Source organism: Nyctereutes procyonoides, unplaced genomic scaffold (genome assembly GCF_905146905.1).
Source record: "Nyctereutes procyonoides isolate TBG_1078 unplaced genomic scaffold, NYPRO_anot_genome, whole genome shotgun sequence".
Lineage (NCBI taxonomy): Eukaryota > Metazoa > Chordata > Mammalia > Carnivora > Canidae > Nyctereutes > Nyctereutes procyonoides.
The window spans coordinates 19,406,738-19,478,826 of record NW_026575032.1 but is presented as its reverse complement, the minus strand read 5'-3'; the positions used below and the strand labels follow the sequence as shown (position 1 = coordinate 19,478,826).

Sequence of the window (72,089 nt, the reverse complement as noted above, 5' to 3'; positions counted from 1 at the left end):
ATAGAATATTCCTCAGCCATTAGAAACGACAAATACCCACCATTTGCTTCGACTTGGATGGAACTGGAGGGTATGATGCTGAGTGAAATAAGTCAATCGGAGAAGGACAAACATTATATGGTCTCATTCATTTGGGGAATATAAAAAATAGTGAAAGGGAATAAATGGGAAAGGAGAGAAAATCAGTGGGAAATATCAGGGAGGGAGACAGAACATGAGAGACTCCTCACTCTGGGAAACGAATACGGGGTGGTGGAAGGGGAGGTGGGCGGGGGGTGGGGGTGAATGGGTGATGGGCACTGAGCGGGGCACTTGATGGGATGAGCTGGGTGTAACGCTATATGTTGGCAAATTGAACACCAATAAAAAATAAATTTAAAAAAAATAGGTAGGTGCTCTTGCTAGTAACCAAAGAAAGGCAATTCAGAGCTACCAGTTTATGTCACCTGAGTTGAAGGTAAAGTTTAGATACAAATATGTGGCAAAGAGCATTTCAGATGGACATATCTCCTTTTAAAAGGTGTAACCTAACACCGAGTAAAAGCTACAAAGATGTTCATGTCCTTTGACCAAGTAATCCTACACCAGAGAATTTTTCCTAAGGAAATATTTTGACAGATGTAGGACAGATGTTTTTATCCATACTAGAAAAAAAAGGAACAGAAAAACATTAAATATTTAACAATAAGGAAATAATGTGGTTAATTACGGATTGCAAAGAGAGACTCCAGTACAACCATTAAGTATAATGGTTATGTAAGCAAGTAAGAATACAGAAAGTGTATGTTTTTAAGCACAATGTGTAATGATATGTAAACTGTGATTGCAATTGTAGACAGGATATGGAAAGTACATGAAAAAATAAAAAATAGTTTTTGGAGCAGGGTGGAGCTGAGGGTGATCTCTTTCATTTGTTCCATCTTATTCCAGAGGGTTTTACTATTCATGCCAAGGATTGTGTTATGCCAATATCCCCACCTATGCATAGAAATAAATGTTTCCCCTCCCTCCAAACATCATATGGACTTGAGAATTTGCTTGTTTTATGTTCTCATGCTGAGTAATCTGAATGATGGAAAACTCTTGACGAGAACAGACCCGGGAACTGACCACCATTACACGGGACAGAAATGTTCATCACGAAGCTCTTCAAGGCCTTAGCAAGATTGATGATGTAGTGTCCACGTGGCATCACAGTGGCCTACCTTCTTCCTAATCCATAATTTCTCTCTGTTGTCTACCAGGCAGCCATTTGCCTCTTATCCTTGGGGAAATTCCTGAGCCTAAAGAGTCCTCTCCTAGGCCTGCTCAAGTGCACTCACATGGAGGTTTGTTCAAAGACACACCACGCATGCAGCTGGGAAAAGATCTCAGTGAATAAACTAGTTCCTCTTACTAGAACTGAGCGTCCTTTTCTTGAAAAGAATGTATTTGGAAAAAAGTGCAATAGCAATATCTAGAAAACACTTTCATTTGCCCCTTTGGATGAAGAAGTGCTAGAAAGTGGTGAATGTGGGCAGAGCTGGGCTGAGACAACTTGAGAAGGAACTCCAAGGTGAAGCAAATACGTCTACTTCTACTTCCACATTACTCTACGTCTCTGTATAAGATAAGAAAACTCTAAACGATGATCATGTGTCGTGATCAGCATGGGCCCAGGTGCAATAGGAACCATGCCTTCAGCAGAGAGGAATGCACCTCTGGAGAGAATCCTTGCATTGTGAGTAAGAAATCTTGTGTTCCAGCCACAAGAAGTATAAATTGCCTTTTAGGGTTGAAGCATACATTAGAAGTATTGTATGGACAGCAGTTCTCAATGAGTACCACCCCTTGGTAGGCACTTGGAAATGTGGGGGAGAATGTGTGAGGTCAGAATGACCAGGAGATGTTGCTTAATGTAGTGAGCAAGGGCTAGGAATACTAATGTGGTCCTACAATGTCATAGACCGTCCTGAACAGTGAATTTTATTTCCCATAAAATTCCAATAATGACCCTATGAGAGCACACTAGAAGATCAAAGCTGGGAATAATTATGAAATTATCATCAAAAATGGAAGGAGGAAGGGGACTGCAGAAGAAAAACACACTTCTCTGAATATTGAGTTTTGTTTTGATGGTAATGATTAAACAATGCTGGAATGTACCAAGTATGTTGGGAAATGTTTTGTTAGAGACCCTTATGTAACACTGTGTCCAGGGAGAAACCAGCTGCTTTGGAATTCGCTGGTTAGATGCATTCTAAAAGTGGTGACATTGAGAGATCTGTTTTATTTTAATTTTATTTTTAAGATTTATTTGTTTGACAGAGAGATAGAGGAGACAAGAGGGGCAGAGGGAGAGGCAGAGAGAATCTCAAGTGGACTCTCTGCTGAGGGCAGAGCCCAACATAGGGCTCCATCCCATGACCCCAAGATCATGATCTGAGCCAAAAACAAGAGTCAGATGCTTGACCAACTGAACCACCCAGGCTCCCCAAGAGATTATTTATTTATTTAGTTAGTTAGCTTTAAAAGATTTTATTTATTTATTCATGAGAGACGCAGAGAGAGAGGCAGAGACACAGGCAGAGGGAGAAGCAGGCTCCATGTAGGGAGCTCGACCTACATCATGCCCCGGGATCATGCCCCGGGCTGAAGGCGGTGCTAAACCGCTGGGCTACCTGGGCTGCTCAAGAGATTTATTTTAAAGAGAAGCTTACAAAAATCAGGTTTCAAAAACATATTTGCTGGAGTTTTTATCAGCCTTTATCACTTTTCTAGGTCTTGAAATTTTACCTAGACTTTTGGGATGGATGGCAAATTTGAACACAGAGAATACCAAAGAGATAAAGAATACTCTTCATTTGCATTTTTTGAGTCTAATTCTTACTCAAAACAATCCAATAGATAAAAAAAATATCCAATGTATAAAGACGTGGTATATATATATATATACACGATGGAAGATTACTCAGCCATAAAAAAGAATAAAATCTTGCCATTTGTGATAATATGGATGGACCTAGAAGATATTATGCTAAGTGAAGTAAATCGGAGAAAGACAAATATGGTATTATTTCACCTACATGTGGGATCTTAAAAATCCAAAACAAATGAACCACCAAAATAATACAGAACAGAAACAGACTAATAGATACAGAGACCAGTTTGGTGGCTGCCAGAGGGGAGGCCATCTTGGGATGGGTGAAATGAGGGAACGGGATTAAAAGGCACAAGCTTGTAGCTATGGAATAAATAAGTCACGGGGATATAATGTGCAGTATAAGGAATATAGTCAATAATATTGTTATAACGTTGGCAACAATGGTAGCGACATTTATCTTAGTGATCATGTCCTAATGTATATAAGTGTTGAACTCTATGTTGTACACTTGAAATTAGTGCGGTATTATATGTTGGTTACACTTCCAAAAAAGAGTCCAAAGGTCTTTCGGCCTCTTTTTTTTTCTTTTTTTTCTTTGTACAATTTGGGGATAGTTGAGTTTGTACTAGTGTGCTTAGCCATGCAGCATGATAGGCTTTGAATTAAAACTATTGCATGATGGACTTACTGAGCACAAGGACGTCTCTATAACACAGGCTCTTCATCCGTGAGCTTCATGCAGAGGTGTCCTGGCAACACACAACTGCAGCTATGTGTTCAAAGTGTAGTTTTAGGGTCTGAGTAAGCCCTTTAATTTTACTCTTCTTTTCCTAATGACTGATTATTGGTTGTTACAGAGGATTAATATAAGGGAAGAATTAGTCTAGAGATGACCCTTCCTTAATTGCATTTTATCTTATATTTAATGAGGAAAACAAATTGAAGCACACCATCTATCAAGCTGAGGGCAAGTAACCACATTGAAAAGAGATAGATCATCAACTTCTTTTTAGCCTTTTCCACGCTACTCATGTATTTGAAAGTATTTGCAACCTGGGAGCGGGGTGTGGGATGGGCTAGATGGGTGACGGGTCTTAAGAAGGGGCTTGTTATGATGAGCACTGGGTATGGTGTGTTAGTGATGAACCACTGAATTCTATTCCTGAAACCAATATTGCACTGTATGTTAATTAAATAGAATTTAAATTAAAAAAAAAAAAAGATAGTGTTTGCAACCCTAAATCTAGGTTTCCTCATAGCAGAGACTTCAGTTTACCTTAAGGGAAAATTAAAATCTTCTTTCACTCACTTTCTCTCCCTCCCTTCCTTTTTCCTTCTTTTATGAAAAGGATTCTAATGTTTTGGCTACTTCTCAAGGTGTTTTTGTTCCCCAAGTGCTTTATTTTGGCCCATCCTGGGTAATGCAACCCTGGGAAGAAGAAGTAACTTTAAACCCTAACTAACACACCTTCTCACGCCTTCACTGTCTCCCCGTGCAGCTCCTGCCACGTTGCTTTTGGCTGAGTCTGGTACAGTGACTGCTTGGCCGTCCGGAGGAAGGGGTGTGGGTCCTGAGCTGGCCAGGTCCGCTTCCTAGGTGGCTTTTCGCAGCCTGAACTTCCTGAAACACTGTGTTTACAGGAGAAAAACTCTCTAGGGATTGGAAGGAAAAAGTTAAAAGTGTTTTTCTTAGTTGATACATCAAAATAGGAACCTGAGCCTTGAGCTTGGTTTTCAGTGTTCCCTAACCCACGGCAATCAGCCAGAAGAGGGAGGGCAGGGAGTTGTCCAGGAGGTCACAGCCCCATTCCGGAGGCGGGAGGCATTCCCTGGACACTGTCCCGTGTTGTTTTAAGTGAGAGAAATAAGACGGTATCATTCCATTCTTCATCTTCTCCTCAGCCCTACTTCTAGAATGTGCCTTTTTTTTTTCTTCTCAGTTGATCGCACTAATTTGAAAAGAGTTTGTAATGACAGTTTCTTGAGCAGATATAAGAAAACTGTAAGGTGGTCAGAGAGACGCAGCTCCTCCCTTCTGATAAATTCTAGTAGAGGTGGAGCACCTGGGTGGTTCAGTCCGTTAAGCATCTGAGTTTTAGTTTAGGCTCAGGTCATGATCTCAGGGTTGTGAGATCCAGCCCAGAGTTGGGCTCTGGGCTCAGTGGGAGGTCTGCCTGAGGATTCTCTTTCCCTCTGCCTCTCTGACTCCACCCTGCACCCTTTTTCTCAAATAAGTAAATAAATCTTAAAAAAAAAAAAAAGTTCTAGTAGAGGCTTATCACATGCTGTTTCTGTTGCTTTCATCATCCTCTGCTTTTTCTGCTTGGAGAACTGCTACTCAATTTTCAACTTTCAATTTTCAGTCCTCTTCTGCAAAACCTTCTGGGAACTCATTTCCTTCCCATCTTGTCAGGCCTTCCCAGTGCCTTACCTGGTGGAAATAAAGCTTTATTAAAACAGCATTTTCTAAGCAGCTCACAGGCAAGCTGCGTACCAGGTTTTTGTCCCTTCTGGAATAACAGACCAAGTAGTCAGTTGGGCCTACCCAGCCCACGGAGCTTTCTGGGACGGTACTTAGAGGGTTCTTGAACTTGAGATTTTCAGAAAGGCAACAAAAACAACAACAGATCTACAAAAGGAAGATGACTGAATCCACGTGATGAATGAAAACGACTTACATTTGGATATAGTCTTACCTTAAATCTTTGTGCTGGACTTTCTGTTGGGATCTAAGCAACATCCCAACTTCCCTCTATTCCCCTCCCCCGAGTATTGTAGGGTTTGGAGCCCTGGAAACTACTTTTTGCCATCAGGCTCCTAGTATAGGTTCCAGAAATGGGAAGCACTCCTTGAGATTTAGAACACAGCTGAACGAAAAAAGAGAAGTAGGAGATATGGACTCAGCTGCTGTGGACAAGCATGTAAACTAGCAATGGGCAGACATGACAACTTGCCAGACGTTTCCAAGTATTCTACTGGAAATCACTCACTCTGATGCTGTGGAAAGCTGAGGTCATTGGCAGAGGTTTCTTCTGAACCCTGAACTTCCTGATTTCTGAAGCTGTGGGTAGCTCCCCTGACCTTTATTCTCCTCACCCTTCCAGCGGTTTTGTGTTAAGAGTGCTGATGTTCTCTACGAAATTCCTTACTGCTTGAAACACCAAGAGCGGTTTCTGTTTTCTTGACCAAATTCTGACTAATACAATCTATAGAATCAAGTGACATTAAGGGTGAAAGGGTGGATTTTTGATACGGGATTTTAGTTACTACACCTAAGGCTCAGATAATCAAAACGAGAACCATGGTTTTCCTGATGCTGCCCCTTCTGCTCATCCTCTTGCGTGTGTTCTACTCCTGTTCTGTTGCTTGCTTGTATTGCGATTTGCTTTTCGTGTGAGAGCTCTCACTCTTATATTGTACAATGGTCTGCACACAGTAGGACCCCCATGGTCTGCACACAGTAGGACCCCCGTACTTATCTGTTGAACGAAACCTAACTATGCGTAGGTTCTTGCTTTAAATTCATTTCAGATTTAATATTTGGTAGTTGAATAGTAAATAAAGGAGGCTACTATACTTCCAAAACATTTTGCCGAATGCCTGATGGTCATACACCCCAAGAAATAGTTTATCCTTCAGTGTGATACAATAATGATCATGTTGTATCACTGCTTACTCATTCTTGCGTGCATCATTCACTCAGTAGATATTTATTGATCACCTGCTGGATGTCAGGAATCACTGAGTACTTGGGGGTGTATCAGGGAACAAAACAGGCAGAAATCCTGGCCTTAATCTTCTCACTGCTTTGATTTGATTTTGAAACCTAAGATTGGATGCTGTTTCCTTTGTTTCTCTGTTAAGTACCTCATTGTGACTAAGGCAGTTATTCTTGGTGGGATAACCTGTCCTGATTGCTGATCCAAACGGGAAACAGATTCTTGATGTAAAGGAGAAGCATAGAGGCCAAAGCCCTATGAACCCCATCTTCTTGGGATGACACTTTCTATCTCCCTTGCTACTCAATGTCACATACATATAGGGACAGATTTTTTTCCCTGTGTGAAAACCCAAACTTACTCTTCTTTATTAGTAGAAGAGTCAGGCATAGTTTCTCCCCAAGTCTTAGCAAGTTGTTCTACTGAGATGGATAATATGCAATGGCACTCATTCAAGTTTTTTCTTGTCTATGGTTTATAATATTGTGGTTATTGTTTATATTTAGACTTAAAACAGTCTGGAGTGGTTTCTTATTCTATATCTTGTTTTTGGCATATTTCCATGAAAATGTCCTCATTATCTTTGCTTATATGCCACCTCGAGTGATTTCTGTAACGAGACTGACTCATTACTTAGGACTATGTTTGGTAGGTTTTCTTTGGAAAGGATTATAGCTAATCCTAATACATGACAGTTCTGAAATATTAAGTAATTTAATTGTGGGTAAGTGATGGAAAGGTATTGATTTCATGTATATATGTAGTCCTTCCCAGTAAATTTAATACACGAGGAGGAGAATTCACCCAACATCATTTAGGTTAATTTTACTTCTGCTCATGAATAAAGAAGGCTGAAGCAGTCACTGTACCCCTGGTCTCCAAGAGTGGCCAGAAGGAAACCAGGGGCTGTTAGTGTTTCTGGGTGGTAAAGAGTCCCAGAGATAATGCCTTTGCCTTTATTTCCTTATTCAGTCTTCAGTTCCTGCCTTGCACCAAAGGGGTGATGCCTTGACCAGGGCTGAGAAGGGCCCGGCTGGCAGCAGGCGAGGGGAGATCTGCTGGTCTGGGCCAGAGGAGCCAAGGGGATCAAGGCAATAGCATTGCTTATTTCCAGCCTAAAAGATGTTTGGTTTGAGCAGCTGGGATTTGGCTCTATTCAAAAGAACCTGTGATTAAAGTCATAATGTAGGCCAGCTGAACTTGGATTTTAAAAATTTAGGCCAATTAAGACTGCGTGGATTTTTTTTTTCCAGAAGATGGGAAACATACATTTCCAGATTTTTATTCTCTGTCCAGACAGGGAGAAAACAGCAAGTCAGGACAACTGTATTTTACGGTGTGTGTATCGCGTTGCCTGGCTGCATATAGAAACAGACTGCTGAGCTAGGTAGGGAGAGACCAAAAAACTGTGAAGGGAGTAGGCAGAGAGAAAAAGAGCAAGGTAGTGGGGAGGACTTCTAAATCAGTTACCAAAAAAAGTGCAAGGATGGGGCGCCTGGGTGGCTGCGTCCGTTAAGCGTACGACTCTTGATTTCAGCTCAGGTCATGGTCTCAGTCTCGTGAGGTCTAACCAGTGTAGAGCTCTGTGCTTGGTGGGGGCGTCTGCTTGAGACTCAGGCTCTCTCTCTGCCTCTCCCTCCTGCTCTCTGTCTCAAAGAAATATATAAATCCTTAAAAAAAAAAAACTACAAAGAAAGGAAATACTTGAGGCCTACTTGGAATAATGCTTATGAATTGTCTTAAACCAACAAAAGAACCCAAGCCAAAAACAAACAAAAAACACCAACAGAGAAATTACTTTCACGGTATGTCATATAAATAAAATAATAATATAGTTTTTTTTTATTTATGATAGTCACACAGAGAGAGAGAGAGAGAGGCAGAGACACAGGCAGAGGGAGAAGCAGGCTCCATGCACCGGGAGCCCGATGTGGGATTCGATCCCGGGTCTCCAGGATCGCGCCCTGGGCCAAAGGCAGGCGCCAAACCGCTGCGCCACCCAGGGATCCCAATAATAAAGTTTTTTAACACTCAGGAAGAAAAGTGCTCCAAGCCAGAGGCAAGAAGAGGGAAGAGAGGTTCCTATATACTACGTAGGATATCTTTTCTTAGGATGAAATTTCCTTAGGCAGCATCCACAATTTTTTATAACCAATCAGCATATCTTTAATATCTTCTTCATTTCTACTAAGAAAGATATGAGGAGATTATAATTAAAACACGAGGGGTGCCGGGTGGCTCAGTCAGTTAAGCATCTGCCTGCCTTTGGCTCAGGTCATGATCCCAGGGTCCTGGGATCGAGCCCCATGTTGGGCTCCCTGCTCAATGGGGAGCCTGCTTCTCCCTCTCTCTCTGCCTCTCCCCCTGCTTGTGCCCACTCTCTCTCTTTCTCTTGCAAATAAATAAACAAAATCTAAAAAAAAAAAAATTAAGGCCATAGACAACGAATGGAATAATAAGATTAGAAAGTAAATTTAAAGGCCCTATAGTGTAGGAAATGAAAATATAATGGACTATCGCTTACATTTATATCTTTAGAGTAACCAAAACAAGAAAAGAAATATATGCATGTGTTTGTTAAGATTTTTCAATGTGCCCAGCTCTGTATTTGAACACAGAAAAGCACGGATAATAATACATAATAATGTCCAATTATATCATCTTTGGTATCTTCACCCTGGAGAAAATTTGATGGTAATTAGCTTTATTCTGACTTTAGTTTAACTGTGATAATTAAAATACACATTAAGCAGCATGTCTAGGGACATGAAAAGGTACTGCGAGCACATGTAATTGAGGAGTCTGGCTCCGGACCAACATTCCGTGTGTGCTCTTTCAAGCACAATCACAGGCAGTTAGCGAGGCCTTATCTGTAGGCCTCTTAGAGGAAGGCCCCCTTGCCACCGTTGGTGCAGCCTGGAGGGTGTTTCAGACCCTCGGTTCCCCCACAGGCCAGCTGTGCTGTTACACGCATCTACATTCCTAGTCCAAATGCCCCTATTCAGAGGCCTCCTTCTCAAGGGGACTTCAAGACCCTTCTCTATACTCTGGGTCAGTGTTTGGTACTTTTCCGCTCCTTGTCCTCCTCCTCATCCAGAGCTTCCTGGTATGGGACAATCCCTCATCTCTATGGATACATCTGACTTTCACCTAGAGCTGACCTTTGAGGGGAAAACAGAACACTGAGGGAGCTAACGCTTTTTATTATTTTGCCTCTTTATTATACTATTGTGACGAGTCAGTGTAGGCCTGTTGCTTACTTTCAGTGGCTTGTCCTGGTTGACCCCCTCGACATCTGTCAGTGTAGCCCTTGACGGTAATTAGACTGCAGACTTTGGAACAGAGATACAAGTTCCAGGTCTTACTCTGGGCTGAGTGTATGTTTATCCATAACAATCAGGCAGCTTCCCCCAGTTCCAGAGTTCTTCTGCTCATTGAGAGGAATTGAAACATGGACAAGAAACAGAACAAATTGTTGGAAGTCTTGGGTTCTAATATGCCTTGCTCTCTAATTCGGGCGTAACACATCATCCAAATTTTGAGGGTTCCAGTTTTCTCAACTATGAAATGGAGACTTGGACAAGCTGATATCTAAGATGACTTTCACTCTATGATTTTATGAAGAGTGATTACCTGAGTCATCGCCTCTTCATTCCTGGATGTAGGTATAGTGTCGTTTAAATAACTTTACTAGGATGCGAGGGAGGTGGAGAAAGGAGATTGGGGCACAGGGCATAGTCCTCAGTGTCTTCAAGAACAACTGTCTGGTCCTAGATCATTTAATGGGGAGCTCTAGGATTTAAATAAGAATTTGGGTTTCTCCAAGGACGAGAGTAATTTGGCCTTTATGACTTTATACATATTTTCCAGAGCAGACAAGCCCCTGGTTTAGTTTTAGGGCATCCTCAGATTAGCTTCAAGACATTTGGTAAGTGATACTTTTCTCTATTTATGGGGCATAGGGGAATACCTATTCTAGTTATTTAGTGTGTAGTGTGTATCTAGTATTTAGTGTGTAGACTTTGAACAAACATGGCTGTTACAGACTGGATTGTATCCTTCCAAAATTCATTCACTGAAACTCTAATCCTCAATATAATTATGTTTGGAAATGGACATTTAGGGAGGCAATGAAGGTTAAATGAAGTCATAAAGGTGGGGCTCGAATCCTCTAGGGCTGTTGTCTTCATAAGAAGAGAAAGCTCTCCAGTGATAGGGTCATGTGAGTGCACAGTGAGAAAGTGGCCATTTACAAGCCAGAAAGAGAGATCTTATCAGAAACCAACCCTGCTAACACCTAGTCTTGCACTATCCAGAACTATGAGATAATAAATATCTGCTGTTTAAGTCACCCAGCCTGTGGTGTTTTGTTATGGAAGCCTCAGCTGACTAATACAACGGGAGAAAACAATCATCTCTAGAAAACTCATTGTCTAAATATGAAGCAAACAACAAATGTGGCATTATAATGACTGATTGATGGAATATAAGAAAAGAATATTCATTTGATCTCAACTTTGGAAAAGTTCCTTCAAGGAGCACATGTTTATTGACATAAGCTTCTGTTTCACTTTTTCATTTGTTCTGCTGAGAATAGCGTTTCCTTAATTATATTTAATTTAATTTATTTAATTTTTAATTTATTTTTTTGTATGTCCTTAATTATATTTTAAATATTCATAATTGCTTTTTAGTTTTCATAAATTTGACTTTAAGATGAAGTTTAGAACGTTGAATTATAATCGCATGTATGTACATGTATGTAAATACACATAAAATAAAAATACTATAAACTTCAATAGCATAAACATTAAATGTAGAGCTGGAGAGTTGGAGCAAAAACGTGGGGAACTAATTTCTCATTTTATAAATTGGGGGATTGAGAAATGCTATCCGAATCAGGTGAATAGAGAAATAGAAGCTACAGTTCTTTAACGTTTCAAAGTTACGAATAGTAGAGTCATAAGTAAAAGTGGCGTTGGAGCCTCTGAAGAGAACTAATCAATGGAATTCCTCTTTCACAACCAGTTTCTGAACAAACTGGGGAATAAGGCTAGGGGTAGGGTCAATGGGAGATTCCAGTGTTACTTTATTATTCAGAAAGGCCAAGCTGGAGTACATGGTGGCTGTGAGAGCTAAAAGGCTTGCTTAATGCATGTCAGGAGGAGGAACTTGATCCCTGCAGTGATAAAAGTGCTGGATCAGGGTAGCTCTTCCCACATAGCAGGCGGGGCCCACATCCGGGCGAGCAGCAGAGCACAGCTTCCCCCTTGAGTCTCCAGCCCCAGGTTTCTCGTTCTCAAATTTACCACTTAGATTAAGCCATTTAAAAAACAAATTCCCTGGTGGAATGGAGAGAGGCCAGGACTGACACATCCCCACATGGAAGGAAAAATCAGGGAGTTTTTCCCTTAATAATTGTTTCTAGTGAGTTGAACCTGTGTAGGGTGTAGGGTGGGGCAGGAGAATTTTACTTTTCACTCTATACCCCTTTGTACTCTTTATTTATAAAGAGTGACTCATAATAATATAAAAATAACTTGGGAAGACTAGCAATAGAGGGAAAGAGGTGAGTGAGGGTTTGGTCTGTGCCTCACCTTCACCGTGACCTATTTTTGTTCTTATTTTGCCCCTTCTTAATCCCCCTGGATTTAGTTGAGCCAACCGAGAGGAGGAGATGATGAAAGATTAAAGTAGGAGGAGAGGAATAAATGCCAGGTCAAGACTGTAAGTCATCCTCCTGAATGTTTATCTCCAATCCACATCACCTCTACGGTAGAAGCCACACCTCAGTCTTCTTCTGCAGACTTACTTTTATTTTGTTCACTGAGACATGGGCCTGAGGTGCTATCTCAGCCACTCAGTCCTGTTTTTTTTTGGATTCTCAGCAGCCTTGCTTTCTTTTCTTGCACGTGTATAAATTCTAACAAGAGTGAGGATCAAGGGAGGACCCCCCAGGCCCTTTGAACAGACTGAGGTGGGCCACCCCCATCAATACAGATCTTCCTTGACTCAGGATGCGGTTATGTCCTGATGAAACCATCATAAGTTGAGAACCTGGTAAGTGAAAAAATGCACTTAATACACCCAAACTACCAAACATTATAGCTTAGTCTAACCTACCTTAAACATGCTCGGAACACTTATATTAGCCCACAGTTGAGCAAAATCCTCTAACACACAGACTGTTTTTTATAATAGTGCTGAAGATCTCATGTAATTTGCTGAATACTGTACTGGGGTGAAAAACAGAATGGGTTGCACGTGTACAGAGTGGTTGTAAGTGTTTGGGTTGTTCACCCTGGGAGTGCGTGGCTGACTGGGAGCTGCAGGTCCCCGTCCCTGCCCAGCATCACGAGAGGATCGCACTGCAGAGCGTGTTGAGCAGCTGTGGCTAGAAATCTTTGACATGAGAACGCTTAATGATTTCTGTTCGCAGAAACCAGGAAGTGCTGGACATGAGAGTTTCATTTTTTGAGGAGATTTTCTTTCTGATGCTGCTGCCCACAACCCACTTATTTTGTCAAAATAACAAGGTTTCTGAAGGAAAATAAAGACCTCCTTCAACCTTCCACCAAGAGAGAAAGGAGAAGAAAAGATGAGGTTTTGGAGAATATTGCCAAGTACATTTGTGCCCCCCCCCACCTCCCACTCACCAAGTGGAGGTGAAGATGATGCAGGAGAATAGGTTAAGAGTAGGAGAAAAAAAGAGGATGTTAAAGCCTCCCCTTAACAGAGGAAGGAGAAGGCTGAGAAATGGAGAGCATCTAAGAAGGAATGATGGGAGTCCAAAGAACTGCCGTCTGGATCTTCGTGTGAAGTGGTGGGGCCCTGAGCCCTCTGTGGTCCTTAGGAGCGCGAGGGGTCAACACTTCAAAAAGACCAGTAGGCAGATAACCCAATGCCCATCGATGCGGACTAATCTAATGAACCGTTGTCTAGTCACATGATGGGATGATTCTAGTTCCAAAAGGGAGGGAACACTATCTCTCTGTAGTATTACAGAGTGATCTCCAGGACATGCTTTTTAAAAAGTAAGGTGGATAAAATCATGGATAGTGAGCTACCATTTATCTAAGTGTGCTTCTATCTATCATCTATCTATCTCTACCTATCCATCTTCATCTAATATATATTTGCTTTAAAAAAAACCAGCAGGATAAACTATAAAATTAAACAAAATAGGTTACTAATGGGGGAGGGATTTGAATGGGGAAAGGGGTAGAAATTGATATTTGAATATACCTTGTTTTATGGTTTTGATTTTGGAATCATGCATATTTTACATTATTATAAAATAAGAAAATAAATTAAAAATCAATTCCCAAAAATAGAAATTAAGAAAAAGACAAATGAATCTAACTCTGAATCAAGTTAGAGGCATAACCATATAGTAAGTAAGGACTATTCTAAGGACTCCTTATTGCAGTAATTTGAGTAATCCCAGAGGGAGATTTTCTACGGGAAACTATAAAACAGGGAAACTGGTTTAGCCAACAATGATGACATCAACAAAAAATTTGCAAGGACAAATAAAAGGAAGAGAGATGCAGAGGGAAACCTATTGACTTAAGAAGTCTGAGAGGCATATCTAAATCCACTGTAATAGATGAGTCATATGTGGATCCTGATTCAAACAAAAACAAACATTCTAAGACAAAACATTTCTAAGTAACGTATAAAAAATTTTAAGACAATAGGACAAACGATATTGATTGGAAATTTCATGATGTTAAGAAACAATTGTTAATTTTTTAGATATGAAAGCTTTTTTGGTTAAATTTGAGTTTAGGTGGCTCAGCGGTTGAGCATCTGCCTTCAGCTCAGGGCGTGGTCCTGGGTCTGGGGATCGAGTTCTGCATCGGGCTCCCGGCAGGGAGCTTGATTCTCCCTCTCTCTCTGTGTATCTCATGAGTAAATAAGTAAAAATCTTAAAAAAAATTTATTTTAAAAAGAATTCTTAGGACTTAGTGAAATAAATAGAAACATTTAAAGACAAAATGAAGTCTGGGATTGCTTCGAAATAGTCCCGGGAGAGGGGAAGTGTTGGTAAGTACATGGAGGCTCTTTATACGTCTGATCTTTTTATATCTTTGAAATTTTCCAGTCTAAAAAATAAGTTATATATAGGCCAGCAGGAGAGAGAATTCTCATTGAATGGTACATTTGCAAGTTTTATGAGTATTTTTCTTCACACAACTGAGGTCTTTACTTAGATTTGGGTTCCATGTTGTGAGATCCAAACTCCTCAGAGATTATGTACTTTTTCAGACCACGAAAGAATGATGAAGGCTTTGGGAGATCAGAGTTCAGAGGCTCATGGGCCCTGCTGATTTTAAAGTGGCCCCAAAATTTGTTTCCCTCATTCATCTTTCTTTTTTCTACTACCACCAGCCTGATTCTACCCTTTTGCCAATTCATGCTTAGACTATTATAGTCACTACCATATTATTTTTTCCGATAGCATAAGGCTAACAGAATAGAATCATCTCTATAGTAAACTCACTTACGGCCTCCCTAAACATAAATCTTTGAAGATCTAACCAAAAAGCCATAGAATGGAGAGGCACTACCAATTAAAAACATTTTGTGCCAATGATCAGAATTTATTTAGGCTATGGTCTACTCGGGTAAATGGTGATTTTTAAAGAACCAGTTGAAAAGATGGAATTACATACACATGATAAAAATTCAAAAAGTAAAAAAAATATATATACCGATAAAACAAGTCTCCCTTCTACCTGTAGTCCCCCCATTCTCTCCCTGGAAGCATTAATACTAACAGTTTATTGTGTATTTCTCCAGAGACATTAAAAATACATTTGCAGAAAATATAATTAAATATCATAAATGGTAGAAAGTTAAATATAATTATTGAGTAGTTTTTAACTTTTTCCAATCTGTGATTTTTTTTTAGCACTTTTTTATTTCTGGACAATCATTTACACAGCCAGCTCAGAAAAAACAATTTTGAAGAAATATTTGCCTCACATTTATATTTCTCTTTGGTTTTGAGCCACCCACTAAATGTCAGGTACTGGGGTGAACGCTGGGATGCAAAGATGAAGTAGGTGTCCTTCAGAGGGAATTCAATCTACTTACAATCATATTTTCAAATAAACAAACAGTCCTTCTTCCTGTACTCATTGCTTTGATGGGGATTGTGTTAAATATATTTTTTTAAAAACCTGTAATGGTAAAAAAAAAAAGTTCACATTCACCAATTTACTGTAAGTCTGAAAATTAAAAGCGATCTCCTCTCTTAAAAATCAGAGAAGAATGTTTACAAATAACTCCATACATTAATGATTGATGTTTAAAGCTACTTGACAACCATGAAACACTCCTCCATTTGTTCCAGATGTTCCTAGTGATGAAGAAAACCAACTCACTCTTCCAAGTGCCTGATTATTGCATCTATAGATGATTCAGATCTGTAGGATTTCCATTTTTCTGTTGCCTATTTTTTTCGGGGGGACTTTGTTTTCTAATTAAAACCTCTCTTTCAGATGAGTGGGAGGAGACAGGACACGAAGGCCAGAGCAATGCTCAAGTACACTCAGGCTGGTCATATAAGTCCTTGCGGGCCGCCCTGTTCAAATTCCGTAGCCACTGGCTACCGTGAGCCTCCAGGGTGATCTCTGAAGTCTCGCCAATTGTTATTATTATTTTTTTTAATGAAGATTCTCTTTATTAAAAGACACTATTAACTCTCTTGTTCTTTCTTCAAACCAAGTCTCCAGTGTACTAGGGTGTTGTTAACTGACGCCGGGTTGCCTAGAAAATGGAGATATGGATTGTTTAAGGCACTTATTCCGAGTCAGTAATAGATCTGGGAAGATGATTTATTTGCCAGCTGGCAGCCAATCTATTATTTTGTCTCTAGTATTTAATACAAACTTAGCCCTTCCATACTTTATATACTCACAAGTGTCCAACCATGATGTTCCAACAAGGGACAGTGAGTATTCGGAACAGTTTCAGACAATCGCTGACCTGTTTATTTTGGCAGCCAGTGTCCTTGCTGAAGACAAAATAGAATATTCTAAGCAAGCACTTCCCAAAGCAAGACTCTTGGTTTAGCTAGGAATGATTTCTTTATTATTATTTTGTCAGGATATAAGGAAGGCCAGTGGAGACTGTGAGGAAAGTTTTGCATTGTTACCATTATTATTTTACTAATAGTTTTGTGCTCGTCTTAGCTATGGGTGAGGAGGGTAGTAAACTTGTCTCTGATCGTTGGCTAATTTGATTATGCTGTTGCTTCTGCTATTACTGAAAACCAAGAGGGTGGACATTATTCAAGGCAAGAAACTATTCAGCAGAGACATACGGAGGTGACTATCAGTTACCATCGCAAATTACTTTTCCATGTTTTGAACCTCGATTTCAATATTTTGCTCATTAACTCTGGACAGTGAAAAAAAAACTGCTCCAGACGGAACAAAATGAAGGTCAAGCCTGTCTTTCACACCTGAAAATGATGAAGTTCTCTGGAAATATAGGCTGTTAAAAATACAGCATGAGTAGTATTTATAAACACGTGCCTTGGACTTGGCCGAAGTATATACAGATCACCCCAGAGAAATTAGATGGCGGCAGTGCTCTCTACTGGAGTGTTGTGATTTTGATATTGTTAGGGGCACAAACCATAAAGCAGATATCCTGAAAAATATTCACCCCTGCTATTGTCCACTTAAAGAAACTAGGATCAGGGCTAGCAAGTGGGCAGAGTATAACCCCAAGCCTAAGAAATAAAAATGCACTTGAAAAGAGGACAAGATGTTCTAAGAGGCAAGCGAGCATTACGAGCTATTTCCTTTCTCATAGCCATCGGCAGAGCGGTCACTAAGTGGTCAACAGAAGCAGCATTAAAATAAGTCTATTGCTCTGTAGCCTTAATAATTGGGAAGTCATTAATATTGCCGTAAGTTCCTCTCTTAGGGGTCATATAGGGTTCATTTTCTAAGTAGAAATCAGTCTGAAATTTCCAGGAAGATGGGTACCCGGAGTCATTTTCTTTTTTTTTTTTTTTTTTTTTTGACTGACAGGACAAGGTTTATTGGGATCCTGGAGACATTAGGGAATGGGATGAGGGGCAAGGTTGAGGCTCACAGGAGGAACCCCGTAGCCAAACCCCCCTTCCCCTTGGGGTTAAGAGGAACACAGAGACAGACAAACCAACAGAGATGAAAAGACAGGTGCTACAACAGAGTGGGAGGAAAACCCCATGTCCACCACCTCCCACTCAGATGAGTTCACAGGATGGGGAATGATGTGGACTGGCCCATACTCTAGAGGAAGGGAGGAGTGTCTGCCCTATTTGCCTAAGGAGAGCGGGGTACAGGCCACAATCTGGACCAGCCCATTCCAGTGGACAGGGGTATGTATCTGATTCAGTTCATTCTACTGGGCGGGAAGGATTTCAAACCAGCCTATTCTAGTGTTTGGGATGGGGAAATTCATCAGGGTTGATCCATTGTGCAGTAGGGGAGGGAGACCTAATTGGCGACAGGGGTTGAGGGCAGGGGGCATCTACCCTGGTCCTCTTTCAGCATAAGGAATGAAATGGGAGTGGGGGAAAGGCAGATTCCGGCTATATCCTTTGGGGGGGGGGGCACCAGTGACTGGTGGGTAGCATTTGGGAGATCCAGGGAAATTTGGGGACATGGTCCCCCCACATTCTCCAGATCAAGGTCCTTGGGAATGATGGCTCTTGGGGAGAGGGGCACTCTTCCTTTGGGGGAAGGATGCCCATCTCTTATTAGTAGGGTCCTCAAGATGAGAAGTACTTGTAGAGACCCATTTCTCATTGCTAGCCCCCCCTAGCTTGGGGAGGCCTGTTGATTTGGGGGTGCCCAGTGCCCAGCATTCACTCCAGGGGTGTCAAGCTCAGGAGTTTCTTCTGAGATCCTGGACTCTGGAGCTGTGGAGTCTCTCCCTGTTCATTTGCCGCCCCTAGCTCAGGGGTCTGCGTGGGTGTCTGGTGGCCCCGTGTTAACAGCTGGGGCCGGCTGGGGTCGCTCACCGCAGGCCCCTGCGTCCAGCCCCTAGGGAGGGGCTGTCGGGCGGAGGCGCGGCCTGGCGGGGTCAGTCCATGCCCCGGTGCAGCTTCAGGTGCCGCGAGAGGTTGCTGAGTGCGATAAAGCCCTCGCCGCAGATGTGGCAGGGGAAGGGCCGCTCGGTGCCGTGCAGCAGCCGGTGGCGCTTGAGGTAGCGCTCGTGGCGGAGGAACTTGCCGCACTGCAGGCCCGGGAACGGCCTCCCACGGGCCTATGCCGTGTGCGCGGGCACGTGCCGCTCCAAGTCGCGCGGCGAGCGGAACAGCTTCTCGCACTCGGAGCAGCCAAAGGTCTTCTTGCCCCGGCCGGGGCCGGATGCGGCCTCCCCGGGACCGGGATCCCCCTCGGGGGCCACCGCGGCTGCCTCTGCGCCGCCACCCTCGCCGTGGCTGGCCCGCCGGTGCTCCTCCAGGGCCGCTAGGGCCGCATACAGGGCCCCGCAGTGGCCGCAGCCGTACGTGGCGGGGCCCGAGTGGGCCTCCAGGCGGCTGGCTAGCGCCGCAGCGGGTGCGAAGAAGGTCCCGCGGTCGCACCGGTATAGGGTGTCTTCCGAAGCCTCGGCGGCGGCCGCCGGCGCAGGGGCCTCCCCGGCGCCTTCGGGGAGCAGCCCCCCAAGCTCGGGCACGCCACCCCCAGCGCTGCCCAGGAGCAAGCAGCCCGCCGCCCCAGGCTGGTTGCGCGGGGCCCGCCCCCGCAGGGCCGCCACTCCCGCCCACCAGGTCGGGCCCAGCGCTGGCCCCCGAGGCCCGGGCCTGCACAGGGGGCGCGCCGGGGCCCTGCAGGTCGTGCGTCAGCTTGTGCCGCTCCAGCAGTGCGGGGCCTTGAAGTCGCGCTCGCAGCGCGGGCACTTGAAGGGCTTTACCTCGGTGTGCGCGGCCCAGTGGGCCGCCAGCTCGCGGCCGTGGTCAAAGCGCGCGCACAGGCACCACATGCACATGGGGGCGGTGAGGCGGCGGCGGCAGCAGCGGCCTCCGCCAGCCCCCAGCTGCCCGGGCCCGCGCCCGCCCCCTCTGGACCCTCTCCGCCCCCGGCCCCTGCGCCCCGGCACACGGAGCAGGGCGCCACATTGCAGCGGACGGAGCAGGGCGCGCTCAAGGCTGGCAGGCCTGGACCGGTTTGTAGCGGGGACGGGAGCACCCCGCGGTGCTGGCGCTTGAGACGGCGGCCCAGGCTGGAGCGTGAGGAGAAGCGGAGCTCGCAGACCAGGCAGCAGTAGGGCTTCTCACCAGTGTGCACGACCCGGTGGTGCAGAAGGCCGGTGGAGTGAGTCTCGGAACCCTTTGGGGCTGCAGAAGGCCGGTGGAGGAGTCTCGGAACCCTTTGGGGCTGCAGAAGGCCGGTGGAGGAGTCTCGGAACCCTTTGGGGCTGCAGAAGGCCGGTGGAGGAGTCTCGGAACCCTTTGGGGCTGCAGAAGGCCGGTGGAGTCTCGGAACCCTTTGGGGCTGCAGAAGGCCGGTGGAGTGAGTCTCGGAACCCTTTGGGGCTGCAGAAGGCCAGTGGAGGAGTCTCGGAACCCTTTGGGGCTGCAGAAGGCCAGTGGAGGAGTCTCGGAACCCTTTGGGGCTGCAGAAGGCCGGTGGAGGAGTCTCGGAACCCTTTGGGGCTGCAGAAGGCCGGTGGAGGAGTCTCGGAACCCTTTGGGGCTGCAGAAGGCCGGTGGAGTGAGTCTCGGAACCCTTTGGGGCTGCAGAAGGCCGGTGGAGGAGTCTCGGAACCCTTTGGGGCTGCAGAAGGCCGGTGGAGTCTCGGAACCCTTTGGGGCTGCAGAAGGCCGGTGGAGTGAGTCTCGGAACCCTTTGGGGCTGCAGAAGGCCAGTGGAGGAGTCTCGGAACCCTTTGGGGCTGCAGAAGGCCAGTGGAGGAGTCTCGGAACCCTTTGGGGCTGCAGAAGGCCGGTGGAGGAGTCTCGGAACCCTTTGGGGCTGCAGAAGGCCGGTGGAGGAGTCTCGGAACCCTTTGGGGCTGCAGAAGGCCGGTGGAGTGAGTCTCGGAACCCTTTGGGGCTGCAGAAGGCCGGTGGAGGAGTCTCGGAACCCTTTGGGGCTGCAGAAGGCCGGTGGAGGAGTCTCGGAACCCTTTGGGGCTGCAGAAGGCCAGTGGAGGAGTCTCGGAACCCTTTGGGGCTGCAGAAGGCCGGTGGAGGAGTCTCGGAACCCTTTGGGGCTGCAGAAGGCCGGTGGAGTCTCGGAACCCTTTGGGGCTGCAGAAGGCCGGTGGAGGAGTCTCGGAACCCTTTGGGGCTGCAGAAGGCCGGTGGAGGAGTCTCGGAACCCTTTGGGGCTGCAGAAGGCCGGTGGAGGAGTCTCGGAACCCTTTGGGGCTGCAGAAGGCCAGTGGAGGAGTCTCGGAACCCTTTGGGGCTGCAGAAGGCCGGTGGAGGAGTCTCGGAACCCTTTGGGGCTGCAGAAGGCCGGTGGAGGAGTCTCGGAACCCTTTGGGGCTGCAGAAGGCCGGTGGAGTCTCGGAACCCTTTGGGGCTGCAGAAGGCCGGTGGAGGAGTCTCGGAACCCTTTGGGGCTGCAGAAGGCCGGTGGAGTCTCGGAACCCTTTGGGGCTGCAGAAGGCCGGTGGAGTCTCGGAACCCTTTGGGGCTGCAGAAGGCCGGTGGAGTCTCGGAACCCTTTGGGGCTGCAGAAGGCCGGTGGAGGAGTCTCGGAACCCTTTGGGGCTGCAGAAGGCCGGTGGAGTCTCGGAACCCTTTGGGGCTGCAGAAGGCCGGTGGAGGAGTCTCGGAACCCTTTGGGGCTGCAGAAGGCCGGTGGAGTCTCGGAACCCTTTGGGGCTGCAGAAGGCCGGTGGAGTCTCGGAACCCTTTGGGGCTGCAGAAGGCCGGTGGAGTGAGTCTCGGAACCCTTTGGGGCTGCAGAAGGCCGGTGGAGGAGTCTCGGAACCCTTTGGGGCTGCAGAAGGCCGGTGGAGTCTCGGAACCCTTTGGGGCTGCAGAAGGCCGGTGGAGGAGTCTCGGAACCCTTTGGGGCTGCAGAAGGCCGGTGGAGTCTCGGAACCCTTTGGGGCTGCAGAAGGCCGGTGGAGGAGTCTCGGAACCCTTTGGGGCTGCAGAAGGCCGGTGGAGTCTCGGAACCCTTTGGGGCTGCAGAAGGCCGGTGGAGTCTCGGAACCCTTTGGGGCTGCAGAAGGCCGGTGGAGTGAGTCTCGGAACCCTTTGGGGCTGCAGAAGGCCGGTGGAGGAGTCTCGGAACCCTTTGGGGCTGCAGAAGGCCGGTGGAGTCTCGGAACCCTTTGGGGCTGCAGAAGGCCGGTGGAGTGAGTCTCGGAACCCTTTGGGGCTGCAGAAGGCCGGTGGAGTCTCGGAACCCTTTGGGGCTGCAGAAGGCCGGTGGAGTCTCGGAACCCTTTGGGGCTGCAGAAGGCCGGTGGAGTGAGTCTCGGAACCCTTTGGGGCTGCAGAAGGCCGGTGGAGGAGTCTCGGAACCCTTTGGGGCTGCAGAAGGCCGGTGGAGTCTCGGAACCCTTTGGGGCTGCAGAAGGCCGGTGGAGTCTCGGAACCCTTTGGGGCTGCAGAAGGCCGGTGGAGTCTCGGAACCCTTTGGGGCTGCAGAAGGCCGGTGGAGTGAGTCTCGGAACCCTTTGGGGCTGCAGAAGGCCGGAGGAGTCTCGGAACCCTTTGGGGCTGCAGAAGGCCGGTGGAGGAGTCTCGGAACCCTTTGGGGCTGCAGAAGGCCGGTGGAGTCTCGGAACCCTTTGGGGCTGCAGAAGGCCGGTGGAGTCTCGGAACCCTTTGGGGCTGCAGAAGGCCGGTGGAGTGAGTCTCGGAACCCTTTGGGGCTGCAGAAGGCCGGTGGAGGAGTCTCGGAACCCTTTGGGGCTGCAGAAGGCCGGTGGAGGAGTCTCGGAACCCTTTGGGGCTGCAGAAGGCCGGTGGAGTCTCGGAACCCTTTGGGGCTGCAGAAGGCCGGTGGAGTCTCGGAACCCTTTGGGGCTGCAGAAGGCCGGTGGAGTGAGTCTCGGAACCCTTTGGGGCAGGCAGAGCAGCGGTAGGGCCGTTCGCCGGTGTGCGAACGTCGGTGGTTGGCCAGGTTGAAGCTGTGTCTGAAGCCCTTGCCACAGCGTGGACATGCGTGCGGTTTGAGTGCAGTGCGCCGGGCGAAGTGGCGCCGAAGGTCCGAGCGGTAGCGGAAGCTCTTCCCACACTCACTGCAGTGAAACGGGACCCGGGGAGCGGCAGCAGGAGGTGCTGGGGCCGGGGCCGGGGCCGGGGCCGGGGCAGGGACCCGGGGCACTGGCAGTGGGGCATCATCCATGGTGGCGTGGTGCGAGGGCAGTGGCAAGTGGAGGCTATCTACCTCCCTCTGGGCGCCGACATTTTGCCCGGAGTCATTTTCTTAAGTATTTTCATTTATTTCATAATTAGAGAATAGATAGGTATTTGATTTTTTAGAAGGTTATCCAGATAATGGGTATCCAGGTTGGGAACAAGGCATACAATTACAAAATGTAGTTTTACCACCACTGAATCATGTCCATTATGGCCACATGGGGCCATTGACCACTTAAAATGTGGTTAATGCACCTGAGAAACTGACAGTTTAATTTAAATTTTAAAATACTCAGTTTAGATATATGTAAATAATTCATTTTCATCCTATCCAATTTTCTGCGACTCTCTTAGTTTGAACCCATCATTCATCACTAGGGCTCTTGCAGTAGCTTCTTCTTCTTCTTCTTTTTTTAGACATTTTATTTATTTACTCATGAGAGAGACACAGAGAGAGGCAGAGACACAGGCAGAGGGAGAAGCAGGCTCCATGCAGAGAGCCCGATGTGGGACTCCATCCCAGGACTGGGGGGGTCACACCCTGAGCCAAAGGGAGATGTTCAACCACTGAGCCACCCAGGGGCCCTTCTTTTTTCATTCTTTTTTTTTCTTCCTTTTTTCATTCTTAACGGTTTTCGATGAACAGAAGTTTTTCATTTTATTTTATCCATTTTATAATTTTTTTTCATGACAAAGGCTTTCTGAATTCTATTTAAGAAATCTTTCCATATTCCTAGGTTTTGAACATATTATAATCTGTATTAGTCTTATCTCTTTAGTTTAGGTCATCTTACTTTTGTCATAAATCATATGTGCATATAATTTCAGGTCTACGTCTGCATTCTTTCTTCTGAATAGATTAGCTCACTCTATATTTATTTTAGCTTTATAATAAGTCTTGTCTTATAAAGTTATCCTAACTTGTTCATTTTCAAGAATCTTGGCTGTTTTTTGTAAGTTTTCCATTTCTATTTTAGAGTCAGCTTCTCAATTAAAAAAAAAAATCCCAAGATTGGGACTGCATTGATTCTATCCATCAGTTGAGACAAATTAGCTATTTGTAATATTGAGCTTTCTCAGCCGTGATTTATTCGGGTCATCTCTAATTTCCTAAATGTTTTGTAATCTTTACAGAGGTCTTATATATCTATTGTTTGGTTTCTAAAAAATGGATTTTTTATATTACTGTATATATCATTATTAAACTATATCTTCTAATACTTGCTCCTGACGTATAGACATACACTTGAATTTTATATATTGTTTTATATTCAGGGAACTTGCTAAACTTACTTTTAAATTCTAAAAGCTTATGTATGTTATGTAATATTCTTATTTTGGATTTTCTGTGTAAGTAAGTGGCTGGCTCTCACAGGGTAGTTTGCCAAACCCTGCTTTAGGCCAGGTGTACACGGGAGTCTCTTGCCTCGGGCGTGTGCCAGAGGTGGACGCAGCAGGAGACCCAAACTGCTGCTCACGGGCACAGCGTGAGTCTTGAGGTTTTCCAAAGCTGTCCCTCCTCTCCTGTATATTCTGTAAATTGAGTCAATGGTGCCAAATCTGTTCCCAGTACTTTTCATTCGTTTATGTGGATCCAAGTTTCCATCTGGTACCATTTTTCCCTCAGCCTGAAGAATTCTTTAACATATTACATAGTACAAATATTCAAGGAAAAATTCTTGCTTTTGTCTATGAACATCTTTTCGAATGACATTTTTACTGATACAGTGGATACTCACAGGTTCACAATTTTTTTTTCCTTCTGCATTCCCCCCCCCCCGCTCCCTACTTCTGCACTTTTTAGATCTAAGTCATTCCATTGCCTTCTGGCTTGCGTATCTTCTTAAAAGACTTTACCCTTTTTTTTTTTCTGGGGTCACTTTTTTATAAAGCGTTCTCGTAAATACTTTTGGCTTTGCGGGCCCTATGGTTGCTGTCACAACTACTCAACTCTGCCTTTGTAGTGTGAAAACAGCCGCAGACAACAGGTGAACAAACAGACAGGGCAGTGTTTCTATGAAAAACCTGGCGGCCAGATCGATTTGGCTGGAGGGTTGTATACAGTTTGCTGACCTATATGTGTTCTTTTTCTTTGGCTGCTTTTAAGAATTTGTTATTATTTTTAAGTAATTTGATTATGATGTCATCGTGTGACTTCATATTATTCTCCTAGGACGGAGCTTTTTGGATTTTCCACTTCTTTCTTAATTGTGTTCATGTTTTTCTTTACGTTCTTTTAAGCTCCTAGTTTGTCAATTCCCTTTCATAATTTCTGAATCTATTTGTATTGTTTTTCCCCTGGATATATTTTCCTCCTCTGAATGCCTGCTATTTTTAACAGATGCTGGAATTTTACTTTCTTAAATGCTAGGTTTGTTGTGCTCCTTTAAAAAATATTGGAGTTAAAAAAATAAATAAATAAATAAAAAATATTGGAGTTTGTACTACAATTACTCACAGAGGAGTTTGATCAAGGCTTGCTTTCAATCTTTGTAAATGATCAGCCTTTACTCTAGGGCTAATTTCGCTCCACTACTAAAGCCATGGCTTTTTCAGGTAGAAGTAGTAAGACACAATTCAGGATAAGACAAGACACTAACCAGTTTGGGAGTGTAGTATGAGGAGACTAGAGTACAGTGAAAGGTGAGCAGAAATTAGTCAACAGAAAACAGGGAGGGGAAGGAGGAGTAAGGGGAATGGTATGTTCTACTAAGACCTGCATATACAAAAGCCTAGAGTACACGATGTAAGATCTAATATGACTGAGGAAGGACAGAAAGGGAAAAATGGAAGAAATTAGGCAAGAAAGAATTAAACTGGTCTAGGAAATGAGTTTGCTAAGAACCATGTTCCTCAACCATTTAGATCATTATCTACAAAAGTTTTAATAAAACAGATCTCACTTTATTTTTTGGAATCATATCTGAAGGGCAAAGAGAAGTGAAATATTATAGAGATTTTATTTCATAAAATTCATTGCAAGCCTTTATTAGTACATAATTTGCATAAGTCTTTAGGTCACATTTTTCTCCCACCTGTTACTACCTCTCTGTTAGAGTACTGACTTTGGAGTTCTTAAGGCTTGGATTAAAATCTCAATTCAGATTTTTAAAAAATCTCAATTTTTAATTTTTTAGTTGCGTGATTTTGAGTAAGTTTCTTAATATGACTTTATTTATTGATCTGAGAGCAAAGGTATGAGGAAAAAGATCTATAAAAGTCAGCCAGTCTCCAGCACATGGTAGACAGTCAATATGTTAGTGCTCTTGGATGAAACCCCTAGAAAAAAGTCCTTTTCTAGCCCAGAAATTCTCAACCGATGTTGCACATCAAAATTACATGAGGAACTTAAAAAAATATATTGATGCCCAGTACCCACATAACTTAATTGGTTTGGGGTGAAGCCTGGATATACTGTTATTTTTATAAACTCTCTGAGTGATTTTAACATGACTGCAAAGTTGAAATCTGTTGATCTAGCTAGTGAAGACTTTTTCATCCCTCTGAAATTAAAGTGCGTGCGTGTGTGTGCGTGTGTGTATGTGTCTAGCACACAAAGCAAAATATGAAAACATGAGATCTATTAAGAGAAAAACAACTGCAGGCCATAACTGACACTGATGAATGCTGGCAACACACTTGGCTGACTTCTTAGATTCTATTTTTAATGTCAAATCCACACTAGTTATATAACACTGGGGCTACAGGTTTTTACATAACAAATCTCTCTGAATCTGTAAAAGTCAGGTTGTTGCTTTTATAAAAATCTTTATTTCTTTAGAAATTATTTCTATAGCAATTTCTTATAAGGGGAAACTGCAATTTCTTTACAAGATAGTTTTTTTTTTAAGTACTATTTACTTTAAATCTTTGTTTTTTTTAAATCCCCTATTCATTTTGAGATTCACTCACTCCTAAAAAGAACTCTGTAAGAAAATTAACTTAGTAAAACAAAGTAAGACTGACACTATGATGGTACATGACAGATTGGTAAATGCTTAAGAATGTACATATGGAGCAGCTCAGATTTTTTTCAGCCTTATTGAGAGGATTTTTAATTTAAATTTGCTAACTGCTGCACTATAAGGTCTCAGATTACATTACCCAAGGTTCAGCCTTACTCTCCCGGATGATGTTACTGCGTTAATAGAAGTCCGTTAACACTTCCTGGTAAGTTTTTATAAGATGTGAATAACTGAATAACTTGTCCTTTATTTCAGCAATACTTCTAGAAATCTACATTCACTAGAAAAAAGCAGAGGACAAAAGGACAGAGAAAGTATAGCATTCATATGAGAAAGATACCATACGTAAATGTACAGTATTATTTCCTCTGAAATAGTCACTTAAAAAGCTCCCTTTGAATAGAGTATGTGAAGTGCACAATCACAGGAAAAAGATATACTGAGAACTAAGAACTGCAATGAAGTACACAACATCAAAATGGTGATTTCCATCAGTATCTGTGACTGGACAGACTATACCAATTTTTTTCCTTCAACTGTGCTGCACACACAAGAAGCAATCAACTCCTTCTTATGAGAGGTTAGCCAAAGTCTTTAAGGAGGTAGCATATGAAAAGACAGCGACTTTGTAAATAACATTATCATAAAGAGAACTAATTGAGAAGGAACATTACAGATTTCAGCTTTAAACTTAGTTTTGAAATATGTTTTCTTTCTAGATGTGAGTTAGCAATAGGCTTTTTTGAATCTGTTACAAGGACTCCTCCCCCCCAATACCTCTAGCTATCATGAGGAAATCTTGATTTCTACCCAAAGGTTTCTTGTGGAGCCTTAAGGTAGGGAGACAAAAATCAGGGATCTCAAGACCAATGTTGCTGTTTCCGATTATTTAGCTGGAAGAGAGGTGGTGGGAAGAAGCTTGAGCAAAGAACGAATTAGATTCTGTTCTCCAAGTTGAGCTACGCAAATGTCATGAGTCAGAGGTGCACAGGCACCTGCTTAGTGAAATGGATTACAAGGGCTTGCATGACTGACCATATTATATATATTATTTACTTGCATAAAAAAGAAAAATTCTATTTTTCACAATGTGTCAATAAAGGTCTTTGAAAAGAACAGACCTAGATTTCCAGTTTTTCATCTTCGTTAGTGGTGAGGCCTAATGTGCTCTTTTGAGCATCTCTGACTGAGCAGCTTCATTTGAAATGATTACTTTGGAACGAACTAAAGAGAGGCAGCAAATAGTACTCTAGCAGACTCAGACCTTACAGAATGTACAAGAGGCAGAGGAAAGCACAAGGGTTAGGAGTATGGGGAATGGAGCCTCTGGCTATTCCAGTTTCAATTTCAAGTATTCTGTAGATATACTCTAAATTCAGCAAATGATTAATGTTATTATAGTTTTAATCTTAAAAGGATGCCTTTAATTTCATGTCTTTGGTACTGGTATAAAATTAGCATCTGAATAGTCCCAGTATTATTCTATAGCTAGAATTTCATTTTTATCATTTTGAAAATTCAGTATGTATTACCTTGACGCATAAAGTCCTTCAATGATATGGTGGTATTCATAGATAAAACGGTGTGTAGGTCTGTCTTTAAGAAAGTTCCCCAGGGCAGCCCCAGTGGGTCAGTGGTTTGGCGCTGCCTTAGGCCCAGGGCATGATCCTGGAGGCCCAGGATCAAGGGATCAAGTCCCACGTCAGGCTCCCTCCATGGAGCCTTCTTCTCCCTCCTCCTGTGTCTCTGCCTCTCTCATTCTCTCTCTCTACCATGAATAAATAATAAAATCTTTTTTTTTTTAAAAGAAAGTTCCCCAAAGCAGCTGAGCCCAATATTAATGTATCAAGTATTAAGTGACTTTACCAATTTCAATAAATGCTAACACTGATATAATCCTATAATAAATTACTAGCCAGTGGATAACTGAACAAATAGGGTAGCTTAGGAATTCACTATTAAGACAAGAGGAAGCCCACAGGAAGGACAGTGATAAAAATCTGTTTCATTCATTTATAGAAAAGACAAATTTCAATCAATTCTGCAAAGAATTTTTAGCTTTAATCCAGTCAGTTTTCCTAATCTTCCCAGCGACTGGAAACAGGTTAGGAGTGGGACATTTGGAATGCACATGAGGAGTTCTGCTTTTAACCAACACCATTAAGAGCTTGGGAAAAAGATAAACTCCAAATCACCAAAGAACACTCTTTCCTTAAAATGTTTTCAAAATAAACAGGAGATCGATTTCAGAACAATGTACAACCAGAGATAAGTTAAAACCTCTAGGAAAAGGGACAACTGGGATAACTCCTGAAAGTGTACAATCAAGATCCAGGAGGACTGATTTGTTTCCCACTCCCTGGTAAAAGAAAATGTGGGATGGCAGGGCCTGACATTTCACCATTTTATCTGAAACTATGAAACAGAAACAACTGTGCAGAGCACAAGATTCAAATGAAAAAAAAAAAAACCCAAATGTACAATCTAAAAAATATGCAATTGACATTTAATAATCTGAGGATTAAGTAACAAACAAAAAAGATCTTTTACTTGCCTAGGTTCATTTCCTCTGAATTCTTCTATGATTTAAAAATAATCTATCGCACTTATTGATTTAGAACCATCGGATTTTACTTCAGGAAAATCTAGTATCTTTCAAAAAGTTATAATTTTAATGTTAGCACAAAAATTACTTCCTAACATTTCATTTTTTAAAAACTTTTCCGCAGCCAAAGGTTCCTATTTTTGAATTACAGTACTGCAAGGCACATATAGAACACACCTCCTTCAAAACACACAGAAGATATACTCCCTGAAATAGAATTTGAAAATCCTTAAACAATTAGAAATACTACAAAGTTAGCAATTTTTAGGTAAAAACGTTGTTCCTACAGGATCATGCACCTTTCTTAAAATCAGTTCAGCATATATGTATAAATAATCCTTTTTTAAAACATTTGTACTTGAAACGCAGATACACTGAGGCTGAAGACAGCACTAAACAAAAACCTGAAAAGTACTATAGCTTGATAAATTCTGTTATTGCCTTCATTAGAGACTGTATTCTCTTTAGCATTTTAAAAGATTTGAATTTAATAATGGGCTACTATGCAAGAAATAAAGGATTTTTTTTCTTCTTAAGCAATATTTCCATAATTTCTAGCATCAATTCTTTTATAAAAGATGCTAAGTATATTTTTTGTTTAATAAAACTGAGAATGAGACCATTTAAATGTCTCTGCTAAATTTAATGCAGCTTAATTAGGGACCGGGTACATATTTTCCTCTGAAAATTTTTGGTCAAGCATCTCAAACCGTAAGAGCAAGTGGAATTTTAAGAGGTAGTTTTTTTTTCCCATGATGCATTTGTTAATTAATGTATTGTCAGGAAAATAAAAACAAGCACTGAGTGTCTTTTCTTAAAGTATAAAGGGCCTAATGGAAAGAAAAATTAAAGATAGGTATGATATTTGCTACAGTCTGACATTTTAACAGTCATAGTATTAGGTGTTTTGTGACCAGTGCATTTTGGATTTTCTCAGGATCAAAATACGAGTCTGCCAACTGTATTAAATCCTCCTCCACCCCCTCCACCAGTTGGTCCACAGCTTCCTGGTGGGTCATTGTCATCAAATCCATTGGGCCGAAATGAACAGGAGGCAGATGCAGCTTGAAGGGCCCGGGCTCGAGCATTCAACTCTTGTTCCTAAAATTAAAAAGAATTTTTATACAATTAAAACCCTAAATACAATGGATGAGTAAATCATCTATATAAACATTTTAAAACTGACTTAACCCTTAATAAGCATCCCTCAAATCTCAGTAATCTAAAAAATACTGACTATACTAATCCTTACCAATCTTACTAAAGTGCATAATCACAGATGGAACAGGTAAGATAGAGTGCAAAATCCTGGTGCAACTACACTGAATAACAGATCTTACAGGCCGTTCTGTTTCAACACTCAGTTTGCAGATGAGAACCCTGAAGCTCCACATCCTAAAATTCCTCTACAGAAATATTATTGTGAATACTCATAGACACACATAGGAATAGATTTCCTTTCTAATACACAGAATGCAGAATTTAAAGGCTATGACGATGGATTATCTACTCTATCAGGTGGGAATATTGTGTAAGTGGGTGATATAGTAAAAGGTATCAATAATGAAAGAAGGCTGAATGTTGCCTACCCTTTCCTTAGAAACTTCTCAGTAAATACAAGTAAGATTTCAATAACATTGCTAAGGAAAATGGAGCCTATCTCCTTACAGTATTACTTGTAACTTTTCCCCACCAGATTATCAGAGCTTTTGTATCAGGAACCAGTCATATTTGTCTATGTGCCAGACACATATTAGGTGTTCAATAAATATTAATAATCTTAGATTAGAACACTATCAGCTATTTAGCTTCAGGAGGAGCAACTGTAAATAAATAATGGCGAATTCATTTGGCAAGGTGTCAAATTGGCATTCTAAAACCGGTACAATCGCGTTGGAAGAAAATACAAAATACCCTAGCATATGCCCATTTTTCTGGGAAAGGCTCTATAACTTTCGAATGAAGTCAGTGTCATTTAGGTCTAAAAGCTATTTTTAACTTGTTAGGCATCATCATCCTGAAGAACTTTAAAAATACCCTTAACAGTAATCATAAAAACTATACTATTTCAAAGGTTCAACTAAAAGTTCAGTTACTTTGTTCCACCTGACAAGGTAGTGTTATTTTATAATTTCTAACTAAATATTTTTAGCTAACTATTCTCTTATCTTCACAAGATGCTCAATTTTTACTATGGAGTAAAAAAGCAGGCCTGCTTGGACATCTATTTTTCTCACATTATAGACACCTTATTTCTCAGTAACATACAGTGACAGCTGTGCAATTGCCCATACAAAAAAATGATCAAGAATCACTTATTTTTATAGCTGAATGTGACCTTAGATAAGAAATCCTTGTAACAGAATGGCCTAATTAACCAGTCTCGGGCAGGGCTTAGAGAAGCTTTTAAAACTTAATTTGCAAGATATTTCTCAAAAAAATTTTAAAAAATTTATTGTGCAGGTTCTTTTGTATAGTTTCTTTAAAGACACAATCTATTTTTTAATCTGTAAAATTAAGAATTAAAATAGAAAATAAAATTTTTAGTTTTACAGATAGAAGATAAAAACTATAGGTATGAATGTAAGAAATAGACACTAAAATAAGAAACAAAATTCTCATTGCTCTAGTTCTTTGATCTATTAAACTATCCAAACAAGCAATGAAAATATGACTCTGTACCTAAGATCTCATTTCAGGTATAAATCATATTCTCTAATGAAATAAATAAAACTGAATATGCCAGGTAGAGTTTAAGAAGTTCTGCTCCCAAAAGATAGGGCAAATTTTGTTATAAAGGAATTCCCCTGAGAAGGAGTGTTTAAAGGACACACAATACAAAATTAACTCCACTGCTTCTGAGACTCGTGAAAACTGTATGGTACTTTAAGAGAGGGCTTCCCAAGAAAGGAATATTCTTTCTTTGCTTTTCATCTACTTAAATAAATATATGGTGACAGACAGAAATGTCTGATATCCTATTTTCAGAAGATAAGCTTAATCGACTGAAGCAGGGAAGACTGCTTTTTGCTTGACTTCTTTTAATATAGATGAGAGAGCATTGTGTATAATGTCAAAATTATGATTCTCATCGTGTATATAATTTACATGCCCATTTAATATCAAATATTAAAATTAATTATTTCAGTAGTGGACTTATAGGCCTGGTTGCTGTTGCTTTGGGACAAATAACTTGAGAATATTTAGATTAGATCTCTTATTCAAGGATATACGTTAACATTAAATTAATCCATCTTCTATTTTTCTTTAAACAACACATATATCATGTGTACTCTTCTGTATGAACAATAAAGAAAACTATTAAGACATCGAACTACCACCTCCTCCAGAGAAACAAAGAAAAGAAACTGAACAAGAAAGGACAGAAGCCCTGTTTGTAGTTGATGTGTGATCTATTTGTACCACCTTTCTCTCACCGGATCTTAACTAAAAGCATAATTTTTGGAGTCCAGACACTAAGATAATAGAGATTCTTCTTATTCTTATGCAAGTTGGACTGAAGTGAAAGAAATAAGTGAAGAAAAAAAATCCCTTCCCAAAATTTACTTGGAGATCCACATCTGCTCTGCTATCCTATATGTCAGGCTATGATACACAGCAGAAAATGGTTTGGTCACATAGGATTTTTTGTTCACTTTTCAAAACCACCAATCTCACCAACACTAAGAAGAGCAATAGTTTCTTTCCAACACATGTCAATCGAGATGTGATTTTAGTAAAATTTAAAAGTGGAATCCCAGAAGCAGCTTGTTAAAATTATACAAGGTGAACTTCCAAGAATTAAAAAAGAAAGTAGCTACCCTGATATGAACTATGATGGTAAATTCATTTGCAGTACTCCTCAGGAGCAAAGGAACTCAAAATGTTCACTCCACACCCTTACTTTTATTAAGATTTGATTAAATTTTTGCAGTTGTTTTATAGATAAGTATAAAGCTGTATTTTAAAATTAAAGGTGTATTCTTGACCTAGCAATCTGTTTTAAAGCATTATTACTATGGAATGAACACAATTCTGAATACCTCAAAAATGTAAAAACAAAAAAAGAACAAAAACACACACATGTATGTGTTCCATGTATTCAATAGTCGCTTAACACGAACTTAAAATACCAGTACAACTCAGATCATGTGAGAACCATCACAATTCAAACCTCAACATAAATCGATTACATTATTGTATTTAAAAAATAATTTAATGTATAAATACATTTAAGTTTTTTAGTAAGAACGGAATATTTATGATAATTTGCTTTAAAAAGGCACTTTGGTAATAAGCTTTACTACCCCATCTTAATACAGGAACATAAATATCTTAATTTAAATTTGGCAATGTATTTTTTACATTAAACAACTTGCCAATCTGAGACTTCAGATGGAATTTAGAACTGTAAATACTGAAAAACTGAATTAACAAAGCACATAATGGTTTCCATTATAGTGACAGGGGGCCTTAAAACAATAATGAAAAGAATGGCTCATCACACTCAGATATTGTATATCTTGTAATGGACTAAATAGTAAGAAAAAGAAAATCATTTAGAGGTAGGCTGTAATAAAGTAGTTATGGTTATAAGAGCTTTTGGCAATCCAATCACAAATAGAGTAGTTCCTCATCATTTTAAAATTCACATCTCTCCTCTGATAAATAGACTATTTAGCCCAATCATCGATACATAAATAATCTGCCTATTTCTGCAAGTCAAGTTGTCCTGGACCTTATTTTCTATCTATATCACAGAAAGTTTCTGTTTCAACCTCCTGCCCATATTCCTCCTCTCATCTTCAAGGACCCTGATTAATATCTAGTGCTTATTAGTATCTAGCAAGAAGGATACAGCTGAATACATCCTATTGCCTTGATCATAAGCCTTCTGACTGGATGTAAGGATCTTTGCAGGTAAATCATGTTTAATAAATATTGTCTTTAATTTTTTTCTGTTAAATATATTATTTTTGTGTTACTCTAGAATATTGCCATACGCCTTTACCAAGCTGTCATGTATCATTATCTGAATATTTTTAATACAGTAAATTTGAAAACTTTTGAGAAGACTTCCTTCTAAAAAATCAGTACTATAGTAACCCATTTTTTTTTTTCTTTTACTCTCTCTCTTTCAGCTTTGTGATTTTCAAACACAAAATTTTTAGGACTTACTTATGTAAACTCATAAAATCACTTGGACCACCCAATTAATAACACCTACAATTTCATTACAATTTAGTGTTCGTGGTTATGCTGTTGGCAAGATGGCAGATCTCAGAGAAAAATACTTGCAGCAAGATCTTTATTAACTTTTAAGTAATAAAATTACTAACTCCTTGCAATAAGTATTTTTGTAAGTAAATGCAGCTCATATGAAACCTTTGTTCCATGGCTTTTATTTACTAATTTTTCTATTATTACCTTGATTTTATTGCATGGGTCTTTACAGGATACAAATATCCTTTTTTTTTTTTTTTTTTACATATTCTACCTTTCAATGCCCTTTATCTTATCCACCTGAATGTTAATAAATGCCCTTAAAATATTTATGAAATAGTCTAAAAGGAATAAACACTAAATTCAGCAGTTGTTTCTCCTGATGGGTGGGACTAAAGAGGAGAGGGAAGATACTTCGTTATTAAGTTTCCTATATTTCTGTATGGAATGATTTTATAATCACATCTTTTGTAATTTTGTTTTGTTTTGTTTTGTTTTTTTTACATCTTTTGTAATTAAGAACAAGTAAGATATTTTCTATTGCATCTAACTGCAACTTTTCATAATTAATTCCTAACATTAGAAAGTAAGACAATTTATATAGGCTGAACCCTTTTTACATAAACCCAGACTCCAATTTCAGAATTGCTACTCTATAAATTCTTTGAAAATGTAGAGGTTGGATTTCAAAATTAGGGCACTCACTTGACCACTGTCAATTGTTTATAAATATTTTCTGCAAACGATGAAACCTCTATTTCCAACTTACCTGTAAATACAGTTTATTGTCTTTTGTTATAGCATCCATAAGTTCTTTCTGTAGCGGTGGGTCTCCATTTACCCAGAGTCCACTGGTTGAACTGTTACCACTTAAACCATTAGTGCTATTCTGTTTTTTATACAAAAGCACATAAGCGGTGTCCTTTGGAAACCTACTCGTAATTTTCTGGACTGACTGAAATGAAGTAAATGTCACTCTGCTGTCATTAAATAAAAACCATTCTTTTGACATTTCCTTAGTTTCTAAATCCTGTTCAATCACTGCATTGGGACTATTTCTCCCTAGTAAATGACTCTGGGAGGACGCTAATGCCAGAGTTTCAGACTGATGGCACATCTGGTATGAAGACTCTGTACCTGTGATGTTTCTGGCATAAGAATAGTAATGCCCACTTTCAGATGATACACCAGAGTGAACGACAACAGAATTTAATAGATACGGCACCAATCTGGAGCAGCAAGCTTCTTCAGTTCCAGAAGGCTTTAATTTTTTAGCTAGGTTCTCACTAATATCAGTGAAGTCAACATCTATAGACCAACTTTCCGACAAAGAAGAGAAAGAAGTAGTTCTTTTAACTGGCAACTCCAAAACCAGTGGCAGTGACACATTGTCTAAAATTTTTCTTCTCACATGATACTTCTGATCATATGAAAATCTCAGGAGAGTAAGAATAAGGTACTCAGGCTCCTCTGTGATTTGCATAGTTTTCTCGGCATTCTGCAAAGAGGCACAGTTCTCACAATAATACTGGTTGTCGCCAGTAAGAATCTCTGGAGCCAAAAAATAATTTAGTAAGTCAGTTACTGAAGGTGTGCTTCCACCTCCTGGCTTCTGAGGTACATCTTTATTAACAATAATCTTGCTAGATTCATTGGGGACACAAGTGTTTTCAGTACAGCAAAATTCATCAGGAGGACTGCCTAACATTCTCTCATTCATAGCTGAGTCACAAATAAAGGCAGCTGTTGCTGGTTCTTCTGCAGGACCAGGTGCATTGGCTTGCGTTAGACCACCGTCTTGTGTATTGGACGATGATGCTGGATCTTGAAAAGACAAGTTTTCAACAGAAGAGGAAGGACAAAAGGCCAGTGAAAGATCTGTAAAGGCTTCTACTTTTTGTGAGGTACTCCTGCAGTTCAAACAACGTATGTGAGTTCGTAGTTTTCCTCCAAACATTGTTTCTATTAAAGTCTTCTCACCATCACTTGTGCAAGGGTTCTCTGTTAGTACAGCTGCCTTACTGGCTACTTCCTGTAAAGAAGTTTCATTGCACCCCAGACTTTCAGAAGGCTTGTGTGAGGACTGAACTTTCAAGATCTTTTCTTCTTCATGTAGCCTGCAGGAGAGTATATCATTATACAGCTGTTTCACTTACATTTCAATGTCATTGCTATTTAAAAATACTGGTGGTTTATACATAAAAATAAAAATATTGGTGGCTTATATGAAGAGCCAAATTACTTTTATCAAATAGAATGCTTAATTTAAAAAATCAAGTTTCTCCTCTTTTAATCAAGAGGAATATGGAATAATGTAAGAATGAGGACTAGAAGTTAGGGGCTATCACTACCCTATAGCCTCATACTTTCTCCATACTATTTTATAGCACTTATTACATGATAGTAAGTGATATATGCTCATTAATTATGTTATATTATCTTTGCCTCACATCTCAGACAAGCCTGGTACAAAGAAGTCACCCAACACATCCTTAGCTGAATCAAAGGAAGACTGTACATGCTAATAAGTTCAAGTAACCTTACTAGTTATTCATGTAACAGTAGGGAGGCAAAGATCTAGAGAAGAAGATAAAGGTTTTATTAAGTAAGTGGCAAAGAGACAATAAAATATACCAAACTCATCTAGTTACAAAGTGGTCTAAAGGAGCAACTATTAAATTTTTGGGTCTCAGGATACCCTTATACTCTTAAAGTAACTGAAGAAAATTGAGGAACCCAACAGCCTTCATTCATTTGGCTATATCCATCAATATTTACTATATTCAAAAATTGAGAATAATAGTAATAAAATAATACATCTAAAAACAAAAATAAACCAGTTACATGTTAATGTTCATAACATTCATTATGAAGTTATATTTTCTAAAACTAAAAAATTTAGTAAGAAGAATGTCATTGTTTTACATTTTGCAAATATTTTAAATATCTGGCTTAAAAGAATACAGCTGGATCCTCATAGCTGCTCTGTGTTTAATATATTGCGGTATGTTTTTCTGGATGAAACATATGAAGAAAATCTGTCTCAATTACATATACACAGATATATAGATAGAAAAGAGAGACCATTGAAAATGTTTTAGGAACCCCTAGGAGGTCTTTGTACCACACTCTGAGAACAGCTGGTCCAAAGTAAGAAAACCAAAAAAAGAAGCCAATTAAAAACAAAAGAACACTTAAATATATACAGAAAATGCAAGGTATTTTATTTTATTTTATTTTTTTATTTTTATTTTTTAATGCAAGGTATTTTAAAGGTTAACACTTGAAATATGTTTTTAAAGGCAAAAACAATATGCTATAGAAATAATCTGTTATGAAAGAAAACAAATCATAACTTTCAAAATACTTTTTACCTGTCTAGTAGAAACCTGAGGTATTCAGAGCAGTCTTGCTGTGATCTAGGGGTAAACCATGGAGGTCTGGAAGCCTCAAAGAACACCCGAGGGGCATATGCTTCTCTCTTGATATCAGTACAGAAAATATAAGGAAGTGATTCTCACACTATGAATCAAATAACTGAAATCTTAATATCCAATGTTTAATAAAGAGAACTTAAAATTACATTGCGTTTAACCCTACTACAAAGTGCCAAAAATGATGCAGATAAAATTAGAAATAAATTTAGGTAATCTTCAGTTATAACTTCTCATTATGCAGATAAGAATTAACAACTAGAGGAACATGTGATATACCCAAGGTCATACAGATAAATTAGTGCCAGAGGGAGTCACACTAGAACCCAGGTCTCTTGAACACTTAATATCATATTACTAGCACTATCCCTCTAGGACAGTCATGTGCTTACAACCATAATTTTTTGAAAAACAAAATCTGAAAAAGACATGTTAGTGAATATACATTTTGGATAAAGTAATATGGGGAGTACTCTATAGGGCCATGCATACCTACTTTAGGTGAAAATTTCTTTGACTAGGTACATAGTCCATAAATGCACAGAATGTAAGTGTATCGTTAGGGTCCTTGCTGATTTTACTTTTTTGGTATGGAAGAGGCTTAGTGAAGTGGTTGCTCATGGACTTTGAAGCAATCTTGGTTTGAATCCTAGATTTTGTGACAACAAAAAGGACCTGAGAAGGCATCTGAAAAGATGTGATTATAACTTGAAAATTTGGAATTCTCCTGACATTTTGAATATTTGTGGTATATAACAGAATCCTTAGTTAAGAAAAATTTCATCAAGAGAGGTGTTGATAGAATTTTGAAGGAAGGCACTTTAGGATACTGAGTGAGCTCTAGAGTCATTTAGTTCACACTCCAATTTGCCATTTGTTTGTATGACCATGAAAAGTAGGTAACATAAACCCAGTTTCTTCAATATGTAAAATGGGGATACTATACCTTATTACACATAGATTGTTTTTGAGGATTAATAATACATGTAAACAGCACCAAAGCTAGGCAAATTTTAATCCTCAATAAACATTAGCTTTCTCAATTATAAGAAAAACGTCTTTTCAATTATATAGGGAAATCTACCTACCTAAAACAATCCTTGTTGGCTTGCTATCAGAGAGGGTCTCAACTGTGACAACTTTCATTACGTTCTCTTGTGAATTCCTTTCTTTTCTTGGGAGCATGGAACCCTCCCATAATTTTTTTCTAACAGCTCTGATTTAATAAGGTAATATCTACATATAATGTATTTATATCTACTTATACACACAGATACATATATAGAGACTATATGGTAAATATGGACTAGTGATAAAGCAAGAACGGATGTCAATTTACTAGAAAATTAACGTTTGCCAGTAGGAGGGAAGAGATTTCATCTCCCGTGGTCCTGAGGTGTTTATTTTGTGAACACATTTCCCTCAGAAAGAGAATAATAAAATTAATCTCTTTGAGTAGATTACTACTCATAGGCCATCACTCATATGTTAGTTTAGTTTTTTTCCACTTAAGAAGTTATACTTGATCTATTTCACAGCTCATAGACAGGAAACAAGGCATTCTTATCAACTCAATCCCACCAATCCTAAAACTACCTTTTCTGAACTTTAGAACTCTGTAAATGTAAGACAATCAGAAAACCCGAAAACAATATATTTTATCTATAAATGATATATATATTATTCATATGTATTGCTCAAAACTTAGAGTTCCTTGAGCATTAAGGATTCCTCTCCTCTTTGAATACTTATCAGACTCCATATTGTGTTTCTCAATAAATGTCTCCTGAATGAGTGTTTACTATGTGTGACTTTCTTGCCAGTAGCAGAAATTCATTTCCTTGGATGAATTTATGGACATAAAAGATCATCATAAAATTTTAAGCCCTAGAAAATATAAAGTTGTTTATCCATTAATTCTAGAGCTTAAAATTTTTGTCATAAAGAGAGGGTGTTTATATTAGAAACAGGAAAAAAAGAAGCCAATGTGCCACAAAATTATTTATTACTGTGAAAAATCTATCAATTTCATATCTATAAACTATTAAAGACTTCTTCATGAAGAAGCTTATTTATTGGATAGAAAGTCAGATTTCATCTATAATTAGAACGGTTAGCATAATGTTCATCTACAAGAATGGAAAACAGGAGGAAGAAATAAAAACTTAGAACATATCCTGATCTTAGGCAGGATCTCTTTAGTATATCTAAGTGAATCTGTTGTACTGTGTCAAATATAATTATTTAAAACAGATTCACCAAGTTTGGTATAATGTGAAGTTTAAACAGTAGTGTCCATGAAGTTAACATGTACATACCATTCACTCACCTGTGTATGAGCCAAAAAGGCAAAGAGATGCTGTAATTTTTTCATTAATGAATTGCACCCATTTAGATTTAAAGATAATACTTGTCTCCTGAAACTGAAAAAAAGCATAGTGATTTTTGTATACATGTACATACATATACAAGTACATACATATACAAGTACTTCATTTTATTGTTTTAAAGATTTTATTTATTTATTCATGAGAGACACAGAGAAGCAAAGACACAGAAGGGGAAGCAGGCTCCCCACAGGGAGCCCGATGTGGGACTCAATCCCGGGACCCTGGGATCACGACCTGAGCCAAAGGCAGTCAGACGCTCAAGTACTGAGCCACCCAGGCGTCCTTAGATAAAATCTTATAACTATAAAGGAATGATCTGAAATAATGCACACAAAACTGTTAACAAGTTACTTTTAGGAATGGAAATGTCTGATTAAAAAAACAATTTTATGTCTGAGTTTTTATTTTATATACTTCTAAATTTATTTTTTTAAAACCACAAAGAATTTGCATATTACCAAAGAAATAAAATACGCTATGTGCCTATTCTTAGATAGTATCATTGGCTTAATCAATAAGATGGTTCTTTGAATTGCTGTTGCTAGTTACAATAGCTTTGGGTCTCTTCTTTCACTATCATCTGTAAAATGAGACAGCTGAACTAGATGACCTCTGGTGGTGAGATATAGATTTGAATTTAGTTTCATGCTTAGTATTACTTGTATCTAAGTGTACACATTTAAAAAAAATTAAAAATCTCAAATATAGGGGCAGCCTGGGTGGCTCAGTGGTTTAGCACTGCCTTTGGCCCAGGACATGATCCTGGAGAACCAGGATTGAGTCCCACGTCGGGCTCCCTGCATGGAGCCTGCTTCTCCCTCGGCCTGTGTCTCTGCCTCTCTTTCTCTCTCATGAGTGGATGGATAAAACCTTAAAAAAAAAAAAAAAAAAAAAGGTGGTAAAAAACAACCTTAAAAAAAAAAATCTCAAATATAAACAAACAAAAAGCCACTAAGCCAAACAAAAAAAACACCTTAGTGTTGATAGCATATTCTGGGGCCAGAATATAAAATAAGTCTAACTCTTCATCTTTTAGTTTATGATTCCTCTAAGTAGGCATAAAAACTTACAAAGGCACGGAATTCAATTTGTAATGATTTTTGGTCAAGTTCTATAAATACTCTATTGGCATTGAAGAGAAAAATCCGAAAATGTTTCTACCTTTAGAAAAACTTTATCATTATTTTGTACTTTTACAGACAACACTCACATAGCTAACAACCTCTGAGTTTATATTTGCTAAGTTGCAAAAGAAAATGAATTTGAAAGTAAATATGTAAGAGGACAAAAAAATATATATGTTTATATATTTGTTCAGTATCTGTCAACTTGGTGGTGGGAAATAGAGCTTAAGCTTCTGTAAAAGTAACAAAGTTCTCAATCTGATAAACAGTAAAATATCTACAAGTAGAAAAAACTAAACATAACTCCCTTAAAAGATATATAGGGAAAAAAAAAACAGACTCTTATAAAATAATAAATTAGTACTTGAGGACACTTAAATTCTTTCAAATAAGTTCACTTTTTAATAAATATCAAGCCAGAATAATTAAAAAAGATTCTCAATGCAATGTATATATATTATACATATGTTATATATACAATATATAAGTAGAATTTATAGAAGTTAACATCTTAACAGTTCCTAAGCACCTTTATTTCTGAATAACAATTATATAAAAATATTATTTCTACATTAATAAAAAATTAATGTGAAGACAATCTCACCAGGTTATATTTCATCAGTATGCATCAATCTCTATAGTTAAAAAAAAGGTTCAAATTTAAACTTACTCTGTAGCCATAAATAATGCTTGTATAACACTGTTCATATAACATGTATTTCCTAGATTAATAAGACCAGTTTTCCCCGTTTCAGATTTTCCAGAAAGTCTAGACAAGCAAGAGGCCAAAGAATTGGATTGAGAAGTCCAGGCACTTTGATTGAGAATCAATTTAATCTTCTCTTCACTGGGCTTAGGGAAATCCTGTACATCATCAAGAGGAGAAATAGGTTAAAAATATAAACTATTTTTTAAATTAAATTAACACCATAAAGAAGATTCCTCCACTGACATTTAACCTTTCTTTTCTTCTACTTAAGTTTTGGAATCACCCCTAGTACTTGACCAGTCATCAGAAAAGTTACATTATATTACATGGCAAAATTAATTATCTCCTAAAAAATAAATATGCCCTAAAAGTAGAGTTTATCAAGTTGAGAAATATTCAAGAACCAGGAATTCAAGTCACATTTGAGCTATTTGTTTCCAATTTGCCAGTAAAATGTTTCGAAATAAATCTTTGAGATCAGAGAGTGTACTGCAGTGCAGTTACTCAAAGGCAGTAGAATAAGGACTTAAATTATCACACAATTGATTAACTTAAACAATTTGCTTTCAAATTTTCTAGTGAAAGTAAAAAAATTTCCTCTTCATTCACTACTAATATTTACTCAACATTAACCCTTAGAAAAAAAAAGTTCAAAGTAATCAGAGGATGAAAAATGAAAGCACCTAAGTACAAAAATAGCTTTAACTTCGAAAAATAAAACTCAATCTTGTGTTTAACAATATAGAAAATTATTAGAAGACACAGATTCTTTTATCTGCTCTGTGACATTTGAAATACAATTTTAAATCTAAGTGATTTCAAGCATGAATGGAGAATAATGAAAGTAACATTGTTAAGCCTTTTTTTTAGACTGCTATTACCATCTGGTACTTAGACCTTAGAAAAGCATTTTCTGAAGGAATTTTAATCTCTTATTTTTCTTGCTGTTGTTGACAACTAATAGAAGAGTGTTGCCCTTGGATTGAGAGTGAGAACCCTGCTTATTCTGAGCCTATTTCATTACCAGAATTCTCAGGATGTAAAGCACTGAAAAATGGCAATTAACAGCAAGAAGTTTCATCTATGGACTGTAGGAAGAGATTAACATTACTATTAAATCCATGATAAAAAGCTCCTATACATAAAACCATTCACTTCTGAAGTGTCAAAGTGTCATACTAGTGGTATACATTAATTGCTCAACAGTCTTGTGTTTTGGGTTTGACCAAAATCAGTTTAATTTAGCTAGCTATATAGAAAAAAGAATAAGCTCTGTATTCATTTCAGATACATAAGAAGTAATAAAGATAATGAGACTTTTTCAGATCTCAAAAAGGAACACTATTAATAGAACTGATTTCTAATAACTTCTGATTAGGTTTGCCTGACGCAAATTCTCCAATTCTTTTCTGACACCTTGATTACTCAGTAAGTTTAAGAGAAAAGTGTGTATGTTGTGATCCATCCTTTGAGACAAACAGAACCAAGTGCTTCTTAGATCTAATATCTATATAAAGTTGAAAAACAGGGTAAGTTCACAAAGAACTCAAGATTCTACAAAATATGGAAATTCATGAACAGTCTATAGCAAAAATGGAATAGAAACCGGTAAGGAAACAAAGTCAAGTATTTTATTAAACTGCCTTTTCTTGATTCTAAGATGTTCCTAAGTATTTTAACACTTCTGATACTGGGATACGATGGTGATGTATGTATTCACTTAATGTAGCATTTCTTTTTAAACATATTTCCCCACAAGCTGTTATAAATCTGAAGATATGCCTTATAACTTATGGCACTGTAGAACTTAAGAAATATGGTTAATAATTTAGGTTATCGCAAGTAAGAGATTACTCCCTAAACATTAATGAATCATGATTCCAATTAAATTTTTCAAATAACAAGCATATTAGCATAGAATAGTAAATTGAACACCTAGGTATAGAAATGTTTCATTACATTCCTCACATCATGGTCTGTGGCTGTACAGATACTGGTCCAACTATCATCATACCTTTATTGCTTCCAAAATAGGTTCATAGAGGTCTGGAAATCCAGAATAATGATACATCATACAGTGTATCAATTCTGTTAACTGCACTAAGAAGGCTGTACTGGAAGGCAGACCATCACTTTTGAAGGAGTGAACCAAATTAACTACGTGAGGAACAATCTGAAGAGAAAAAAGACAAACATTTCTCAATGTATACAAATTGGCAACAAATTCTCTAGCCTACAAATGGAATGCAAATGTTACATGATCAGCAAGTACCTTTCTGTATGTTTAGTCACAGTCTTTTTCTAAAAGAGTTAGAGGAGTTAAAATTTCTAGGACATCATAGTAAATCGATTTCAATGTCATATAAAATTTTAATTCCTCCTCTCTCCTCATCCTTACACTCCATCTAAAACACAAACTAAGATGCAAAATAGAACTCTTAGTCATTTCTGCCACTCTAAAAAAATGATTTAAGTTGAAAAATGTTAGGACTATTATATCAGATTGTTCAACAGGAACAAACTTTTAAAAAGATAAACCTAGATTTAGCTTAAGAGCTCCATCTAGTGTGAGTTTTAGATTTTTCACTTGAAAAGAAACTACATACTTTGCACATTAAAGTCCACTTCAAGAAAGTAACTAAAGTAACTAAAATTACAGCTCAGACTATAGGATCATGTTCTTTTTGATAATTATAGGGAAGATGTCTTACGTCTTATGTGGTTATCCTTACTAATGATTCCAATTCCCCACCTCCAAAGAGAGATGGTTCTAAAAACAAAGGGAATCAGAAATTTCTATTATTTTTAAGAAACTGGAGTTAAAAATAAAAGGGAAATCTAAAATGCTCATTGTTCAAAATCATGCAGAAAACTTAGGATTGATAATAAGCACAACAGTGTCCCTTCATTATAAAATTAGATTAAAGTTGGGACGTCTGGGTGGGCTCAGTAGTTGAGTGTTTTGGCTTAGGTCGTGATCCCAGGGTCCTGGGATTGAGTCCTACATCGGGCTCCCCGCAGTGAGCCTGCTTCTCCCTCTGCCTGTGTCTCTGCCTCTCTCTCTGTCTCTCATGAATAAATAAATAAAATCTTTAAAAAAAAATTAGAATAAAGTCAATGCAGAGTCATCACAAATTCAAGAGATTAACAAGATAAACTCTGTTTTGCAGAATTGGTTCATGCCATTAATACAGTGGTATCCTTGTTCCCACTAACCATTAATCATAATCTAATAATATACATTTATACTTCATATGTAAAAGGCCTGCAATATAATATTATGTTCTATTTGTAGAGCATTTATTTTTGGTTGCTAACTTGTGATAAAAATGAAGTTATTACTCTATGGTCTTATCACCAAATGGCAATAACAACAATTATAGAAACATCACAATCAACTCCCTTTCCTTCCTCCTAGAAAGAACAATCATATTCTTAAATTAACACTGCTATTTTGCTCTGATTCTATGCTTCAGGCCTTAAAGTCACATTTTAGCTTCTGCACTACCTTCTTTAATCTTACCTCCATCAAAGGTATTAATTTGATCATGAAACCATCAGTTCCTAATCAGTTCACCCTACTGCTTTCATCTTTTCATTTCTAAGCAAAGCTGAATTATAATTTTGCCCATAAAGCCATATTTACCAGATACCCTTCTTGCTAAAATAATCAGAAATGCAAAGTTATTTTGTTTCTTCAGAGGTGAAAAGAGAAATGGAAGAGAAGAGAAAATAATTTTTAAAAATGATTACTTAATTGACAATTCAAAATCTTCCAAAAGCTTCCCTAGCATAGATTTGGTCTTTGCATTAGGTAATAATAGAGTTGTCTAGTACTGTATCTCATGTGGTCAAAATTAACACTGACATAGAAATGACACTAAGTTCTTCACGGATATATAGATATTATGTCCAAGCAGGCTATAATTACCTTCTAAATGTTTGAAAGTTTCTTTTTCTTTTTTTTTTTTTGAAAAAGCAAATCTAAATATTTGTAGACATTCCTGTAATATTCATTAAACTTAAGTTACTTTTGGAGAAAATGTGTATAACTTATCAGAAACTTTGATATTTTTCCTTTGGTTAATTTCTTTCCACTTATAAAAAGCATATGAAAAGCGATTTTGTCTATAATAACACTCACTGTAACATCAATCTTGGTTTGCTCTAAAATGCTGTAAGCATATAATGAATAACGATGTTGGTGATTCCAGATACTGCTCATACTTAACAACGTCTAAGCCTGAGTCCTTCACTGAGTGAGAGTTATTGTTGACTTAACTACCGCGTGACCAGGGCAGTACTAGATGCCCACGTTCATTTAGTTGAGTAGCCAGTCAGGCTATGCATAGTAGGTAGGCAATGATTAGATTTTAGTTTTTAGAATTTACTAAACCAGATGACAATTTTCAATTTCAGATCTAACTAATCCTTAAATAAATGATTTCATATCAATATTTCAATAAGATAAAATATTTCAAAGTCAACCATTTTTATTTTAACTTTTTCAGAAAAAAAACAATATAACATATGGAGATATATTCTTTTAAAAAACTGTGAGCAAAGAAAGAGATTTAGAGTAAATGACTCTAATCAGACAAATGACTAATCAGAGATTAAGAAATGTCCTCAGTATGAAGAACAACAAACATTAGAATGGATGAGTAAGTTATATTAGAGAATCTCCTTCCTAGAAATTCTGATTATAAACCTTTTCTCAAATGGCCTATACATGATTGTGCCTGAAGACAGACACAAATAACTGATGTTCTTTATTTACCTCATTAGACGTGGCTGCTACACGTGCTATCTCAGCTCAAGTTTTGAGTTCTGTGTAACAGATATTACTGGTTAATGGTCAAGATCACCAATTACACAATTAACGGTAGAAATTCTCAGAATACTCCATTCTAAGTGACAATATATAATTACTTGTTGACAAGGATTACTTTCTACAAAGACTGCAGACTTTCCTTCAGTGGCAGTGAGGCACTGAGGAGCCTACGTATGTATATGGTTTTTGAAACTAGTTATATTTCTGGCTAATAATCAACAACTAGAATTCAGCCCTTCTTCATCAATCTCCCTTGAATTTGCTTGTATGGGGTCAGCATTCCCAAGATATTTATATCGTGGGTGTACTCAAAAATGAGGTTCTAGTCCTGTAAAACTGAGGATCAGACCCTGGAGGAAGCAAATAATGACATAAAGAACTGCTTTCCTGTGATGCACGAGATAGATAAATGGGCAGATTCTCAAAATAACATTTTGTCATTTCTGCTTGTAATGAATGATAATCAAAAGAACTGAAATCAAATCAAATCAAAATCAGTGATGTAGCTCATTAAAAGTGGTAGTGTTCTGGATATATTTTAAAGGTGGAATAAAAAAAATAAAGGTGGAATCAACAGGATTTGTAGGCTATGAGTTGGGACAGATGAAGCATTAATACTGGGGCTATAAAACTACTTGCTATTTCCACGTTTCTGAATTCTAAAGCATTTTTCTTCTACATTGTTCACATGTGCAACAGATAACCATCAGTGACGCTAACATGTGACATCTCTCATGCAGAGCAGTAACTTTCAATTGCTGAGTGGTTGCAATCGGAACAGTTTTGGGGAGACTCAAAATATTCTGAAAATATACTCTTTGGAGGGAAACCCTATCACCTCAGTTTTCTAAGAAATCATAAAGTTATAAGAAAAGAGATTCAGGACTAACCTAAACTCTTTTCACTATATACAAATGTGACTCCATATTAAACTAAAATTTTAACACAAAGGTTTTCAGGGTAGAAAGCTTGTGCCCTAACTTACCAGATGAAACGCCTCTGGAGAATGCTGAAAACTGAGCAGCATGTGAGAAAGAACTGCAAGAGCACCAGGTCTCACAAGAGGAAACCAAAGTCGATTAAAAACCTTCAAAAAAGACAAGACATCCACCTTAAGAGTTTGTAGGGGAAACATAAATCCAATCAGTGATTACTTTCCTTGGACCAAAAATATTATGTGACTATCTGAAGTCACGGATTATGTGACTAACTTACTGAAAAGTTTTATCATAACATGTTATTAAACTTGGGGAAAGAAAGTTGGGGAATAACAACATGAGAGATCAAGTGGCCTAAACAACTCTCAAAACCCCTTTATCAAATAAAAACCCATCAAACCTTGCTTACAAAGTGATTGTTCGTTGGCCCACACTTCATTTGATTCACTTAACACTGATTGAGAACCTACTATTGCTTGGCATTGTTCTGGGCAGAGGATAGAAGCGGATTAAAAAAAAAAAATCTCTGAATTGATAGGGCTTAATGTCTCCAGGGTGGGTAGACAATAAAAAGCAATATGGAGAGAAGTACTATGAAAACAGGGTACAAAGAAAAGGGGCTGCTGAGTAGCAAAGGGGTCTGCTATTAATTAGGGTATTCAAAAAACATGTCATATAAAAGGTGACATCTGACTATAAAAAAATGGAAGGAAATAAAAGTAAGCCTGGCAGATATCTAAGAGAACAGAATATGGAGTTCATGGGCAAATAATGAATAAGAAATATATACCTGGCAGTCATTAACTTAGAAACTTATTTAAAGAAGTGGACACATATGCTGTGAGTATGGCTTGAGTAGAAAATGGCTCAAAAATGAAACTCTAAAGCTCTCTAAAGTTAGAAAGATCCACTAAGAGAGACTAAGGTGCCAGGGAACTAGGACAAAAACCAAGAGAAGTAGGACAAAAAGTAAGTGAGGCAAGTGTTTCAAGAGGCATTGATCAACTGTGTCAAATGCTGATAGGTCAAATGAGAGGAGGCCTGCGAAATAACTCTGGAGTTCAGCAACACTGGAAAGCTCTGGTGTCAAAGACAGTTTTGGTAGAAAAATGGTGGTAAAACCTTGATTAGTTGGATTTAAGAGGTAATGGGAGGGATATGTTTTCATATCAGATACTAAAAAATAGCAAAATTATTTTAATTACCGACACTAAATACCATTTTAAAATTCTATTTTAAAATTATTATTCAAAACCAAGAATATATTCAACATTAAATGCTTTATTAGGGGACTACCCAAAGATAAAAAGATTAAGACCATTCATTCTAAGAGATTTTTATACTCCCACTTACCAGTTCTATTTTCAGTAAAGTAACATCTATCAAAATAGTAAACTTCTGGACAGCTGCCAGTCCTTTTAGGAGTGCAATCACCCACGTATCCACATGCTGAGCCAAGGGCCAGGAGAGCCAGTCAATCATTCTGAAAATTGAAAACCAAAACTATCAGTCTTGAAAATATTTTCAACATTTTTTAGTGGGGAATAACAAGAGTTATAGTAGAGAGCGACTCTCTGTGACTCCATCTTTACTGAGCTTGCTTGAGGAAAAGTCCTGTTCAAGATGCAGAACTGAGCATAACAGATGCTTGTCCTCAAAGAGTTTCCAATCTTGGAAGCCGATACTTTCTTACATAAGATATTACAAGAAACAGAATTTCTGATAAAGTTGTCATTCCCCATAAATGCGGTTTTAATTTGATGCTACATAGTGGTATTTAGAATTCATTAGGCAAATTTACTCTAAAAAGAGCAGTTCAAATATAGCTATTAGAAACAAAATGGTGACTGCAGTCTAAATATGAAATGCACTGTTAAAAAAGACTGTATTTTGAATTGTGAAATAGGTCTTTTCTCCCTTTCAAAATCCTACTACACCAAGACAAAAAAGGATGCTTTAAATAGATCAAGGGGCACTTGATTTATAAATACTCTAAACGGCCTCATATTGAATTAGTGAGTGTTCTTCTGAGTATCAACACAGTTTAATAGAAATAAAAACAAAGTAATATGAGGTCTGATGGAGCCTGTCCTCAATGTCAAATATCAATCACAATGAAGAGTGGTACAACTCTTTTGGAAAGTATTTGGGTCAAATGTTCGTATTACTTGATCCAATAATCCAAGTTTGGGGATTACATAAGAAAATAGTAGTGGGGGGAAAAAGGTTTTAAAATCAAGAGTGATCTGGTTTCAAAATCCCAACTTACCATTTTTTAGTTGGGGTCCCTAATACCTATGTAAGTTACTTAACCTCTGTGTCTCAATATCCTCATCTGTAGATTATAAATAAACATGTTTATTTTACATGGCTGATTTGAAGACTACATGAGTTAATATAGGACATTGGAAATACTCATTATGAATACCTCTTTTCTACCAAATATCAATGTGACAATAAATAGATAATTGGAGAAAACGTCAATCATAAATACTAAGTACAAAAACATATGACCAAAAGCGCAACTAACATGTTAAAAAAACTGACTTCAAAACTGATATAGTTATTTTCACAATGATTATAACTATATTAACACTGGAGTGTTATCTTTTTTAAAGCTTTTGCTCTTAAGATTACATGTTCCATCAGATACTAAAAGTGGCTCAAAGTCCAAATGCATGTTAACTACAAGTTATCTGTATGTTCCTAGTGTTCCCCACACATATTTTATTTCCCTTCTTGTTTTTCTGGGTGCCTTCTTCAAACAATTTCGGTTATAAGTCATCAAAATAGTCTCTGACAGCTGTTCCACATATTCCAACTGTTCTTAAGCTGATTTTCATAAAAGTTTGTAGACACTATACATATGTGGAGTAGAGAGACACTTGCATTTGTGTATGAATAATAAGTTCACTGTAGCACTATCTTTAGGATTTGGAAAAATGCAAACAATCTAAATACCTATCGATAAGGGAACGCCCAGGGACATCTGAGTGGCTCAGTGGTTGAGCATCTCCCTTTGGCTCAGGTTGTGATCCTGGGGTCCTGAGACTGAGCTCCCCATCAGGCTCCCCATGGGGAGCTTGCTCTCACTATGTCTGTGCCTCTCTCTGTGTCTCTCATGAATAAATAAATGAAGTCTTTAAAAAAAAAATAAGGGCTAAATATACTATGGAACATTATGTAGAATTTTAAAGAAGGAGTTGGATCTTTAATGAATCTATCTGTGCGGATCTAACACAGAAAGAGCTGAGATACTATTCAATTAAAGGAAAAAAAATGTGCCAGTAAGACTTTTAAAAATTGTTCTTGTTTAAAAAAAAAAAATCATGTTAGGACATTCTGCATTTTTTTTTAAAAGATTTTATTTTATTTATTTATTCATGAGAGACACAGAGAGAGAAAGGCAGAGACACAGGCAGAGGGAGAAGCAGGCTCCATGCAGGGAGCCCAACATGGGACTTGATCCCGAGACCCCGGATCACGCCGAGCCAGGGGCAGGTGCCCAACCGCTGAGCCACCTAGGCGTCCCAATGCTGCATATTTTTTGAGTACAAATATGGATACAAAAAAAGATGTGGTTCAGAGAAGGAGTATATGTGAGCACATCTCCTTGGCTCTGTGGGCTCTGCTCCTAGGGGAATGATACCACCAGGGTAGAAAGAAACTATACCCTGTAGAACACAGGGCTGTAGGTCTAAGAGCAGAGTAGAAAATTCCACTTGGCTATGTTTCTTCATGATACCTAATCACCCATCAGCTTTTTCCTCTCCTCCCCATTTCTAGCTTCCCATCTCATAAGCCTTTACCCTTTACCTTATCCCAAATGTACTGAATCTCCTGATCATCCTAAAAAAACTTTAAGTCAGAAGTAACATGCCTTAGAAGTGTTCACTCGACAAATATTTGAGTGCCCATTATATAACAACTACTTCGTTAAATGCTGAAAACATAATAGTAGTTACAATTTCTGCTTTCAAATTGGTAAGAAAAGTTAGGAAATTTGTCAACAGTTACACAATAAACAGCAGTACTGGTGTTTGCACTAAGCTCTGCTGGCATATAAATGTTATGCTTTTGGCTTCTCTTTAATTATATTCCAGTTCTGCTTCAATTTGATTTAACTTGCACATATCCAAATCCTTTCAGGCACAGGCATTGTAAGATGAGTTATTTTATAGTTAACTACCTTAATATTGTCCACCATGTATTGGTCACTACGTGAATTTCACAGAACTTAACCTTGATATATTGTATTAATTTCTTACTATTTAAAAGACATTTAACTAGTTATAATTTATGCACTTTGAAATTTTCTTTCCTCTATTAGACCAGGAGCTTAAGAGCAATGATCTTTTTTTTTTTTTTTCTTTTTAATCTTTAATCTTTGGATCCCCAGTACTTCGCACAGGGCTTGGCACTGAGAAGGAGTTCAAATTTGTTGAGTTAATGAAACCATTTCTTTCTAGAACTAAAAAAAACAGAATGCAACTTGAAAATCTTAACATTAAAATTGGCAATATTATAAAGGAGACAAAATAATAGATTTATTCTTAACTTGTAGAGAATAGAACCAATTTTCACTTTTAGATGGTACCTTCATGACTAGATCTAGCCTCAAGTTTACCTTGTTCCACTATTTTACAAATTGGAAAATTTTACATAAAAAACTGGATTATAGGCTTCTTTTGAAAAAAGAAACAATACTGAATTCAAATTTCTTTGTGGCAAGAAGAAAACTGGAGTTAAGGATCAGTTTTCTCTTTTAGAAGGTGCTTGTGTACCCCATTCCTTGTTATTTCAGTTGCATCTGGCCAATTTCATACTTTAATGTTACTTACCTGTTGCTGATATGGTATTTGCATTTTTTGAATTACAAAAAATAACAGTTCAAGCATGTAAGTGCTATGTGTAAGGACATATATATTATGGTGAAGTAGAAGGTGGGAGTATGATAAAAACAAACATTATCCTGTTTGATTACATTTGCAATATAAGAATAAATACTCCAGCTAAACTATGGGTCTTTCTTTCTTTCTTTCTTTCTTTCTTTCTTTCTTTCTTTCTTTCTTTCTTTCTTTCTTTCTTTCTTCTTTCCTTTCTCTCTTTCTTTCTCTCTCTCTCTTCCTTTTCTTCCTTTCTTTTTTCTTTCTTTCTGTCTTTTTCTCTCCTTCCTTCCTTCCTTCCTTCCTTCCTTCCTTGACTCCACACCCAGAATGGAGCCCAATGTGGGGCTTGAACTCACAACCCTGAGATCACACCTGAGCTGGAGGCTCAACCACCCAGGTGCCCTGATATGAGTGTTTCTTAAAATTAAAAGTAAATGAACAGGGACACCTGGGTGGCTCAGTGGTTGAGCATCTGTCTTCGGCTCAGGGCGTGACCCCGGGGTTCCAGGATCGAGTCCCACGTCGGGCTCCCTGCATGGAGCCTGCGTCTCTCTCTGCCTGACTTGGATTTTTTTCACCTTTTCCTCTGTTTTGTCTAGTGTTTAAAAAGAGCCTTCTAGCTTTCCTTTTTTCCTTGTGCTCTTAATTTACTGAATCAATTTAGCTCTAACTATTACTTTCAATTTCTTTTTGCTCATTCTGACTTCCACGGATATGTGAACATGCTTTATATATCAGAGAAAAATCTATATAAATGCTGTTCCTGCTGTATGGCCTCTATCTCTGTTACTTTTCAATGTATGGTGACCTCCTTGTCGTATTTAGTGATCTGTATTTTTGTTTTCATCTTCTTGATATCTTTGTATTCATAGTTCTAAAATTCTAGAAATCCTGTGACATCATGTTGTTAGGATTTTCTTCATATAGCCTATCGTTTTATTTTTCCTTTTCCCTGTATTCTTATCATTTTATCAATTCTTATGTGGTTAAATTTCCAAGTCTTTATGTAAAGTTTTCATTGTTTGTTTGTTTATTTATTTTAAAGATTTTATTTATTCATGAGATAGGCAGAGACACCGGCAGAGGGAGAAGCAGGCCCCATGCAGGGAGCCCGATGTGGGACTCGATCTCGGGACTCCGGTGTCACACCCTGGGCCAAAGGCAGGCGCTAAACCACTGAGTCACCCAGGGTTCCCCCGTAAATAGATTTCGAATAAATGAACAAATGAATTAAAAAAAAAAAAAAACCATGAAAATGCTGAGAATGATAAATAATACTAAGTTTATGCCCAGAAACATAACAATCAACTGAAAAACATCAAGGAGAGACATAAATATTACCAGAAAAGCCTAACTACTCCCAAAGTAATGACAGTTGGATTGACAGCAGACTCTATATCAGGAACGATAAATGCCAGAAGGCAATGCGGTATTATTTTCAAAATGTTAAGAGAAAATGACTACCAAATTAGAATTCTGTATCTTACCAAATCATCTACTGAAAAACAAGGAAGAAAAAGCATATTTTAAACAGACAAAGGCAGAATTTATTATCCAGGGATTCTGGTTGAAAGAGAAAGTAAAAGTATGTACTTAGCTTAAAAAAAAAAAAAAAACAAAAAACCTCGACAGAAGAAAAGTTGCAAGAAACCATAATGACTAAGGAAATTAAATATATTGATAATCCAACCAACTCCTTACTGTACAGTAAGGGTATACGTATGTATATTTTTTGAATAAAAAAACCTGAACTAAAAATGGACTTTGAATTACTAGGATGTCTGTCAAACCTGTATAGTAAGGCAAATAATTCATTTCCATTAATTTGGAGAATATGTATTTGATTCTATGATTTCAGTTTTAAACAACTAAATTTTTCATTACCCACAAAATACTGCAACATAGCTCCTCCTCCCAAATCTACAAAACCATCTATAGGGTCATGAAAAAGTACCTGCAAAGAGCTTGGGTCATGCTTGCATCTTTTACATTTGGATCCGTAGTTAGGCTCCTGATGAGAACCGTAATCATCTGAAGAGGAATATGCTGCACGAGGCTTGCCAGTGCTACAGAAGGTTCAAATGATGTATCTGTTTTTTTAATTAAAAACAAAAAGGAATATGGCAAGAAAGTTCAAGTGAATTATTTAGAAAGAAACAATAATTTACAAAAAGAAAAAAAAAAGTACTTGCAGCAACAGTTGGGTAGACTCTAACATACAAGCAACTGTTAAATTGCAGAAATGAGTTGAAGGGTGGGTAGCAATGATGGCTCATTACAGAGAACACTGCTGGAATATAAAAGCTGTTGTTCACTGTCACTGTATTTAGTCCATAAACGACTTTATTTTCTTGCATTATTCAATATTCAGTCACCGTTGTGTTAAAATACTCATTTGTAAGTCAGCAGTCAGAAAGCACATTCAAGGTACCCTATAAATCCCCACTTCAGACCTTCCATAGTAACTGATGACTAGTAATTACAGTAGCAGCACATTGCTCTAAGGCTCCCTCAAACATCTCTGAAAGAAGTAGAAATTAAGGTGAATTTTGAGGGAACTTTTCTTAAACTATATAATCATCAAGCAAATTCAAGGCAAGCACCTTCACTGCTACCGCTGAAAAAGTTCTGGGGGAATCTAACAGTTCGAGCAACACAGGGAACACAAGAAAAATCACAATTTAAAACCCCGTCAGATGTGAGGACACACGGCTGGTGGATCTTCCTACACACTGGGTGTTGCCCCAGCCCTACTTCTGGCTCCCAAGGTCAGGACCCGCCTTCGCAGATGTTGCCGCAAACAGCCGCGGACAACGGTCACCAGGCGGGGCAGGCGCAGCTCTGGGTTTCCCCGCCTCCAGCCCACGCCTCCAGCCCCCAGCTCGGGGTCCAGCAGGCACCGCAGTGCAGGTCGGAGTCCGCCGCACATCCCGAGGGGCGGCCGCCGGGCGAGGTCGTACCCCAGCCGTCACCGCCCCGTCACCCCCGCCCGTGTCCCCCCCGCACCCCGCCCCCCCCCCCCCGCGGCGGAGGGCGGATGGGCGGCCAGGGTGCTCGGGGCCTACGCGCTCCGCTGCACGGCACCAAGCCGCTTACTGCTGCCGGAGCTCGCGGCTGCGGGCCGCGACGGGGTGAGGGTGCTAACATCCGTGCTCCCTACGGTGCACGGGGCGCCCGACGGGGTGAGGGTGCTAACATCCGTGCTCCCTAAGGTGCTTCAGGGTGGCCCACGGGGTGAGGGCGCTAACATCCGTGCTCCCCAAGGCCTCGGGCCGCCTCGACGGGGTGAGGGCCCTAACTCCGCGCTCCCCAAGGCGCCCCGGGCCGCCCCGAAGGGGTGAGGGCCCTAACATCCGTGCTCCCTAAGGAGCTTCAGGGCAGCCGACGGGGTGAAGGTGCTAACATCCGTGCTCCCCAAGGCCTCAGGCCGCCTCGACGGGGTGAGGGAGCTAACGACCGTGCTCCCCAAGGCCTCGGGCCACCCAGACGGGGTGACGGCCCCAACATCGGAGCTCCCCAAGGCGCTTCAGCACAGCCGACGGGGTGAGGGCCCTAACCCCGCGCTCCCCAAGGCCTCGGGCCGCCCCGACGCGGTGAGTGAGGGCCCTAACCCCGGGCTCCCCAAGGCGCCTCGGGCCGCCCGACGAGGTGAGGGCCCTAACCCCGCGCTCCCCAAGGCCTCGGGCCGCCCCGACGGGGTGAGTGAGGGCCCTAACCCCGCGCTCCCCAAGGAGCCTCGGGCCGCCCCGACGCGGTGAGTGAGGGCCCTAACCCCGCGCTCCCCAAGGCGCCTCGGGCCGCCCCGACGCGGTGAGTGAGGGCCCTAACCCCGCGCTCCCCAAGGCGCCTCCAGCCGCCCCGACGCGGTGAGTGAGGGCCCTAACCCCGCGCTCCCCAAGGCGCCTCGGGCCGCCCCGACGCGGTGAGTGAGGGCCCTAACCCCGCGCTCCCCAAGGCCTCGGGCCGCCCCGACGCGGTGAGTGAGGGCCCTAACCCCGCGCTCCCCAAGGCGCCTCGGGCCGCCCCGACGCGGTGAGTGAGGGCCCTAACCCCGCGCTCCCCAAGGAGCCTCGGGCCGCCCCGACGCGGTGAGTGAGGGCCCTAACCCCGCGCTCCCCAAGGAGCCTCGGGCCGCCCCGACGCGGTGAGTGAGGGCCCTAACCCCGCGCTCCCCAAGGCGCCTCGGGCCGCCCCGACGCGGTGAGTGAGGGCCCTAACCCCGCGCTCCCCAAGGCCTCGGGCCGCCCCGACGCGGTGAGTGAGGGCCCTAACCCCGCGCTCCCCAAGGCCTCGGGCCGCCCCGACGGGGTGAGGGCCCTAACCCCGCGCTCCCCAAGGCCTCGGGCCGCCCGACGAGGTGAGGGCCCTAACCCCGCGCTCCCCAAGGCCTCGGGCCGCCCCGACAGGGTGAGTGAGGGCCCTAACCCCGCGCTCCCCAAGGAGCCTCGGGCCGCCCCGACGCGGTGAGTGAGGGCCCTAACCCCGCGCTCCCCAAGGAGCCTCGGGCCGCCCCGACGGGGTGAGTGAGGGCCCTAACCCCGGGCTCCCCAAGGCCTCGGGCCGCCCCGACGCGGTGAGTGAGGGCCCTAACCCCGCGCTCCCCAAGGAGCCTCGGGCCGCCCCGACGCGGTGGGTGAGGGCCCTAACCCCGCGCTCCCCAAGGCCTCAGGCCGCCCCGACGGGGTGAGGGCCCTAACCCCGCGCTCCCCAAGGCCTCGGGCCGCCCGACGAGGTGAGGGCCCTAACCCCGCGCTCCCCAAGGCCTCGGGCCGCCCCGACGGGGTGAGTGAGGGCCCTAACCCCGCGCTCCCCAAGGAGCCTCGGGCCGCCCCGACGCGGTGAGTGAGGGCCCTAACCCCGCGCTCCCCAAGGCCTCGGGCCGCCCCGACGCGGTGAGTGAGGGCCCTAACCCCGCGCTCCCCAAGGCGCCTCGGGCCGCCCCGACGCGGTGAGTGAGGGCCCTAACCCCGCGCTCCCCAAGGAGCCTCGGGCCGCCCCGACGCGGTGGGTGAGGGCCCTAACCCCGCGCTCCCCAAGGCCCCGGGCCCAGCAGCCCCACGCGCAGCCCCTGACGGCGCCTACCTGTGGCCGAGAGGCTGGCGAAGACCTCCTGCAGGGAGGGCAGCAGCGCGCTGGGCTCGGCCTTCCAGATGCTCTGCAGCAGGCCGCCCACCCGCGTCACCTGGGACACGTACTCGCGCAGCTCCCGCTCCCGCGTGGACGCGCACTGGAAGCGGCCCATGGTCCGCACCAGCTGCTGGCAGAAGGCGACGGCCGGCTGCCCCCGCGGGACGCACTGCGCGAAGTCGCCCAGCAGGTCGCTGAGGCGCGCGCACAGCGGCGGCCCCGGCCGCTCGCACAGCAGCCGCGGCACCTCGAGCCGCAGCAGGCCGAACAGGTCCAGCACCGACGGGCAGCCCCTGAGCAGCCGCAGGCCGTTGTGGATGTAGTCCAGGATGGCCACGTCCTGCCCGCCCAGCGAGCCGTAGCCCTGCCGCAGCAGCCCCTGCACGAACGGCCGGCTGAAGAAGGCCTCGAACTCCGGCCGGTGGAAGCGCGCGTAGGCCTCCAGCACCTGGCGGCCCACCTGCCGCCGGAACGGGTCGGGGCCCTCCAGGATGAGCCGCGTGGTCAGCCCGAACATGGCCTCGCACTGCGCGCCGTCCAGCCACAGCTCGGCCGACTCCACCACCCTGCGCACGATCACGCGCTTCAGGGGCAGCGGGTGCGAGGAGCTCACCAGCCCCTCCAGGATCTTGTCCATGGTCGCGGGCGCGGGGGCGCGGGGGCGCGGGGGCGCGGGGGCGCGGGGGCGGCGGCGCAGGCGCGGCCGGAGCGCGGCGGCAGCGGGACCGAGCACCGCCGCCGCCGCCTCAGCAGCCGCATCGAGCGGCCGGCGGGGCCCGGCGACCTGGGGCTCCGCCGCCGCCCCGCGCCCGCGCCCCGCTCAGCATCGGCGCCGGCGGCACGCCCCGGAGGACCCCGGCGGCGGCCGGCCGGGCCCGAGCGCGCAGCAGGCGGAGGACGCGCCCGGCGTCGCGGGCGGACGGGGCCGCCGAGCGCAGCGGCCGCAGGACCCAACCAGCCTCGCGCCGAGTCACTAGCCGCTGTCACCGAAGCGGCCGGGTCAGCCCCGGAGACGACGGGCGGGCGGACGCCCGTGACCCGGATCCAGACGTCCGCGACCCGGAAGTGAGGGACGGAGGCCCCTCGAGAGCCCCGCCCCCCGGGCCCCGGCCCCCGGCCCCCGGCCCCCGGCCCCCGAGCCGCCTCCTCCCTCCGCGCTCCTCCTCCCGGGGGTCGTCCCCGCCCCCGCCCCGCCCCGCCCCGCCCCGCCCCGCCCAGGTTACACTAGGCCCCGCCCCCTCCGGCTCGGCCCCGCCCCGCCCGCCTCTGCTCCACCGCGCAGCCGCGGCCGCTTCCAATGGAGTCGCGCGGCGCCGCTCGCGTCACCGGGGTCGCGTGTGGGGTCACAGGGGCCCCGGGCTCGCGTCGTCCGGCCGCCGCGGGTCCGTCAGGTCAGCTGACTCCGGGGCCCGGAGGTGCTGAGGTTCCGGAAGCGGGAGACGAGCGTCGGGGGAGGGGCGCCAGCGGAGTGCCGGCGGGCAGAGCGCAGCTGGCGGGCCTGGCGGGCCTGGGGACGCCGCTCGGCGGTGCGCCCGCGGGAGCCTGGGGCTCGGGGCCGCTGCCCGGGCGGGAGGGCGACGGGGGCGGGCGGCGGGCGCTCCGGGCTGCCGCCTCGTCTCGGTGCCCCGCGGTCCCTGCCCGCCCGCCTGCCCGGCCGTCCGCCGCCTCCTGTCCCCGCCGGGCGTGAGCGGGGGTCGCGGCCGCCGGAAGCTCGGGATGCGCGGCGGCGGTTAGCGACCCGGCGTGTGTCTGCTCAGGCCCGGCGCGGGGGCGCGCGGACTCGACGGACCGCGGTGGCGGGTGAACCGACCCGCAGACCCGGCTCCCTGACGCCGCGGCGCCCCCGGTGCTACGCGGCGGCGTCTGGGGCGCGTCTCTGAGGGAGTCTCTGGGGGTGTCTCTGAGGGAATCTCGGGGCGTCTCTGAGGGAGTCTCTGGGGGCGTCTCTGAGGGAATCTCGGGGCATCTCTGAGGGAGTCTCTGGGGGTGTCTCTGAGGGAGTCTCTCGGGGCGTCTCCGAGGGAGTCTCTGGGGGTGTCTCTGGGGGCGTCTCTGAGGGAATCTCGGGGCGTCTCTGAGGGAGTCTCTGGGGGCGTCTCTGAGGGAATCTCGGGGCATCTCTGAGGGAGTCTCTGAGGGAGTCTCTGGGGGTGTGAGAAGTCTCTGGGGAGTATCGGGCGTCTCTGGAGGCGTCTCTGGGGGAGTCTCCGGCGTCCCTGAGGGCGTCCCTGAGGGCGGTGCGGGTGGACAGCTGCAGTCATCGCGCTTGTTCTTTCAAGTCACCTTCCAAACATTTACAGTGCAGGCTTTAACCAGAGGCCTGTAAATTGGGAAAAACGTTGCGTAATTACAGCCCCGTGGAGGTTTGGCCAGGATAGTTGTGAAATTAGGCGTAAATGGCCCGTGATAATGATAAAACTGAGATGGTTTGAGAGAGAATAGATAGAAACATTTTCCAAGAGAAAAATGAACAAGGGCAGCCCCGGTGGCTCAGCGGTTGAGCGCCGCCTTCGGCCCAGGGCGTGATCCTGGGGTCCCGGGATCGAGTCCCGCATCAGGTCACTGTAGGGAGCCTGCTTCTCCCCCTGCCTGGGTCTCTGCCTCTCCCTCTCTGTGTCTCTCATGAATAAATACATAAAATCTTAAAAAAAAAATGAACAAGATTGTAAGTGGCTTACTTTGCTGCATATTGTTTTGCTTCTGCAGATTGACACAGTGAGCACACGGATGTGTTCAACATGGAGCTGAGCAGAGGAAGCTTGAGACCGAGTTTTGCGGGAAGAAATCGGAGGCAAAAGAGAAATAAGGCATTTGGTGGCTCTAAAAGACATCATGCCGGAGCACGGGGATAGCTCTGGAACTTTTCACATAGTAAAACTACAGAGAAAAGTTGGACTTTTCCTGGGAATGGTGTCCCACCGGACGACAATGCTGTGGAAAGTACCGAGGAGGAATGGATGGTAGGACCGGGGTTGAGGGGCCGGAGATTGGGAAGATCTCTGAAGGTTGCTGAGTAACAGCAGTAGGGTAACTGCTCTGAAACAGGCAGGACAAAGATATTGGTCAGTTAAAAGCCTAACACGTTACTTTGAATCATTAATAATATTTTTCTCAGTTAATATTATGTCTTGAGAAATTCAGTGTTGTAAAATAAGATGTCTGAGGGAACGTGTGCAAGTTGTTCTCAGTCTGCGTAATACAGATAGTGTGGCTTCCAAAAGCTCCATGACTCCGTATTCTTAAAGTACTTCTTGAGTGATAGATGTGTGAATTAAGACATTTCTTACTTTCTATGCTAAAATATTCAAAGCATGTTTTCCGATTTTGCCATTGGTACAAAAATGTACACAACATGCTCTTCTGCTGTTACAAGATTTCATTTGAAAGTGGCTAACTTTTACATAATTGATGTTGTACCACAACTAAAAGTCACATACAGTACCATGTTCTTGTTCAATATCTTAAAATATTTTCGGAAGTCTATGGAGAGGCTTTGTTAAAGTGTTTTATGCCACTAATCACTGAATTAATAGGTGCTATTGCTATAGGCTTTAAAATTTTGTAAAAAAATTTCCCCTAAGACCCTAGTCACGAATTAAATGGTTTTATAAATATCTGGAAGTGGGATCTAAATGATGGGGGTGAAAAGGAAAAAGCTCATGATAGGGAATTATAATTTATTAAATACCCTCTATTTACCTGGGTCTCAATATAGTTATATATAGTTATCTCAATATAGTCATAGTTATCCTTAGTTCTCAAAACAGACTTTGGAAGTAGACATTAGTGACTACGTTTTATAGATAAGGTGATAGGAGCATGACAGGTTAAGTAAATAGCTGTCAGGTGAAAAATATGCGTGTGTTTATATGTTTGTGATAGGCGGAGAGGAAAGGCAGCGGTTAGAGTTGGCCAACTGCATAGCATCACGATGAAGTTATCTTTCCGCAGGAGATCGTTCCTGGGATATTTATATCTCCCTATAGAATCAAAAGCAAACTCATTGTGGAGATGAGAAAAAGCTGTGATTAATCATCTTGTGAATAATTACTAATAATCACTTTATGCCGTTTATGTTCATGTACATTTTTTTTAAAGATTTTATTTATTCATGAGAGACAGAGAGAGAGAGAGAGGCAGAGACACGGGCAGAGGGAGAAGCAGGCTCCATGCAGGGAGCCTGATGTGGGACTTGCTCCCAGGACCCTGGGGTCACCTCCTGGACCAAAGGCAGACGCTCAACCACTGAAACACCCGGGTGCCACCATAAGAGACTCTGAAAGGAAGTAAGTAGGGTTTCTGGAGGGCAGATGGGTGGTGGATGGGGTAACTGGGTGATGGACATTAAGGAGGACACATGATGTAATGAGCACTGAGTGTTTTATAGAAGACTGATGATGAATCACTGACTCTACCTCTGAAACTAGTAATACATGTTAATTAATTGAATTTAAATTAAAAAAGGGATGAGAAGATTAAAAAAAAGTCACTTCTTCACAGAGTCAGTTCTAGATGATGTACTGTTCTATTGTGTTACTCTTGTTTTTTTCTTTATAGTACTTAACCATAGTTAAGAAATTGTTATTTAATTACAGGGAGATGGTCTGAGGAAGTGTGAGGTGGGTTAGTAGGATGCCTCCTAGAAAGGATAGTAACTTGCACTGTGATTCCTGGGGCAGAACGCTTTCTCCAGCTGAGTCTACCAGATATAAGAGAGTCTTAATGCCTATTTGATGGCACTGATATGAAGACAATTTGATTGCAGTCCTTATCTTTCCTTTAGAGTCTAAGCTCCATGAGGTCAAGAAACCCTAATTTTCTTGGTAACCTCCATATCTAGTAGTTAGAACAGTATCTGGCACAAAGTAAACAATCTATTAATTTATCAAACAAATGAGATTTTTGTCATTTTTTAACTAAATGAAGAAATTATTTTAAAAACTCCAAGAAATCAACAAAATAACTTCTAGAAAACTGAGTTCAGCAAGGTCTCAGGATACAAAATAATAGACAAAAATCGATTATACTTTAATATACTAGCAATGAACACATGGAAACCAAAATAAAAAAAGTAATACTATTTACAATCACAACAAAACAATCTTAGGTATAAACATAGGTAGGACTTGTAGTGAAATCGACAAAACACAGATGAAAGAAATCAGAGAAAATATAAATATATGAAGATACATATTGTGTTCATGGATTGGAAAACCCATAGTAAAGATATTAATTATTCCCAAACTGCATGTCAGAAACAGTTTCTCTCATAATCTCAGCAAAGTTTTTTGTTTGTTTGCTTTTGTAGATACAGGAGTATTCTAAAATTTATATGGAAAGGCAAACTGGAATATTAAAGAAAAAGAAATTGGTAGAATCACTCTACTCAAATTTAATAACTTATATATTACAGTAATCAACACAATGTGGTGCTGGCAGAGGGATAGACACATAGATCAGTGGAACTGGTTAGACTACCCAGAAACAGACACAAGTATGCTCAATTGGATTTTGGCAAAGATGCAAAAGCCATTCAATGGAGAAAGGATAGAGTTGTCCATGAATGGTGCTGGAGCAATTGGATATTCATAGACAAAGAAAAAAACCTTGACTTAAACCTCACACCTTATACAAAATTAACTCAAAATGGATCATAGATTTAAATGTAAAACATAAAATCATAACAATTTTAGAAGATATAGGAAAAAATATTTGGGAGCTAGGCTTGGCAAGATCTACTTGACCTGATACTAAAAGCAAATCAATAAATTGGGCTTCATCAAAATTAAAAACTTCTGCAATGAAGGACCCATTTAAGAAAAGAAAAGCTACAGACTGGAAGTATTTCTAAACCACATATCTGACAAAAAACTTAGACCTAGAATAAAGAACTCTCAGGATTCAACAGTAAAAGGCTTTTAAGTATCCAGTGACACTATCAAGAGAATGGCAAGACTAAATGTGGAACGAGAAAATATTTGCAAAGCTTGCGTCTGATAAGTGATTAAAATCCAGGATATATAAAGAACTACAACTCAAAAATAACCCAATTCAAAAATGGGCAAAGGAGGGGGCACCTGGGTGGTTCAGTGGGTTACAAGTCTCAGGGGTCCTGAGATCAAGCCCGTGTAGGCCTTCCTGCTCTGCAGGGAGTCTGCTTCTCCCTCTTCCTCTGCCCCTCCCCCCGCTTGTGTTTTTTTTTTTTTCTTTCTCTCTCAAATAAAAAAATATGGGCAAAGGATGTGAATAGATATGTCTGCAAAGAAGATCATGGATATACAAATGGCCAGTAAGCACAGGAGAAGATGCTTAACATCACTAGCCAGTGGGGAGATGCAAGTCAAAACTGCAATGAGATACCACTTTATACCCACTAGGATGGCTATTATTTAAAAAGAGGAAGACAACCAGAGTTGGTGAGGATATGCAGAAAGTGTGCATTGCTAATGAGAATGTAAAATGACGTAGCTGCTGTGGAAACAATTTGATGACTGTTCAAGTTAAACATGGAATTATGATGTGATCAATCTAGCAATTCCACTTTTAGGTATATGCCCCAAAGAATTGAAAGCAGAGACTCAGATACTTGAACACCAGTGTTTATAGCAGCATTATTCATAATATCCAAAAGGTGGAAAACTCAAATATTCATTAATAGATGACTGCATAAACAAAATAAGGCATATCTAGATAAAAATATTATTCAGCCTTTAAAAGGAGTGAAATACTACAACATGGATCAACCTTGAAAATACTATGCTAAGTGAAATAAGCCAGACACCAAAGAATAAAAATTAAACGATTCCACTTATAGGAGGTACCGAAAAGTCAAATTCAAAGACGGTTGAATAGAAGTTACTAGAGGTTAGGGGAAAGAGGAACTTAGAAGTTACTGTTTAATGGGTACAGGATTTCCGTTTGGGAGGATAAAAGTGTTTGGAATTGGGCAGTGGTGGTGCTTTCACAACATTATGAATGTACTTCATGTCGAAGTATACACTTAAATGATAAATTTTATGTATGTTTTACCACAGTAAAAAGTTTTTAGAAAATGGGGAATAAAATTAATCCAATTAAAAAGCAAAAGGAAAAAAAATAAAAAGCAAAAAGCATGAATACATTTCACTGAAGAGTGTATATACAGATGGCAAATAAGCATAGGAAAAGATGTCCAACAGCAGTCGTCACTGGAGAAATACAAATTAAGACCCGAGGTATCACTACACACCTACTAGGACAGCGAAAATAAAAAAATAGTGAGTACACTAATGCTGGCAAGGATGCAGAGACTGGATCTCTTACACATGCTGGTGGGAATGCAAAATCATTCAGCTACTCTGGAAAATTATTTAGCAGTTTCTTAGAAATTAAATACGCAACTACTCTGTTGACTGAGCCGTAAAACTGGGTTTTTATTCCAGAGAAATGAGAACTGTGTTCATACAAAAACTTCTACACAAATGTTCCTACAAACATAGTATTCGTAATAGGCAACAACTAGAAACAACCACAATGTTTGTCAGTAGGTGTATGACTAATCAAATTGTAGTACATCCACATTACGGAATAATAATCAAAATAAGAAGGAACAAACTCTTGATAGACACATCACTTGGATAGGTCTTAAGGACATTATGTTACGTGACAAAAGCCAATCTCAAAGGTTCTATATAATGTGATTCTCTCTATATATATACATTCTCAAAATGAAAAAATTGTGGAGATGAACAGACTAGCGGTTGCCAGAAGTTAGGGATGGTGGGGTTGGGGCAGAGGAGGGTGGGTACGACTCCAAAGGGATGGCATGAGGGTGATTTTTGTGGTGATGAAATAGTTTTATAGTTTATTAGTGTGGGCCCTCCAGAGAAACTGAATAGGAACAGAACCACGTGAGGTTTATTATAAGGAATTAGCTCACATAGTTACGGAAACTGAGAAGCACTAGCATCTACAGCTGGTAATCCAGGGTTCCAGGAGAGTCCACGCTATAGTTCTAGTCTTGAGTCTGAAGGCAGGCGGAGAGAATGAATTCTCTCTTAATTCTGCCTTTTTATTCTATTCAGGCTTTTATTGGATTGGATGAGGCCCACCCACACTCAGTGGAGCAATTTTCTTTACACAGTTAAGTGAATCGAATATTAATTTCATCCAGAAATGTCTTTACAGACACACCAGAGAATACTATTAATCAAATATCTGGGCACTCTGTGGCTCAGTCAAGGTGATACAAATTAACTACACAGGTCTAGCCCTTGTGAATTTGGAACCCACTCTTTAAGGAGATCCTTAAACCATATTTAATCTCCAAATAAGAAAAATGATAATTTTACCAGAGATCCTGAAACGCCGTTTCCCTGCTTCCCCAGAAGAGGAGGTAAAGTTCTTGAATGATGCTTTCTCTTCTTTTTATCCTGTAATTTAAATACCAAATAGTGGGGTTCCTGGGCGGCTCAGTGGTTGAGCATCCGCCTTTAGCCCAGAGAGTGATCCTGGGGTCCCGGGATTGAGTCCCATGTCAGGCTCTCTGTGCGGAACCTGCTTCTCCCAATGCCTGTGTCTCTGCCTCTCCTCTCTGTGTCTCTCATGGATAAATAGACACAATCTTTTAAATAAATAAATGCCAAATAGTGTCAAATTAACAATTTTTTAATTAATACTTGTACCATCTTATGTTACATAAGGGAATAAGGAAAGAAAAAAATATCTGCTGCATGTATTAATATATATGCTAAGCAAATACTGTTGTACGTACCATGCAAGTATATTCACACACACAAACGTAACAAAATCAGGAAAAAGTACTTATAATTAATAGTCCTCATTTCTGTAATTGGTCACGTGGTTATAGCTGGTAATACTTTAATGCCTTAAAGTATTTCTGATACTCTAGACAGAATGTATTCCTTATTTCTAGTGTAGACTAGCAGTCTGATTTCTCCCTGACGTTAGGATCAATCAGCACAGCAGCTCTTTTCTTTACCTGTTGATTCACGGATAGGAGTTGTCCCATGTGGCCTGGTGGCATTCCTAACTCTTAGTTCAGTGGAATCGTTGTTGTGTTTCCTGGTGGAAGCGTTCCTCTATTTGGATCCAAGACTCCTAAACTAGCAGAGCATTAGGTATCAGTACGAGGGAACAAAAATTTTACTAGTAGATCACTGGGGGGGATAGTGGTGCCACTCCTACCCTGTGATTTCTAGACTCCGAATCCTGGCTATGAGAGAAACAGCGCTACATGTCAGATGTCGATTCAGAGAACACACCACCTTCCGGAGAGCTTTGCTGTAGCCCTGCACGTTGTCGACCAGTTGGCAGTGTGACGGAGCCTTCCAAAGGCTGTTCCACCGCTCTCTGAGGCCAGTTGCTTCAGAACCGAGGGTGGGGAACAAGTTCGGACGAGGGAATCCCATGAGCCGGGTCGGTTGCTGTGAAATGAGTGCCTTGACTAGCAAGCAGCAATGCTACGTAGCACCCCGTGATGGTGGTGAGGTAGTTTGCAAGTTGACAGATGGTAGTTTGGGCAGAAGCATTGTATGCAGAGAAGGAAAACCCACATCTAGGGAAGGTGTTCCAGTAAGGACAAAACTCTGCCTCTGGACACAGTCCAGTGTAATCTGTGTGCCCCCTGGGAGCTGGCTACCACCTCAGGGATTGGTGCCATCACAGGGATTAGCGCTGTCTTCTCTGTTGACAGATTGGACACCCAGCAGTGGCCCAGCAGGTCAGTCTTGGGAGGTGGGGTCTGTGTAGCTGAGCCCGTGATTACCTCCATCCCTGTAACCACGGCCACTTTGTTCATGAGCCCGTTGGGCAATGTCGGGTGGCTGGGGAGAGAGTGGCCACAGTCTGTAAATCAGTGTGTAGTCATATTCTGGCCGTTTCTCCTTCTGAGCAAAGTGAACAGTTAGGAGCACTGCTCGAAGTTCTGCCCACTGGGAGGGTTTCTCAACACTGTCCTTCAGGGATGTCCTAGAAAAGGGGAATGTAGTGCTGCAGCACTTCCGGGTAGTGTCTGCATAGTGTCCCAAACCACCTGTAAATCAGGCCAGAATTTTCCTCTGGCGGCTACTTGTGGGAAACACTGATGGGGCCCTGGGTGCGGCTGGGAGAGGAGGCAGTATGGCGGAGAGGGCCGTGGGCCCTTGGTGCTCTGTGCCTGAGCCACTCCCATACCTGCCGCCTTCCCCGGGGTGGAGCACTGCGGGCCCTGCCACTTTGTGTCTGGGCGGGTGGGATAGCAGCCAGTTCATGATGCGCGACTCGGGCCCCGGGCATCCTGGGTGGACGTCCAGTCTTGACTAAGCCCCGTTCTGGGCCAGGAGCTGTTTTTCAGGAGAGTAAGTATTTGCGAAGATGGCAGAGTTTAGCTTTAACATCCTAAGGGCTTGTGTTGTTCGCTTCCAGGGACTTGCCAGAGGCTCCAAACAGCATCTGCCACTGACCTTCCAAGCTCATTGGATGTAGCGGATCATACAGCACAGGGCAGAGCCGCTTGCACGGCCACCGGGACGTTTGGTAGAGCCTTCTGTTCGAGGCCCCAGTCAAAACTAGCAGCTTTTCGGGTCACGCAATAAATGATGGATTAAAACGCCCCCATGAAGAGAACGTTGCCCTCCCAATCCAAGGAGGCCCCCAGAGCTTCTGCCTTTCTGATTGCACAAGGGGCCAGATGCAGCAAGGCATTCTTTACCTTAGAAGGCATCTTTAAACATGACCCCTACCTCTGGACCCCTGGAACTCACTGACGTAGGAGTGAGTATTTGGCATATTTATTTCCCTCCTCTCTGACATGCAAATGTCTCACTGCTGTATCTGTCCCAGTTATGGATTCTGCAACTGGAAAAATAACCACAGAAGGGGGTAGGAGACCCACTGGGCTCACCGGGACACAGAGTTGGCCTAAAATTCTGTTGATCTCTTGACCTTCATAAACTCCTACTCTGGCTGGTAGATCACGGTGATGCTTTGGATCTTCTGAATTGGCGTCAGTTCTAAGTCGGTGTTGAGTAGTCTCTGAAAACTGATTTTCTCTTTTTCCCACCATGCAGTTAACCCTGACTAAAGCCTGTAGGTCACTTTGAGGAAGGCTGGGAGAAAGATTAACAGTATAATTTTTTTTAAGATTTTTTATTATTATTTATTCATGATAGTCATAGAGAGAGGAGAGAGAGAGGCAGAGACACAGGCAGAGGGAGAAGCAGGCTCCATGCAGGGAGCCCAACGCAGGACTCAATCCCAGTACTCTGGGATCACGCCCTGGGCCAAAGGCAGGCGCCAAACCGCTGAGCCACGCAGGGATCCCCAACAGTATAAATTTTTGCCAGTGTACTGGGGTTCTTCCTCAAGGGTACACAGCCTCCCTTTCGTTCAGGGGGGTTCTGAATCTAAAAACTGGCTCACCTCTGAAAACTAATTGAGGGGCCATGACTGTTTTTATGACCTAGAACCTTCCTATTTATAGATAAAGTGAGAATTTAATAGACTTCCCATCTATTTCTGTTCTATGCTACTAGGAACACTGATTGACTAGCCAATGCCATATGTTAATGTAAATCAGACCATTCTGATGACTGCTTCGACTCTGCTATCCATTATGGTAACCACACCTTGACTTTGGCAGTTGAGGGCTGCCACTTGACTCGTGCTACCTTGGGGTCCATTTACTTTCATTGCATTTAAGTTATCTAATTTGGTGACCAGTCCGCATTGTAAGGTCTAGCCTATAGAGAAGAGCAATCACTGGACATTTCAAAGATGCTGGGGTTCCCTTCTCAAGTTTGTTTCTCACAATAGTAAGAAATATGTGCTATGGACCCTCCCAGTATGGATAAGTTGATATTAAATGACAAGTCCACTTTAACATTCCAGTCTCCCTAAGCCTTTAAATCCCTTCTTTTGCATTAAAGCGAGGAGGCAGGTTTGGCATTTCTAATTTGCTTATTGTGGGATAATTGAAATTGCTTAAGGAATTAGTGTAGTTAGAAGAAGAGAAATCCCTCTGAACTGGATGCTCCAACATTAAGATATCTGGAGACAAGAGGGAAACAATAAAAGAGATTATGAAGAAGCTATAGTGTATAGGAAGAAAACCAAGAGAATGTGGTATCCTGGAAATCATGTGAAGAAAACAATTAGCTGCATCACAAATTGCTAACTGGCCTAATATGATAAAGATTGAGAACTGTCTCCTGGATTTAATAACATTAAGATGAGTGGTTGGATGCGGTGGTGAGTATTAGAGCTTGATAGCTTTAATAGTTTTCAAGAGAAAATGGGAAAGAAAAGTGGTGACAGCAAGTATAAACAACTTTTTCAAGGAGATTTGCTAAAGAGAAGGGAAAAAAATGTGGTAGCTGTGAAGTGAATGAAGCAGGATCAAGTAAAAGTTTTAAGAAAAGAAAAAGCATATTTGTTAGCAAATGGAAAAAAAATCTAGGAAAGAGGGAAAATTATTGATATTGGGGAGAGGAGGAAAAATTGCCAAGACAATGCCCTGGGCTAGATGGGGAAAAAAAAAAAAACCTAGTATACAAATGGAGAGATTTCTCTTTGCTAGGAGCATGAAGGAATTCACTCTGTAGTAAGACAGCAGTTGCAGGTAAGTGGGTGAACGTGGTTGTGAGAGTTTGTAGAAGTTCTTGTCTGTTTGCTTCTATTTTAAAATAGAAAGCAAGGTCATCAGTTGAAAGTAAGACTTAAAAAGTTGGAAATTTTAGGAGAGAGTTGGAGCTATGTAATAGTTGTTTAGGAGGATGGAAATACAGAATGATTCCTAGACAGCATTGAGGTCCCATTTGAAATTAGAGATCATAAATGTAAATAAGACCAGTCAATTTACTTATTTATTTTCCCCAGCCATGTTTACACGCACAGATGCGAGCATGGAATAGGCAGAGAATTGGACATAAATAAGATTGTGGTTTAGCCAAACACAGGAGGCAAGAGAAGGGCAGGAGAGTTCGGGGTATACGCAAGGAGGTGATTATGATTGATCACACAACTTAAGGATAGAAGTTAAGGTATGAAAGGGTGAGAGACAATAGACTTTATTTTATTTTATTTTTTTAATAAATTTATTTTTTATTGCTATTCAATTTGCCAACATATAGAATAATACCCAGTGCTCATCCCATCAAGTGCCCCCCTCAGTGCCCGTCACCCAGTCACCCCCACCCCCCCCGCCCTCCTCCCCTTCCACCACCCCTAGTTCATTTCCCAGAGTTAGGAGTCTCTCATGTGCTGTCTCCCTTTCTGATATTTCCCACTCGTTTTTCCTCCTTTCCCCTTTATTCCCTTTCATTATTGTTTATATTCCCCAAATGAATGAGACCATATAATGTTTGTCCTTCTCCGATTGACTCATTTCACTCATCATAATACCCTCCAGTTCCATCCACGTCGAAGCAAATGGTGGGTATTTGTCGTTTCTATTTTTTTTTTTAATAAATTTATTTTTTTATTGGTGTTAAATTTACCAACATACAGAATAACACCCAGTGCTCATCCCGTCAGGTGCCCCCCTCAGTGCCCGTCACCCATTCACCCCCACCCCCTGCCCTCCTCCCCCTCCACCACCCCTAGTTCTTTTCCCAGAGTTATGAGTCTTTATGTTCTGTGTCCCTTTTTGATATTTCCCACACATTTCTTCTCCCTTCCCTTATATTCCCTTTCACTATTATTTATATTCCCCAAATGAATGAGAACATACACTGTTTGTCCTTCTCTGATTGACTTACTTCAGTCAGCATAATACCCTCCAGTTCCATCCACGTTGAAGCAATGAAGCAATTTGTCGTTTCTAATGGCTGAGGAATATTCCATTGTATACATAGACCACATCTTCTTTATCCATTCATCTTTCGATGGACACTGATTTTAGAACCAATGAATTATAGATTCTCTCGAGGATAAATCATTGGAGGAGAGAAGG

At 41.7% G+C, this 72,089-nt stretch overlaps 1 protein-coding gene and 1 pseudogene across 1 annotated transcript; both read right to left on the bottom strand.

The window, feature by feature from the left end:
• Window positions 1–15,181: 15,181 nt before the first annotated feature.
• On the bottom strand, window positions 15,182–28,737 carry LOC129504358 (flt3-interacting zinc finger protein 1-like; annotated as a pseudogene).
• Window positions 28,738–29,364: 627 nt separating this feature from the next.
• On the bottom strand, window positions 29,365–58,827 carry USP38 (ubiquitin specific peptidase 38). Its single transcript, XM_055317009.1, has 10 exons — window positions 58,115–58,827; window positions 54,987–55,122; window positions 49,497–49,626; window positions 48,191–48,292; window positions 44,386–44,544; window positions 42,333–42,526; window positions 40,478–40,571; window positions 38,089–38,195; window positions 35,484–36,831; window positions 29,365–30,592 (listed from the first exon to the last, which is right to left on the bottom strand). The coding sequence occupies exons 1-10, from the start codon at window positions 58,794–58,796 to the stop codon at window positions 30,431–30,433; spliced, it is 3,114 nt and encodes a 1,037-aa protein (XP_055172984.1). The 5' UTR covers window positions 58,797–58,827; the 3' UTR covers window positions 29,365–30,430.
• Between the last annotated feature and the right edge of the window lie 13,262 nt (window positions 58,828–72,089).

Bases quoted from the DNA above. Each gene is read 5' to 3' on its own strand.
- USP38 (XM_055317009.1), bottom strand. From the start codon at position 58,796: ATGGACAAGATCCTGGAGGGGCTGGTGAGCTCCTCGCACCCGCTGCCC. The intron at 49,627-54,986 runs GTACTTTTTCAT...TTCAATTTTCAG, and splicing joins ATGACCCAAGCTCTTTGCAG to AATGATTGACTGGCTCTCCT. The intron at 38,196-40,477 runs GTGAGTGAATGG...ACTGATATCAAG, and splicing joins CCTTTTTGGCTCATACACAG to AGAGAAGCATATGCCCCTCG.